The sequence below is a fragment of the Balaenoptera acutorostrata genome, chromosome 7 (genome assembly GCF_949987535.1).
Source record: "Balaenoptera acutorostrata chromosome 7, mBalAcu1.1, whole genome shotgun sequence".
In the NCBI taxonomy this organism is placed as follows: Eukaryota; Metazoa; Chordata; class Mammalia; order Artiodactyla; family Balaenopteridae; genus Balaenoptera; species Balaenoptera acutorostrata.
Genome location: NC_080070.1, coordinates 36,798,123 through 36,870,211, shown reverse-complemented (window position 1 = coordinate 36,870,211; position 72,089 = coordinate 36,798,123). Strand labels below are relative to the sequence as shown.

The 72,089-nt window shown below is 34.1% G+C and overlaps 1 protein-coding gene across 1 annotated transcript; it reads right to left on the bottom strand.

Annotated features, from left to right (window-relative positions):
• Positions 1-18,594: 18,594 nt before the first annotated feature.
• On the bottom strand, positions 18,595-57,352 carry PPP1R3A (protein phosphatase 1 regulatory subunit 3A). The gene is made up of 4 exons (XM_007195107.2): positions 56,541-57,352; positions 26,817-26,875; positions 26,596-26,720; positions 18,595-24,677 (listed from the first exon to the last, which is right to left on the bottom strand). The coding sequence occupies exons 1-4, from the start codon at positions 57,326-57,328 to the stop codon at positions 22,296-22,298; spliced, it is 3,354 nt and encodes a 1,117-aa protein (XP_007195169.2). The 5' UTR covers positions 57,329-57,352; the 3' UTR covers positions 18,595-22,295.
• Between the last annotated feature and the right edge of the window lie 14,737 nt (positions 57,353-72,089).

Genomic DNA, 72,089 nt, shown 5'->3' with positions numbered 1-72,089 from the left:
CACTGTAAGCTCAATTTCATGTACCTGGGTCTGAAAAAAATCAGATTGTGCTCTTTTACTTGCATACATCATCACCAATAAAAGAGATTTCTGGGGTTCGACTGCAATGGCACCTTTGTTAAAGATGCATGAAGTCAATGGAATAGACCTTATTTCTCTACAGCTGGGGAGGCTCTGGAGGTCTAGCAGTGATAAACATTTGTCGCTTAAATGAGACATAAATGACTCAGCAGGGAAGATCCAATTAATGTGTGTGTGAAGAGGTGTTTGTTTGCCTTGCTTTATTGCTGGGATTTGTTTTGATTTTGCTAAGGCATGCTGTTGGCCAGACCAAAATCAAGGTTAGGAATGAAATGGTATTGGTACCCACTCATTCCATGTGGTTTTTAGCTTATCTTGTTTGATGGAGCAAAAAACTGCACATTGAAGGTTACAGTCAGCTAGGTCTCTGTGTGGCTCTACTCTTGTGTTAGTTTCCTAGGGCAGCGGTGACAAAGTACCACAAACTGGGTGGCTTAAAATAAATGAAATTTATTGTCCTACAGTTCTGGAAACTAGAAGTCTGAAATCAAGGTGCCAGCAGGGCCATCCTTCCCCTGAAATCTATAGGGGAGAATCCATCCTTGCCTATTCCAGCTGCTGATATTTGCCAGCGGGCCTTGGCATTCCTTGGCTTGTAGACATATTACTCCAGTCTCTATCTCTGTTGTCACATAGCCATCTTCTCCCTAAGTGTCTCTGTCTCTGTGTTCTCCACTTCTTATAAGGACACCAGTAATATTGTACTAAAGGCCCATTCTATTCCAGAATGAACTCATCTTAGCTACATCTGCAAAGACCCTATTTCCAAGTAAGTTCACATTCTGAATTACTAGGGGGTTAGAACTTCAACATATCTTTTTGAAGGACACAGTTTAACCCATACAATTCTCAATTATTTTCCTCCTAAACCTGATACATTTTGAATAATATATTTAGATGAGAAGTACATTTCAGTAAGGAGCAAAATTGTAAGAGTACTTGAAGTTATGTTTGAATTTCACCACCTCTCTTACCTTCTCAATCTAATTACAGCATTCTTCTCACATTGTTATATTTTAAAAATTGTAGAATATTTGAAGCACAGAGTTTCTTAGTTTATGATTTGTTTGATGGAATTTTTAAAATAACCTGAAATTTTTTTAACATTGTATGACAATTATACTTCAATGAAAAAACAAAACGAAAGAAGCCCACAAACTTAATTCTGTACTGTTTAAAAGAGATAAAGACACAAAGATTGAATATAAAAAGGTATAAATAGATATAACAGAAAAGATTAGCCAAAAGTAAGCTGGTAGTTATAGTAATATCATACAAAGTAGGTTTTTTAAATTTTATTTATATATATTTTTAAATTTTTATTTTATGTTGGAATATTAATGAATCAGCTGAGCTTCCATAACCTCTAATTCTGTCTGTCATTCAGATTCTCTTTAGATGGGCCTGTAACTCTGGTTATAAACCAAATGCCTACTATGTGCCAGGCTCTGGGCAAGAAGCTTTTCATACAGTTCTCCCTAAAATCCCATTATACTGGCAGCATTCTATCCATCTTACATATAATTGAACAAAGTAATTATAGTTACATGAGGCCAACTGCTTCTTATAAAGTGTTAAATGCAGAAAACCCACCCTTTTGAATTCTCCCTGAAGCTAAATAAGTGCCTTCCCTAATTTTTCCTCACTGACTTGAGTGGTTGTTTGGCATTATGTACAGACTGACTCATTACTGTTTTATGCTTGGGCTATGTTTATTATAGAGGGAAAAATTCATCCTTAATTTACCTTTTGGAAGATTTATTTCTCCACTAGTCTTTCAGAAGACTGGTAAAATATTTTTCTGCTTTTTTTAAAGTTAAAAGGGATATAATTTTATTTTACTTAATTGTAGAGCACACACTCAGCATTTAAAACCATTATAATATGACAATGCATTTGTTTACCTGGTATAACCAATATCGAATTCAATTCAAGCTATACAAACCTTTGCTTTTAGAATTAATATGGCAATCTGATATTTTTAAGACAATATCCCTAGATCTGGTCCATTTACAGGAACCTGAGTAAATAATTTGTTCTAATGATAAGATTTAGCTTTTGTCTACTGTATTATCCTCTTTCTTCTCTCCCTATTCCAATCATCCCCATCCATGAATTATTACTACACAGCAGCAAGGCAAGGTTCTGTTAGTCTCTACCTGAAGCCCATTACACATAAAATGAGATTCAAACTCCCCATCATGGTTCATGAGATACTGCCTGGTCTTCACTCAGTTCTTTTGTCCTGCGATCCAGCACACACCATACTGCCACACCAGCCACCCTGTAGTTAGTTCCTCAACAAGAGCAAGTTCTTTTCCTTACTGGATCCTCCACTCACGCTGTTCCCTCTGTTCTTCCAGGGCTGTTCCTTCTATTTACAGGCCTCAGCTCAAATTGCAACACTTCTTCACGGATGCCCTCCTGGCTTACTCTTTGTATATAGATTCCAGCCATGTCATTCTCTAACATTTTGCACTGTTTACTTCCTTAAGAACACTTAACACCTTTTACTATTTATTTGTTTACCTGTTATTATCAGTTCCCCCTTTAGACTGTAAGCTCTGTGAATATAGAGAATACGTCTGTTTTTTTGACCACAATACACCCAGTTTCTAAATCATTGGCTGGCATATATTAGGTGTTTATTAAATATTTGTGGAAAAAATAAATAGATATATAATACTTGGTTTCCTTGTGAAACCCTGGTGCATTTTTAATACTGTTTATGTTTTTGTCAATCTGCTTACTACTGTGTGACAGAAGTCAAAGAAATACCAAGATACTGAATGTTCTGCTTTTATTTCTTGTTATGTGGTTAAGTAACAACATTAAGATTTTAGGAGTTTTATAGTTGATTGATAGCTCTTTTAAAAACAATATTTGACCACACCCCTCCATCATTATATTCTAAAAGTAACAAAAATCATCATTCTTCTGTGTGTGCATTGCATTTTACATGAAGTAATTGGGAACATAAAAGAGAAAAATATACTTAATAGTAAACTCCAAAGCACATATTTTTTAAAAAAGATAACTCTTTATATTTTCTGAAAATAATACAAGAAATCAGGTGAAAAAAATGTGTAGCTATAAAAATTGTTCATACCTTTCATAGGTTGCTGGGGAATTTTAATGTTGATATACGTACTACAAATAATGACTCAATTATATATACGAAATGGTTGAATTGGTGTCTACTCTCTATATTACCATCAGTTAGCGTATCAAACTGCATTTATTTAAACTATGAGTGTGATAGATTATTGTTTTAAAAAAATCCCCCATGCTTAATTTTGGCTATTTTTCATACCTCTTCAGGACACAGCCCATAATGACATATTAAGTAAGCGTTCCCTACATGTTAAATAAATGAGTGGCCATTGAATGTATGCTATTAAGTTGAGAATTGAAGTATACGTAGTAGCTGTGTGACCTTTCCTAAACCTGACCTTCACCCTGTCCCTATAGTATAATGCTCAGGAGCAGATACTTCGGGGATGTTTTCCAGCTTTGCAACTTATTGCCACTTAACCATCTTTTTCTATAACGTGTGAATAATATTATTTATCTCACTGGGAATTCTTCAGACTGCATATGCAATACTTTGTATCATAAGCACCCAGTTAGCTGGTTACTGAAACTAATTATCAGGCATGCCGATAAACCAGATGGCCATTTGTGATCTCTTCCAAAACCTTAATCAAGTAACTCTAAACAGCTTTTAAAAGGCCCTATCCGGACAAGGTTCTCTAGAAACTATAGTGATATGCAAAATGTAAATGAGTTCAATAATAGCTAATAAAATCCAAAAAGGTATGCTTGGTTTATTCCACAGTTTACAAAATCTCCAATGGCAGTTAGAAAATAATAATAAGTCTTATGGGGAGTTACTGATAAATGTTATGCTTTGGCATTATCTAGCTACATTCAGATATGCAGTGGTATCTTTTGTCCAATTACAGTGTACTTTTTTTCCTTAATTTTACCTGTAGGGGTCACTGGTGTCACAGGGCAATCTTCCTCTCTGTTTAGGTTTTGATGGGTAATTACCTGCTGACAGGTAATGTGTTAGAGGAATAAGGTAATATATTCTTACAATTTACTATTCAGTAAGGAATTCATTAACATAAAGATTATGACCTAGAAAATACCCTTGGGAAACTTTCATGTTGATATGCTTTTATTTGGAAGGTGAGTCACTATGTTTGCTAGTGGAAAATAGTTGACAGAAACTTCATTTTTAGCTTAGTTCTTATTGGATATAATTGTGGGGTTCAGTCAAATGACAATGAACCAAGAAAAAAATGAGTCATTCATTTAAAATTTATTAAACACATATATCTTTGAATGTCATAAGAGGTATGATTGTCATAAGAAAAATGCATTATGTAAACCTAGGTAATAGAACTAACTTTACACATTTTACTGGATATGTTAGTAAATTCTAAATAGTAGCCTTCATTTCATTCAGGTAGTTAATATATTAGAGACCACAAGAGATGCTTTCCATGAATTATTTAGTTGAGATGGTGACAATAAACCTTTGCATTTCACAGTCTAACACAAACTCAATTTTTGTATTCATATAATTCTTATATATATGGTATTTACCCAAGTATCAAATGTTGATTTTTATTTTATTTTTAAATTTTTATTTATTTATTTATTTATTTATTTATTTATTTATGGCTGTGTTGGGTCTTCGTTTCTGTGCGAGGGCTCTCTCTAGTTGTGGCAAGCGGGGGCCACTCTTCATCGCGGTGCGCGGGCCTCTCACTATCGCGGCCTCTCTTGTCGCAGAGCACAGGCTCCAGACGCGCAGGCTCAGCAATTGTGGCTCACGGGCCTAGTCGCTCCGTGGCATGTGGGATCTTCCCAGACCAGGGCTCAAACCCGTGTCCCCTGCATTGGCAGGCAGATTCTCAACCACTGCGCCATCAGGGAAGCCCTCAAATGTTGATTTTTGAATAACAAGTTTCTAGTTGGTGAAAATGGCCCAATTAGACTTATTATTGATTCTGCTTCTTCTCTTTGACCAAATGTTAAGATACTGACGTTAGAGACAAATTGAACTAAGTCCAATTTTCTTCCTTTTCTAGAACAAAAAAATGATGTCAGCCAGAGACACCTTAAATGTAGAAAGTCTCCACCCAACCCCTGACTGGGGAGATGTGTCATTCACAGGCAATTCTATCTCAGCTGTGTTGGTCAGAGAACAGTACAGGGAATCCATTGCTGCTATGTTTGTCTTCTGTGGGGAAAAATAATAAATGTAACCAAAAGAATAAAGGATGTTTAGTAATTTTCCACTAAAGTTTAGATTGGCAATACAGTCAGTTCAGAGAATTTTTTATGAACCTGATTTTGTTTTCTTCAAAGCCCAAACTGGCAATGAGACCATTCTAAATCTATCAGATATTTGTGTAACTATTATGGTTAGGACTGGGCCTATTAGGTTTTTGAAAAATTAAAATAGGACTTTAAGAGTTAATTTTTTAATTCCTTGGAAATTTCTTCATAACCTTTCTCTGTTTCACAATGAAAGGCAAACACTATCTTGAAGTTGAAATGCAAGTGAATTAATTCTGAAAAAAAAAATAAATGTATTTGTACTAGAACTGCAAATGTTTGACAGAAATTGGAAAGTGGCTCTTGAAGAAACTCTCAGCAGGAGAACCATAATTAGTTTTAAGATTTACTTCTAGCGGCTTCTCAGACCAACAGGACTTTGTTTGCTATAACATCTTAAAGTATCTAGGGGACATTCAGGCTTCAAATATCAAGGGATATTATGTCTTACTCTAGTCCAAAAAGCTATGTGAAAATATGGTCATACTGTAAAAATCATAGAAAAAGTTCCCAAATAGAAGCCATTTAACTTGAGGTTACTTCTCCTTACTTGGAATAGATAATATATTTAGACTTTTCATAATCTTAAAAGTAATCTTTGTATAATTGTTTCTTACTCTATGGATTTGTATATTTATTTTGAGAAAAAGAAAACATATCCTCTTCCACTCTTTTTTATAGTATGTCTTCTGGTTTTGGATATGAGATATAAAAATACACACAATGCAAATTAATATCAATTTTTTAGTTTACATAAGCAGTGATGGTAAAATAAATTATCCTTTTAATTTCACATATAAAATTTGTTCTAAAAGCTGGATTTGGTAAATTTTTCACCTCACTGGTAAAGGAACATAAAGCATATATAAAAGTATAAAATATGGTCTTTTTCTCAATGAACTAACAGTTGAGAAGAAATGAACATAAGGCAAAAATAATAATAATATAGTATTATGTGCTAAATGAATAGAAATATTAAATAAAAATAGGTATTTACTAAGAGAGGGAAGATATTCATATTTGTGACCGCCATCATGAACAAAAATTACATGTGAAAATATTCAGGCACAAAGTCAACCCACAGAGAGTCCATGACTTCTCAAAGCTGATGATCACATACTTATCAATTCAGCTCCCTTATTCTGTAAGTGAGGAAACAGAGGGCCAAAATAGTAGGTGACTTGTCCAGCACACACAAAAAGTTAATAATAGAGTGTGCTGTTAGAATTATGAAGGTGGAAGAAAACGGTGGCAGCAAACCTGAATTGGTTTTCATGTCTATAGTAATAGCCCTGTCCTCCTTTCCTCCACTCTGTGCCTTGTTACTCAAATGTGTTCCAAAAATGCCTTTGAACTGTCACTGATTTGTTTAAAGACCTCTTCAAGGCTCCATGAGATATGAACTTAAGGCTGCCTTCCTGCCTTTCCTCTCACTGCTCTTCCCTCTCTTATACAAAGTAAATATAAGCTAACCTATTCTCCAAACACATTCTGAACATTGTGCCTTTGTGCACATGGTCCTTTCACCCTGTAAGCCTTCCCTCTTATCTCTTCAACTGCAAGCATATCCATCCTATGTTCAGCTCAAAAACCACCTCTGGGGTCTTCCTTAATCTCTTCCTGTTGAAATTAGTCTCCCCCATATTTAGCCTATTATACCTCTGGGGTATATATCTATTGCTCCCGAAAAACTGAAAGTTCATTGAAGACTGAGACCTTCAATCTAGCATATTTGCATCATCTGCAATACATTGGGTAACTTACACAGAGCCACAGAGAAGTAGCAATGACAGAGCAGTTCATTAGTAATAACAATAAACATATTGAAAATAGTTAACATTTATTAGGCACTTACCCAGTGGTGGTAGGCACTAACCTAAGTGTTATAGATGAAGTCAGAATTTGAAGACAGGCAGTTGATCCTTGTTTTTAGCAATGTGGGCTCTGGGGTCAGCTGCTCGGGATTGAATCCTGATTCTACCACTTAACGGCTGAGTGATCTCTCTGTGCCTCAGGGATTTATCTATAAAATGAAAATATTGATAACATCTAACTCATGGGTTTTTTAATAGATTAAATTAGATAATTCATGTTAAATATTTAGAGTAGTACCAAGCACATAGCAGTGCTGATTAGGAGTTAACTATATTTATTATAGTTTGTTCTAAGTATTTGTTGAGTTAAATTAATTCAACCCTCTTGGGTAAAACACTTCTTACTTTCTCACCTCCTATCAAAATCCTATCCTAGCTTTAAGAACCTGCCCGTGAGCTAACTCCTCTGTGAAGTCATTCCCAATGCCACCAGGATTATTATTTTCACAGAGTTGTACACTTGTAACCTTATATAGCAGCTGACTGTAAAGTTACTTCAGGAAATAGCTATGGTCAACTATAGTTGCAATAATGTAAGAAATTGCTATAGAGTTATCAACTTTTTCTCATGATAAAAAACATGATTGTCTAAACTCTTGTGTTTTGAATTCAATCTTTCTACTGACTTGCCTAAGTTATTCTAAAAACTGTTCTTGTGGTAGGTAGGATACTCTGAAAAACCTGAGTGGGAGTATACAAAACTCTATACTTGGTCACAACTACAGCAGAATTTTAATTTATAAATTGGAAGGAAAAAAATCTCTCAAGGTACCCGGGTAAGTATTAACATATCAAAGATGAAGTGTTTACTCAATACACTAGTAAAATCCCAGTTTAATTCAATCTTTTCCCATGCAGGAATTGTTTTGGTATCTGAGGAACCATACTCAATTTTCTAGGTAATATTAAGGCATGTTTTTGATGAGGTAATCCATAAAAATGTATCTTCCTATAATGAAAAGTAAATATATACCAGGCATTTTCCCTGAATAAGATGAAAGGGATTTTACAATTGTCAGGACTTGATAGCTTGTTAGCCCAGCCATACTCCATGATGTGGTTCAGGAGAGTGGCACAAATAATCAGCAGTGAGGTTGCAATGAAGTATTTTGATGTTGCCGAATTTGGTGATGCCTTTTGAAACTGAAACATAAGAGTAATCTAAGTCAATCATTGGATAATGTGGCTTTTAGCACTGAAATAATTTTTCATCTCTTTTCTCTAGTTATTTAATGAGAATAATCTGTATAATATTAGGTATTATTTCATATTTTAGTGAGATCATACTTTAGTTGCACCATAGCAAACACAAATCTGCCTTGACCCAGTCCTAAATCTTGTGACATTGTGTGTGTGTATATATATGTATGTGTGTATACATATACACATATATATATTTAATGTCTGAGATCATCTTGACTTGTAAAATACTCATAGTGGCAAAGATAGAAAGAAAAAAGAAGAGAGTTGGATGTAAAATGAAAGTGGAAAAGATAAAGCCTAAAAATCCAAAAGCTGAGTTTTCTCTCAGGTTTCTCAATGAAATTGTTTTCTCTTGCACAGGCCACTTTCAGTTTCCCTGCTACAAGTGTGAGGAATACGAGGAAAATAATCTCAATTACTTCAAATTCATGTACCTGGATTTCATGACAAAAGGCTGTTTGATTCCACCAGTAATTCAGACATATACCTTTCAAGCCCTAGAGAATCCTTGAATCACAATGAAACAAGCATTTTATCAAGTGTCTAAGAGCCTCTAATAATAGGTCATTTCCTTCTCCTTCAAACATAATGATTTTCAAATATAAGCTCTACATATTTTGAAATCCATAAAAGGACATGTAGTGGTATGATTTATGGATACATCATAAATATTTGAGAAATTAATTTCACATATCATCTTTGATCTAATTCTAAAGTCTTATTAATTTTAGTATACTCTTAGCACCCGTCAAAGAGAATAAGAGACAACACACTCAACCACTATCTCTTACTACTGTTAAAATTGGCATTGATCAATTAAGCCTTCTAAACAGATTCTTTCTTTGAAGTAAACTGGGCTATAAGGTAATCCTAAATATACAGTATTGAAACAGAGACAGGCAGTGCACCTAATGTCTTCATATCCCTTTAACATTCTTTTTAGCTTATACACAGGGCTGAATTTTTCTCACTCCTAATTCTCACTCCTGCCATTTCCTAGGATATGACACATACAAAATTACAGTAACTAAAAACAACGTTTGACAATGTGACTCAAGGCATGTTATTTTTTTTAAATTAATTTTTATTGGAGTATATTTGCTTTACAGTGTTGTGTTAGTTTCTACTGTACAGAAATCATGTTCAATTTGAAACCATGGATTGAAGTGGTCTCTCCTTTTCATGAATAAACACAAACTAAAACCTAAAGTGTAACTTTAACAAGCTCCAGGCCAAAGGAGAATACAGACATATCATATCCTCCCTACTAAGAATAGCACAAAACAACCGGCTGACTTTGCAATTGACAGAATTTGCAGTATTCCTATTTTCCCCATAGTACAGAAGCCTCCACTTCTGGTAATATTATTAGGCTCCACATTTGATGATCAAGAAGCCAGGTGAAGACAATGACAAACAGAGTTGAGACAGGGAGAAATAAACTCAGAGAAGGAGAGAGACAATGAATTTATAATCAAAAATTCTAAAACACGTGAAAGAATCAAATACCAAATACAGCTAAAACCAAATCAAGAATTGGCATATTCACTTCAAACTAATGGGATATTCCACTAAAGATTTTAAATATCTACATTTAAGATACTCAAAGTGATAAATGGAGGAATAACTTTTATTTTTTAAATGGGAAGGAATTATTTTTTTATTGAAGTATACTTGATTTACAATATTGTGTTAGTTTCAGGTGTACAGAATTATTTTTTTAAAGAAGAAAAAATAAAAATGGCTAGGTATGAAAAAGAACAAATTCTATATATTTAAATAAAAGTCATGGTTATTGAAATGAAAAATAATTCTATATTAGACAAAGTAGAAGAGAGAACTAGTAAATTGGAAAGATAATTCAAGAAATTAAGAATGAAGGACAGAGAACAAGGAGAGAAAAATATAAAATAGAAACTCAAAATAACATGGTAAAAATAAGTCCAAATGTATTAGCTTATCGAAATATCATGAATGGCTCAAACTCCTCTATTAAAGGACAGATTATAGGTTGAATTTTTTTAAATATAGCTATAAGTTTCTGGCAAGAGATATGATAAAGTTATGAGGAAAGCTATGTTATGTCAATATTAATCATAAGAAAACTAGTGCAGCAATATTAATATCTGATGGCATATAATTTAAGGTGAATATTAATAAGAATATCATGTACAATAATAAAGGATAAATTCACTAACAAATGGTAACAATAATGAGCTTATTTGCAACTAAGAATTAAGAGTCTTAAATATTTAAAGCAAAACTGACACAATTACAAGAAGAAATGGATACTTTCATAATATTAGGAGATTTCAAGTAATGGTAGTCAAAGCACACTAAATATTAGTTAGAATACAGGTTTTTTTATTAATTAATTTTTATTGGAGTATAGTTGATTTACAGTGTTGTGTTAGTTTCTGCTGAACAGCAAAGTGAATCTGTTATACATATACATATATCCACTCTTTTTTAGATTCTATTCCCATTTAGATCGTTACAGAGTATTGAGTAGAATTCCCTGTGCTATAAAGTAGGTTCTTATTAGTTATCTATTTTATATATAGTAGTGTGTATATGTCAATCCCAATCTCCCAATTTATTCCTCCCCCCCTTTTCCCCCTTGGTAACCATAAGTTTGTTTTCTACATCTGTGACTCCATTTCTGTTTTGTAAATAAGTTAAATGAACGTATTTTTTAAGATTCCACATGTAAGCAATATCATATGATATTTGTCTCTCTCTGTCTAACTTACTTCACTCAGTATGACAATTTCTAGGTTCATCCATGTCGCTGCAAATGGCATTATTTCGTTCTTTTTATGGCTGAGTAATATTCCATCATATATATGTACCACATCTTCTTTATCCATTCCTCTGTCGATGGACATTTAGTTTGCTTCCATGTCCTGGCTATTGTAAATAATGCTACAATGAACATTGGGGTACATGTATCTTTTCGAATTATGGTTTTCTCTGGATATATGCCCAAGAGTGGGATTGTTGGATCATATGGTAGCTCTATTTTTAGGTTTTTGAGGAAACTCCATACTGTTCTCCATAGTGGCTGTACCAATTTACATTCCCACCAACAGTGCAGGAGGGTTCCCTTTCTCCACACCCTCTCCAGCATTTATTGTTTGTAGATATTTTGATGATGGCCATTCTGACTGATGTGAGGTGATACCTCATTGTAGTTTTGATTTGCATTTCTCTAATAATTAGGGATGTTGAGCAGCTTTTCATGTGCCTGTTGTCCATCTATATGTCTTTTTTGGAGAAATGTCTATTTAGGTCTTCCGCCCATTTTTGGATTGGGTTGTTTGTTTTTTTCTTATTGAGCTGCATGAGCTGTTTGTATATTTTGGAGATTAATCCCTTGTCGGTCGCTTCTTTTGCAAATATTTTCTCCCATTCTGTGGGTTGTCTTTTCATTCTGTTTATGGTTTCCTTTGCTGTGCAAAAGCTTTTACTTTTAGTTAGGTCCCATTTGTTTATTTTTGTTTTTATTTCCATTTCTCTAGGAGGTGGGTCAAAAAGGATCTTGCTGTGATTTATGTCATAGAGTGTTCTGCCTATGTTTTCCTCTAAGAGTTTTATAGTATCTGGTCTTGCATTTAGGTCTATAATCCATTTTGAGTTTATTTTTGTGTATGGTGTTAGAGAATATTCTAATTTCATTCTTCTAAATGTAGCTGTCTAGTTTTCCCAGCACCACTTATTGAAGAGACTGTCTTTCCTCTATTGTATATTCTTGCCTCCTTTGTCGTAGAGTAGGTGACCACAGGTGCGTGGGATTATCTCTGGACTTAGAATATGGTTTTGAACAGCAAACTTATGAAGCATGACCTAATAAATATATAAAGAACTCTGTACCCCCAAAAAGAATGTGTACATAGAATAATAATTACATTGACAATGCAGTAGATCACAGAGGAAGTATTATCACATTTCAAATAATTGGCAGTCAACCACATTCTATGACAATAGTCTAATGTAATTTGTACCAATTATTAAAGATCACAAAAAATTAAATGTCCTGTTAAATAACTCATGTGTTAAATTACAGTGGGAATTATAGAGGGAAACAGGAAATAAAAGGGAATAAAAATGTTTAAAATGTTATATATATGTATTCACACATATATTTTTGCGATTTAGGTAATTATCTCAAAATCAATTCAATGCAGTTAAAAATATTTGGTTTATTTTATAGTATTATATGAACTTTTTTAAGGGAAAGGATTAAAAATAAATAAGACATACATTTACCTCAAGAAGACAAGAAAAAGAAAATAGAAACAAGTGAATTAAAAATAATACCAACTAGTTGTAGTAATGATAGAATTTGGCAAGATGCATAAAAGAACATACAAAAATCAATATTGTTCTTATACATTATTGGCATAATGACCAAAATATCAAACTAATAACTAGTAGGACTAATGAGAAACTTTGGCAAAATAGTTGAATAAGTGACAAATAAAAATCAAGTGTTACAAAATATCAATAATTTCCCTAAAGAAAAAATAATAGGAAAAAGTGATTCATTCAAAATAGTAACAAAATCCATGAGGTACTTAGGAGTATATCTGATAGTAAATATGCAGTGTATTCATGGAGAATGTTATAAACCATAATTGAAGGAACAAAAAATGAATAAGAAATATACTATTCTCATGGGTGGAAAGACTCAATATTTTTAAATGTCAATTCTCCTCAAATTAATGTACACATTCAGTAAAATTCCATTAAAAATCAAGTTTTTCATGAAACTTGGTAAGCTGATCCTACAATTCATATGGAACAGCAAGGGGCCAAGAGTTACAGAGTTTTAAAGAAAAATTTATAGGAACTTGACTCACCTAATGTCAAGATCTACTATAAATCTATAGAAATTTGGGCCATGTAGATCTACAGGAGGAAAAAGAGAAGCAGAAATATATCCATAAATATATGACAATTGGCACGTTAGAGATACACATTACAAATTCCATATTCCCACCTACCCTTCGAGAACCTACAAACATTTCCTTTACAGTGAGTCCCTCTATCACCCTGTGCCTCCAGTTACTGGGAAACAGTGGATTGCATGTAGAACAAACAACTGAATAAATTTCTCTCTTCTAGGAGTTTAGAACTGAGATCCAGGTAACTCTAAGCAGTTAACCTTTGGACATACATAATCAGGATGCAAGATTACCATTGGAAAATTCTACTTTAGGGACCATGCATCTTGAAGAGCAAGTTGAAAGAGAAAATCCACTGGCAAAAAACAGAAAAATAAAGTAAATAAAATAAAGACTCAGAAAAGGGAAAAAAAGATGGGAAAACAGGAAAGTCAGGAGAGATTCCATTTCTGATGGCTTTTCATGCCCCGGCTTCTGTCCCTACTGATGCTTGTTTTCACATCTAGCCCTGGGGTAGTGGTCTTGTTTCCTTAAGGTATGTTTTTTTCCTGTGTGTTTTGTTTTGTTTTGCTTAAACTACTTTGAAAGGTTTTGGTTATTTCCAACCAAAGGGCTTTGAGTAATGCACATTGACTATTATCAAAATTCCCTTGTCCCTAACAATTAAAAATGATAATATCCAACTTTATAAAATATCATGAGATCTACACCTTCAGTGATAGAACAGCTTTATAGATACATAAAAGTGACCCCAGTGACGTTTTAAAAATGAACAAAGAGTACATAAAGACCACTATTTAAAAATTGTTCCTCTACGCCCTGTAAAAGTGTAAGGCTGGGTTGAAGTCACCAGAGGCACAACGCTTTTAGGGCAACTATGCTAGCCTTTTGCCATTCATTCAGTATGAACATATTTTGTGGTCTTAAATTATGGTAGTAGTTCTTTGGATAAGGTTCCAACGCACATATCCCTTAAGCAGAAATGAAGGGAATGCTGATCCATCGTCACTCACAGTGTCAGCACAGCACACCTGTGTGAAGTGAGGCCGAAAGCGATGGTTATTGCAAAGGCCAAAACTAGATGGAGTGACACTGGTTCTGCCTTAAAATGTCCTTGTCTCTTATTGAATATCTTGGGTCATTTGTTTATATTTTAATTTATTTTTGCTCCTGAAATACTACTAGCTTGTCTCATGATTGTTAAATGCCAGTAATATGTAGCTTAATTTCCAAAAAATTTTGTTTCTCTTACAAATGATGAGCAGCATGTACACTCATAACACAGCTTCCAGCAACATAATGCCATTATAATTTTGAGTAACACACAGTGGCTTCCACAACTTTCGCTAAAATTTCTTCCATCTTGTTCCACTTTGACTATCCTGGATGGTGGAAGTATCATGTCTTGTGCCCGCTGAATAGGCTCTAGGCTATAGTATCAGGTTCCACAAAGTTATGGTTATCCAGTGTCAGTAATGTAAATGACTTCTTCCTAATGGATTTTGACCAGCACATTCTTTACAAAATGTCCCTACTTTTTAGAAAATGATTGCCCTCTGCAATACTGAATCTGCAAAAATGTTGCTCTTCTTTACTTAGGCTGACCAGGGACTGGTACGTCTGAGTTATATTCTACAACCCTAAGGACAAGAATTCTGCAGGTAGGTTATAGATGGCATTCACACTGGAAGTTTCCCCTTTTATTCTTGTGACACAGAGTGATATACACCTGCTGGCTAAGATATTTTCTTGGACTTTTAGGCTGACCTTAGCATTTTTCATCCAAATCATTTTACTTTTGAAAGTGAAAGGAGTGCTATTAATAATTACACTGGGACATCAGGCATAAATAAACACTATACCAGTCACATCAAGATGTATTCTCATTGTAGTTATTATTTTGTAAAACGCCAGTTGTAATGAGGCATTTGGAGGGTTTTATTCTGATTTCCTTGATACCTAAAATTATTGTGCTAAAAAGATGGCACATTTATGAAATATAAGAAGCAAAGTGCTTACAGGACCAAACATTCCTTTCTTTGTGCCATTTCTGTGCTTAGATCTTACCTCTGTTGTTGAACTGGTCACAAGATATTGCAATTACTGGTCTCTAACTCCTTCGCTATACTCAAGCTAGGCAAGATTTGGGACTAGTGCAATGTTTGTGTCCTGGAAGGAAGTCAAAGTATATTTTTTGAGATCATTTGAATAAATTGAAAAGAACAGAATACTTTTAGGAACTTTCTTTTTTTAGGAGCATTAATAAAGATAGGATTATCTGTGCAAGATATATGGTATACTCATATCTCATAGTATGTAATGTACTTATATATTAGTATAGCACCATGCAGCATGCTAACATATAACTGCAATTTGTAAGATAACTTAGTATATCTGAACTGAAGGAACAACATGGTACAATGTTTAAGAGGATCAGCTCTGGGGAAAGACTGGTGGAGTCTGAATCTAGACTAGCATGTGACCTTGGGAAAACCAGCCTTTGTGCATCTTATCTGTAAAATGGGAAAGTAATAACACTTCTCTCATGAAGTCATAAAACATAAATGAGTTTTTCACATAAAGAGTTTAAAACAGTGCCCAATTATTGTAAACACTCAAAAGTTGGCTATTGTGTTATTATAATAATAATTATTATTACAACTACTATTATTATTATTAAAGGTTGAACCTCACATGCATAGATCAATAAAGATACAGATGTAGATGTTATACTCAAAGATTCAGGCTGCAACTGGTTTCCTTACTTATTCACATAATGAAAAATCAACATGTTGCACTTAAATATTAATTTAAGCATGGGAGTAAGATCATGTAGGCCAAAGAATTCATATGGGAGAAGACAACTGACTTAAATTGAAGTCTATATGCCTGATCCCAAATATTAAAGACTATGAAATAAATATGAAGGACATTTATAATCTCTTATCTCATTTTCCTTTCCAACTTTCAAAGTGTAGAAATGTATTTAAAATATACCCACTCATATCTGTGAAGGTAGGAAATAAATTATCTTTTCTTTAACCTTTATTCTCTTTCTTAGGCAGGACTGAGAATTGAGAAACATGGGGAAAGTTTATGTGCATAATGAAAATTGAATTTTCCCAAAGATTTATGGATTAACTGGGAAGAGTCACTTAATGTATAGTAACAAAATATCAATATCATTTGTAGAATGTATGTGTAAAAATGATTTACATGTGTGATATATTCATAAATACCCCACACTAAAAAATTTTATAAACTGTACATTAAAACCTACATAGAATTATTAAAAGTAGGTTATGGGTTATTTAAGTGTTTACAAAGAGAATTTCTAACCTCATATAGTGATTTTTAAACTCTCTCTCTGCTATTATGTTTTATATAGTGTGTCTTTAGGAAATTTTAAATGTTTCCACTCAGAACCAGCTCAACCGATGCATGATACTGATGAATTGTACGATAGACTAGACATGTATCTGGCTTTTCTTTAAGTCTTAAGAGACTAATTGCTAATGGTCTTAAGCTGTTATATGGCATGCTACTACATTTCTAGGCCATATACTGCTTTCCTTTAGACTCTGCCCCCCAAACAGGCGTATCTTTGTGTTATCATTTTAATTTCATATCTAAATATGATAAAATGAATCTCTTCAAAGAAAGGATAAACCCTTTATATATTATATTATATATATTCACTATGCATAGTATGAGTAGACTGTTTACTGCCATATTGTCATTTATCAGATCTTGGAATACATGTATGTATGTGTGTGCCTTTGTGTGTACGTGTGCATGTATATGTGTGTGTGTTTCAGTATATATAGGTACTCTCATATGTTAATCAGGCAATTGTTTCCTTTTTAAAAATCCACTTACTATTTTTGCTAGTTGTTCTGTTTGCTTATCCTAAAAGTTGACATGCAGAACAGGTGTGAAATTCAGAGATCAGCCATTTTCAAAGGGCATGGCAGCAGTTGGGAAGATTGAGTTTCTTACACTTGATATCTTGTGATGTTTGTTGGTTGTTAATCTACTAAGCTTCTTTATCTGAAGACATGCCTAGTTCTCTTAATTTTCACATTAGCCAGCAAATTAAGTTATGCGTTATTATTCTTTTAATATATAATCTGTATAGTATTTCCCATGAAATAGAATGAAGGGAATGTTTCCTGTGCTAGGAAGGATTAATAAATATAGAAAACTAATTTAATTGTTAAGAAGAATGGAGAGAAAGGATTTTTTTCTTTCTTTCCCACATCCCAGATCCACTGCATCACTCTGTCTTGTAGCTACATTCTCTTTGCCTTTTTCTACATTCTCTTTAGTAGTTTATGAAAACATTCCAGCTTTGCTTTGATTAAGTTTATTCATTTTAAAATCAGACCTCAAGGTATCCTGTCCACGTTTCAGGGACAAGATAGGAAGGAGACATCACTGCAATTCAATTCTATCCACAAGTATTGACTGAGGATTCCTATAAACTAGACCTTGTGAGGTGACTGGAGGGAAGAAGCCACGTTCCTGTCTTGAACAAGCAGATGGTCCAGTTAGTATAATGTCAAATACCTAGCGCATGCAAGACGGTTAGTGTCATAAGAGACCTGAAAACGGAGAGATCTCACCAACAGAAATATTAGGAGACTTCAAAAGGATGGGGACTAAAACAGTACATAGAAAAATGTACAGAGTTGTGTAGGAAGAGAGGAGGAAAGATAACTGAAAGCCATTTCTAGACAGAGGGGCGTACACGAGCAGTCACAGAGGAACAGATGAGCATGGCATGTTCTAGGGACAGCGTGACTTGCTTGACTGACAGAGGACTTGAAGCAAAGAGCAGTGGGAATTAGGGCTGCGTGGTTCAGACGGGGTGATAAGAAGGACGATGCACTGATTCCAACCAAGACCAGTAACTTAATTAGGCATTGAAATATGCTGCAAAATCAGATCTTTGCATCGTCTCAGAAAAATAAAAGTGATTTCTTGGTAATCCACTATCGATTTACCCATGATACTCTTTACTTTATTATTATGAATATAAAGAGCTGAATATATTAGGAAAAGACTTAGGGATTTTTTCCCTAAATTTTCACATACTACATTGCTTCATATTTGACGAATGAAGGTAGTATGTATGCATCTAACAAATATAGAAATGACACAAAATAAAAATGCTGAACTTTTTAAAGAGTTGTTTGTTTATTAAGTTTTTAACACACTGTAATAATATTTCTTGTAAAACATGTTCAAGCTAGGCTGAAAGTCTAGTGAGAATTTGATTAGCTATTTAAAGAGGTTTGGGTAAAATTATGGAAATGTATTGTATTAATGACTGAATCTATTTTTAAAAGATGAAAAGTAACTTATGTTGCCATGAGTTTTATTATGAATTATTTCTGAAAGTAGAAAAAAATTAAGTAAAAAAAAATTAAGTAGAAAAAAATTAAGTAGAAAAAAATTAAGCAAATTAATTTAATCCAATAAATAAAAGTAACTTTTTTAGTTGTTCTCTTTATGTAGGAGTACAACTGTGGAGATGCTGGAGGAGCATGGCCTGTCATAGTCCTTTCATACCTTGTTGCAGGATCAGAGTCAGTCCTATTCCTCAGTTCCACGGAATTGGCTAAGACAGGACTTAAATTAACAAACCACGATCTTTATTGCATCGTTCAATTTCTGTATTCACTCAGTGAAATTTTAAAAGGTCAGAGATCATGACATCAGAAATCAGTAGATGAACTGGCCCTGGGGATGACAGCTTTCCTGCCTGCATCTTTACTAGTTTTCCTGCTAGTTTTTTGTTTTGCTTTGTTTGCTTTTTTGCAAAAATTTATATGCAGAAATTGAGACTAATAAAGAAGACAACAGGTCTGGTGAGATAAAATAATATTCATGACTGAAAAAAATTATTAAGAAAGTATCATGAATGCTATTTGGGAAAAATACTTATTTCCCCAAATTTGATCTGGATATTTTTAAATTTTCCATTTAACCAGAAGACTGGTTTAAGATGACAAATAAAAGATGATCCTGTTTCTCTCACAAAATGGTGCAGAATATATATATATATTCTTTGAAAAAATTCACTATCAAAATATTGGAACTCAACAGGGAAACACAATTGCATTAGGCCAATGTTCTTGAATATTGAGAGGTGAATGTCATCTGATTGACCTATTTACTCTTACATTGAAAAATCTATTGAGATATTGGTGGCTTACACAGATGTGATTTTCTGAGATAGTTGATTTTACTACCTACACTTGCTTGACTCGCCAATTAATTTTTAGAACTTTGTTTCTAATAGTCAGAAGCCCAGCAAGATAAAAAGGTGATGGTTATTACATCACATTTCTTACCCACTATAGAAGCAGATGTACAATATACTCTTTTTGTTTATTCTCATGCCACACCCTTTTGGCCCTTAACCAATACTTGGGGGGACACGATGAAGGCAGCTATGCTTATAAAGTTGACCCTTGTCATGACGATTCACAGTCAAATCTTTATTAACCAGGGGCTGCCAGTTCTTCCTGAGATCCGCTTTTCTTGTTCAACATAGTGATGTGACCAAAACAGGTTGCAAAAATCTACCTCTCCACCTGGCAATAGTTTCATAGTTCTTATGACTTTATTTCTAATTCTTCATAAGTAATGTTTGGAAAGTCAGTTAAATCACCAAATATTTCTTCTTTGCCTGCAGAGAAGTACACAATGGAGTATTTTAAATCCTTTGAAACTTCTATTGTCATATTACAAATATGCATGAGAAGGTATAGTAAGTTAATGTTACCAAAAGTCAAATAAAAGAGATAAAAAAAGTTACATTCTTTTATGTATAAGGGAACAATTACAGTTTGGGCACCTGTGTTCATAAAGTAATATAGTGTTCTTTGCATTAATAAGATATGGCATATTGACTGAAACTCTTAGAGGTAGAATGCAAAAACCAAGCCATTAGGAACTGAAGAAATGCTAACCCTAACTTCGTTGTAATCTAGACCTGTCAACAAAATTATCAAGATAGCAATTTTAGAGATAATATTCTAGGTACAGCCTACAGTATCCCACTTGTATTTAATGAAAATATGCTCTCTCAAACAATCAAATATTTGCCCTAAGTTCTACTTCAGGATGTTTGTATTTGTTCAACTAAAAAGTTAAAGTCAAGCATTCAATTTCAATGGGACTTAAGACAAGCATGCAATTAGGGGATTTGGAAATAGTTGTGTACCTAATGAAAATTAAGGAAATCATTTACTACCACATGAAAGTCAGTTTAAATGCTTCATTCTCATGTTGTCTTCCCATGCATGCATGTTCCTTAGGAGTGTAGGATGATATATACAAGTGTTAGTCATTGAATTTACCTTTACAGGTTAATAAACAGATTACTTTTTCTCTCTGAAGATCAATGTTATATTCTCCATAAAAGAAGTTCCTGTTAAAAAGAAATCACCCAAGTGGGCTCCCTCAATGTGACTTTCTCCCATATTTCTGGCCAAGTCAAAAGCATCAAAATACATATCGATGCCTCCTCCCTGAGAACTAGCCATTTGGGGTATCAAAGGAAGTGCTCTGCCATAGAACAGAGCACAAGGTTTTGCATATATTAGTCATTCAATAAATAGTTGTTGAAATCAATTGTATAAGCCTATTTGCATTACCACTATGTGGCTAAAATGATTAGTTCCATTATTTCACATACTTAGCCATAGATAATAACAGTAACTGAAGTCACTGCTCTACTGGATATTCATTTCTCTCTCAGTAGATCTCCATATCTACTTATTTGTCTCCTTAACATTTGAGTTATCATTTAACAAACTGATAACTATATAATAAATATCACCAATGATTAGTTGTTTGTTCTCTAAATGCACCTTGGGGAATAATTTATTGTTTTATAATGAGAAAAGTTAAAAATTTGAAGACAAAAAATACTACCAAGTAAAACAGTTCATTAGGAAATCTTTTTTAAATTATTGTTATCATTTAATGCTTTATGCTTTATAGGTACAAATTCATTCTGAAGCAATGCTTCTGGAACTTTTAATTTAAATTTCCAACTCTGAATAATAGTTGACGTCAAAATTGTTCAGCTGTGTTATACAGTCTCCCTTTAAAAGAGAAAAATATTGCTTAAAGACAGGCCATCCCCCAAATTTTGTAGAACTGAAAGATCATCTCTTGATTGTCTCAGTCTTTGTCAAATTTGGCTTATGAATGCCCTGACTTTGTAGGTATGCAGGATATAAAACGTGTGTATGTGTATTAAGTGTTATTCAAGTACACAATGTGTTTCTTCAGGTTAAATCTATACATTTCAATATGCATGGGTGTTGTTCTTAAAAATATGCAATCAAAGTTGAAAGATTCGATTTATCAAAATGTGCTGATAAATGATACAGTGGTAAATGCAAATTTCATGGTCAGTATTAAAAGACCAAAAAAAAGTCCTCTGCCATTGTCCATGTTTTATCTATTTTTAAAAACAGTAGAGGGAAAAATACACTCAGGAAAAAAAAAAATGAAGCTTTACTGCAAAAATGAATTCAAGAAATGGCACTTTAAGTAGTGAAGAGTCATGAAGCATTGAAACTTCATAGCCTGCTAAGGAGCAACAGCTGTACCTAATTTCAACTTGACGTGCTTCAGATCTCATATTCATATAGGTATTTAATGATCCAAACATAATGGTCCTATATAGAATAATTACTTATATGAAGGAGCAAACTTCATACGCATTCCTTTCTAAATGATCCTTCAAGAGAAAAACTGCGCTGGCTCTTTGAACAACGAATAGTCTCTTTCACCAATCCAAATATTTGGGGCTAAATAGCTTATCTTTTAAGAGAGAATAATAATAGTGCTGAGGTTACTTCTTTTTGACAGACTCTTTTTGTCTTCCCCCTTCCCAGCACAGCCAGTACAATGAAAAAACGTAGAATGCCAAGCCGGTCATTAAGTCATACTGATAGATGGTTACAAGAAATATCAGAAACAATAGGAAATAAGGCATTTTAGAGTTGGTGTATTTCGAAAGCAGAGATTCCCTTTGAGCTTGACTTTCCTGGGCAGGGAGACTGTCAGAAGCAGGGCTCTCAGATTCCTTGTCTCCTGAAGAGCACAGTGCTTGTCCAGAGTTTATTAATCCTTCTTTTTCATTCCTTGCCTCTTCCATGTTCTCAAAAGCTTCACTGATTAAAATTGTTGACCCTAGAGATTTCTCCACACTGCATTCTCCTTGTTGGACAATCTGGCCTATACATCTTTCCCTCCTACTACCTGATGTCACTATTCTTGAACTTTTGGAAACTTCTTCAGGTGTAGACGCAGGATGATGGTGATTCTCGGCACCCTGGATTTCACTTGTTGGATTACGATTATATTTTGATTTAGAAGAAATAGATTGGAGAGTCTTGGTAGTAACTGCATTCTCTATAGCAGTGGCCTGTTCATGAGATGGCACTGAAGTTTTAACATGATGATTAGAAATGTGAGAGCCATTCTGAGAAGCTCTATTAGTGTCTGAGTTTAAAGCAGAATGAATAATGGCATCTATATTCGTTTTCTGTGATAATTCTTGGATCTGCCCATGATCTCTATTTTCTGGAAATATTTTTTTGTCTGTTGGTAACATTCCCAAATGTAAATCTAGTTTTGAGGCTGCTTTTTGATAGTCTGTAATGACCTGTGAGGATTCTTCTACAGATGTTGTATTTCCAGTGACACATTTCTTCCTGTCATGTGTCTTCCCAGGATTGTAAATAGATATGGTTTCTTCCTTCTCCATTTCATCTACATGTACATTACAAATACCTAAACGTGATTCCTTTTCAAAATCATTGTCATAGATTACACCTACTGTATCTCGTTGACAAAGGGTATCATGTGAATCATCATTTCTCCCTTCATGTGGATCAAACGCTGTTTCCTTTACCTCGATGGGCCTGTCACTTCGTGCTGTCTCTTGAGGTAGCTTAGCAATTATTGCTTTTTCTCTAGCAGACATGCTTTCTAGAGTACTTTCTGATGTTGTCTTAATTATATAAGCTGTACCTGTTTCTGCTTTCTCAGTAATACCATGATCAGCTAGAGAAGACAGTTCACAGCTCGCTGTTTCTTGGCAGGTAAACAATTCTTCTGTAGGATTAGCTTTCAAACTCCTTGTATTATCTCTTTTTTCCCACACGTCTCCACAATCTGCTTGTTCTTTGGTCTGCTCTGTTATATTTGTCTTACTCTCTCTTGCTCTTCCCTGACTTTCCAGAACATTCCAACTTTGTTTATGCTGGGTGTTCTTATTTTGATCTTCAGAATTAATCCAAGCTGATTTTTCTTCTTCAACTTGGAAAAGATACTCATTCCTCAAAACATTTCTATTTCTTGGTAAACAAGCTTGACCAGGCATCCCTCCTAAAATAGTGCCTTCAGTAGTCGAGAGGTCAAGGTCTGAAGTTGTTAACACAGCTTCCTCGCAGCTTAGATTTGTCCTTGGTGAATGAAATGTATCTGCTCTGATTGACTGGTCATGAATTGGGGTATCCTTACTCGGCAGAGCAGTTAGGTCTCTGTTACTGGCTCCCATCCCTTCCACACTTATTTCAGAGTGGCTCATCTTCCTTTCTTGGTCATGTAAGATTGACTGAAAATTTTTGCTGTGTTTTTCATTAACACCTAAACATATTCTTTGCTCCTCCTCCTCATTCTTACCATTGCCATAAGCTTTCTTGGAAGATCCTTTTTCTATAGATTCTTCTGAATGGAAATCCGAATGGAAATCACTTCTTAAACATTCCCAATCTTTTACTTCAGTCTTTTTAGCTTCTCCTTCACGTTTTTGATTAAGGTTGTCTGCCATTAGTTGATCTGCAGAGGGACAAGATATTTGCACTCTGCCCCTCCCTTGGGCTGGATTAGCATTGTTATCCAGTACTTCTTTGCTACCAATATGTACTTGCACTAATTCATCACTACTAGTATTTCCCAATGATGGCTTGATTTCTCCCATATCTGAAGTAATTTCCTCTGAAGGTTGATAACTACACTTATTTCCTGAGGAAGATTTTTCATTGTGGTAAAACTCTCCCTTCAAGGATCTTTCTGCTGATGAACTTGAAGACAAAGGCCTTTTAAACAAGTCAGTGTATACTTCATCATGGATTTGCTTCTTCTGTAACCCCTCAGCTTTATTTGGAAAATTGACTGTATTCTTTTCATCTCTGGAAGCAGTACTTCTTATTAAATGTTGATTTATCTTAAGGGATAAAAACACAAAAAATAATGATCAAATGATTTTAAATATACAAAGCAAATTAGATAGGTTTCATTAACTTGGCTAGTAATTATCTGGTATATTTCCTTGATTCATTTCATTTGTGGATTTTGCACAAATTGTGGAAGCTGGATGTTTTGGGGGGATCCTTGTAGGCTATGACTTGGGAATGAGATTAATAAGAAAAGGGGCCAAAATTAATCACTCTCTTTCCTAGCTTCCAAATATCACATTGTATTATTCAACTATTCTTGCTTGTCATTGCACTTTCTCCTCACTTAGGATATACACATTGATAGCTCCATGCTAATCAATTAGAGAGCAGCTTCCTAGATGCCCCTTTCTGCATTTACACTTGCTGTAGGTGCCCCTATTACAGTTTCTCTTATTAATATGTTTTCTGCAAAGCCTCTGCAAACTATTAATAGCAAAACGTCACTCAAAGAAAAGTGAGGGAGTTAATGTCTCTGCAAATTCTGTTTTAATGACCCTCTGCCAACTGGTACTCAAATGTATTTGAGCTCTTCAGTGATGCCAACTGTCAGGATTTAACAGTGAGATGCCTGTGTTTTTTTTTTTTTTCCTCATAACTGACATTTGCATGATCTCAATAATTATATGCAAATCTTACATTTTCCCCTTCTTCTCACATAAGGCTCATGTTACTTGTCAACTGCACAGCTGTCTTGTAAGCCAATGCCTGTGGGTTCCACAGATTTGGTTGTATTTCCATCTATTATAGAGCTTCATTGTTTTATGCATTAACATCAGCATGGAGCAAATTAGCATCTAAATTACAGCTCCCTATTCATTTATTGGATGTACAATCTCAGTAACTTCTAAACAAACTTTTATATTTGAGTCTGCTGATTGTAATGAGGTATATTGGTGAAGTATGTGATTTTTCAGGGCCCTTTCATTATATTCTGTGGTTTGAAAAAGATGGCGATGTTAACTTTCAGCTGGTGAGAATTCTCACAATGGGTGACAACTTTGTAGTTTCTTAAAGTTGGAGCAAAGTAAATTGCATACTTTAGTGATGCAGCTTCCATATCACTATAGAAAGGGTGGAATGTGTGGGGAAAGAGGTGAGCTCCATTTCTTTTCTGTTTCAGCACTGACACTTGAAGAGGCAAATGTCATTTTAATCTTAGATGATTATGAATCCATGTATCCTAATGATATGAGCTCCAACCAAATACAGTAAAGGATAAATTGCATTATGTGACTCATTTACTCCTATTTCTTCCTTTGTGATAAAAATGCTATCTAAACCATCCCCCTAAAAATCCCAAATAGATTGAATGTTCACCAAGTGTGAAATTTATGATAACAAATTTAATACTAAATTGTACAGTTCTGAATTTGTTTCCTGTTTGAAAAATATGGCACAGGCTATTTTATCCTCATTTGGTAATTTAATACTTTCCAATGATATAGAACTTAGAGATTCTCACAGATGGAAGTAAGTAAAAAAAAAAAAAAATGCTGCTAAATGCAAGAATCAGACTTGTAGAGCTGGACAGAACCCTAACAATCATCTAGTCCAGCCCTCTCATTTTACAGACGAGTTTATGATAAATGTACACTTGTCACAAAGATTAGAAATGCACATCAGGATAGTACTACCTCTTCTGTAATTCCCACAAACTATTACTCAGAGCCACTGGTAAACAGGTAAGAAATGAATGTCATTAATTTACCAATGCAGAGACCAGAAGCAACATACTGAAATCAAAGTGCCTTGTTGATCAAGCTAGAGATGCAAGGACAGAATAGGCTGTGCTTTCACATTTGCAAATTATTTATTAGTTGAAGCTATTGAAAGGCAGGCATTGCAGCATCTTTGAAGCATAAATGGATTCATCTTCTCTAATACCGAGGCAACCAGAACACTTACCATCAAATCTAATTCTTTTTCATTATGCTCATCATGTTCCGTGTTTACATCTTTTACATTCTGATTACTGGTTTCCAAGTCTTCCTTGTCCTCATGAGAAAACACAATTGTTGGGATATAGGTATCTGAAAAGTTAAGATAATTGCACCTATGTAAGATTGTTATAATTGTAGGCTTTAACAAAATAAATATATTCGGTTTAAAAATTAAAGAAATATTACCTGTAATCTTTGAATTCTCAGAGTTATTCTCATCTGATGTTACCAGTGATTCTTCTTTACTGTTAAGTTTAAAACAAAATGTTATACTTTTTTTCTGGGACTATATTTCTAAGTATTTTTATAGAGGAGGAAATTCAAACCAATTACAAGCCAAACAAATATTATATAACCTTTCACATTTTCTTGCATTACTTTGTATATTTTTAAATTAAATTGATCTCTTAGAATGATGCAATAATATATATTAGTTGTAGAAAAATGTAAAAATTATTTACACAATTCCATAATTCTAAATAAAATTATTTTACTCATATTAAAACACATAACCAAAGGAAAAATATATGTAAGTGTAGATTATTCCATCATTCATGAATTTAATCTTTGCAAGTGAAAACATTTTTCTCTTGTTTTAAATGATGAAGTTTTATGAACTGACAGTCCATTTGTGGTCATTGAAATTACTTTCTAACGTTCCAATTATTTTTTTGTGTTCCATTTTACTCAAAATTCTTCCAGTTGAACTGACATATTATTAACTCTCTCTCTCTAGAAAAGGAGAAAAAAAACAAACTTACTAGAAACTGAAAGGCAGCTAAATTTATACCCACTTTAAAGACTTCATGTATGTATTGCCAAAGGCCAATTTTACAACCAAAACTTTAGATCATTCATATGGAAGCATACATTTTCTTTCTTTAAAATAATTCAGGTTATACTAGCTTTTCTCTCATATTCTGCATGCTTATTGAGAAAGATAAATACTTTTTTCTTTCAAATGTAATCTGTTTGTAGGTGTATTTGTGGAATTATAAGAATTTAGATTTGTCCATGACACTCAGCAAGAAAAGAGTTAGTGAAAAGCTCACTTTGTGTATAATTATGTCACAAGTCAGTCTATCAGAAATGATTGGCCCAGTCTCCACATTTTCTTGTACTGTCTCAGCTGAATTTTCTCCTAGTGACTTTTCTCAATGACTTTTTTCTGCAATAAAAGAAATACAGAGAGTTCACAATGGCTGATAAATTTGTGTAATAGAGCCTAGTTTTCATTGCATGGACAATGTTGATTCAAATACCCAGAAGGCTAATCTTGTTTCAACAAATCACAAGAAAATTGCAAATTCTTCCATCTTGACCATGTAAGAAGTAATTCAGCTTTGTATACATTTTATGATGCTTAATTTTATATTTACCAAAACTATTTGGTACCTTGAAGTGGGCCCAGAAATGAAAATAATGTTTTTACCTAAGTATAATTTTATTAGAAAAATATTGTATTTCCAATAAGTGATACTGCTTTAATCTATAAATCTATACTGTTTAATGAGGCCTATAATTATGCAAAGATTCGATTTTTGTGGAATCCAACTGCAAGCTGGCACATTTTTCTTTCATAGAGTGCATAGAAAATCTATGTACTCTTAAAAATATATAAACCATTGAACAGCATTTAATTATCCCTTCTTTATCTTTAGTCCCATAACAATGCTGAAAATCTCATTTGTAGAGGGAAAGATCATAACCATTTAAAGCTTTTTGTTTTTGCCTAAGCAAAATGCTATTAATCATTTTTCTTATTAAATTCTCTAAAATGCTTTAATTTTTAAAATGATTGCATCAAAAGGAAAGAAACCTGCTTTTAGCTCACTTTGGGGACAAATAATTAGGTGTCAAACCGTGTATTATTATATTGACTTCTTACAAAAACATATAAATACAGAAATATAGGAAGGAAATCTTAGATTCAGGGGTAAATACAAGAAAGAGAACCTGAAATAGATGAAATTTAAATGTTATATCAAATATCTATTAAAAAATGAATAGAAAATGTGTAAGACTTCTACAGGGAAAAGAATAAAATTGTGTCAATAAATATTAAAGACCTAGAAATTATTGAGAGATATACCATGTTCATAGATAGGAAGAAGATTGTGAAGATATTATCTCCCAATTTGATCTACAGATTCAATTCAATTCTAATCAAAATTTCAAAACAGGTTTTCACAAAATTTGAAAATATAATTCTAAAGAGAAGAATAAAGGACTGAAAATAGCTAGACTACTGAGAAATAGCAGGGTAGAGGAACCTGCTCTACCTAGTTTCAATAGTTCTTATGAGGATATAGTTATTAAGACAGTTATATTGGTACAGAGACAGGCAAGTATTGAGAGCTTAGTAACAGATCCCTACTTATCTAGAACTTTGGTATATGACAAATATAGCATGTCACCAAGCAGGGAAATAAGGGACTTTTCAGTAAATGGAGATGGGGAAAGTGGCTACCCTCATGGAAAAAAGATGAAATAGGCAAAACATATATTCGATAATCAATTCCACATGGATTAAGGTCTTAAATGTCAAAAACCTTGAAATTCTTAGTAGAATATGTAAATATCTTTCAGACGTCAGAGTAGAAAATGTTTTCTTAAATAAGAAAAAAAAAGTGACTATAAAAAAAGATTGTCAGTTTAGCTTTATTAAAATTAAAAATTTTTGTTCATTGAAAGACATCTTTATAATAGAAAAATATAAATAAACTGGGAGAAGATGCTTATGTTATACAAAATCAACACAAAATAAATATCAAGAATATATAAAGAACTTCTACAAATCAATAAGAAAGCACAAACATTTCAATAGAATCAGGGGAGAGGAGCAGACATTTCACAGAAGAGAAAATACATATGGCCCATAAGCACATAAAGGATGGTCAGCATTATTAGGAAACAGAGAAATGCAAATCAAGACCACAAGGAGATGCTATTTTATACTTATTTAATTGGTAAAAATTGCTGTCAATTGCATAAATTGAACCAATCCAAATGCCTATCAACAGAAGAGTAGATACAAAACTTGGAATACCACAAAAGAAATATTATAAAGCACTCAAAATTAATAAACTACAGAAACATACAACAATATGGATAAATCTTAGCAACATAATATTGAATGAACAGTGCTAAAACATTACATCAGAGGAGGTTCTTTTTTATTGAGCTAAAACCTACTAAAATAATTTAAATATATTTATCAAGGAATACATATAATACATAGAATATAACAATAAAGGTTGATTTTCAAGATTATGGTTACATCAAGTGGGGTGAGTCAGAGGAAAGGAATGAGCAAAGGAAATGGTGAGAAGTCGATTGTTTTGAGTGGTAGTTTTGCAGGTGTTTATTATATTATTTAAAATATCTAAATGGCTAAATTCTAGTTTTAGATAATTTATTAAGACAAATGGGTTGCTGTCTGGCCAAAATTACAGGATGTTTATAGATAAAATCCCACTCCAAAATCCAAAGTGTCTGTTATATGACCAATTACATTTAATTAAAACCACTTCAAAAAATTTGAGGAAAAAGGCAAAGAACTTGATGGTTGATGAAGATAGGACCCACAACTATATACAGTTGTGGTATAAGTGAAATATGTTAGTGAATATTTCTAGTCTCCCCTTTATATTCCCTGAGTCCTTTTGGAGCAGGGGAGTTTCTTATTGATCTGTATTCCCAGTGGCTAATACATTACCTGACACATAATAGTGGCATAATAAATGCTGCTGAATAAATGCACAGTGTCCTTTCTACTCTTCCCTTCTGTCCACCTCTTGTCAAAATTATCATAACATTATTCTTCTTTTCTTTCCTCATTAAAATTTATTTTCATAAAAGAGTCTAATAAATTAAAATGTGCATATTTTTGTGTGTCTTGTAATGTTTACCTCCCACTCCAAAGTTAAAAACAATGCTTTTAATTATGGGTTTAAATAGCTAAACAAAAATTTTAAAATCTTCTAATATAAATTTAGAAATTGAAAGGTCAAAAAGGTATGTAGTTTGTGGAGGGATAGTTCATTTCTAGTGCACCTTAAATCATATAATATAGTCACTAGTATTATTTAATCATAGGAGGGGTCATTCATTCTTCTGATATTTTGAATATCCACTATATGCCATAAGTTCTAATAAACACTGGGAAATCAAAGATGAATAATATATATGTAGCCTCTTACCTCAAGGAAGCTATAATGTAATGATGGAAATAGACACATCAACAGGCAATTATTATAATGTGATAAATATTATAATAAATAATGGGATATGATATTCTCTAGAGAAAAAAAAAAACAGAAATGAGGAGAGCATTCAGTTGGAAGAATCAGGGAATTTTTCACAAAGGAAGTGACATTCTAATTAGGTTTTAGGGGAAGTAGGTGTTCCTCAAATAGAGAAAAATGGTAAGGTCATTTCAGGCAGAGAGAATAAGAAGTGGTCAAAGAAGTACAGGTAAGAAAGCACAAAAAGAAGAGAACCATCCAGGAACAATGAGATGTTCAGAGGGTTTGGACTGTTTTGAGGAAAGAATGCCAAGGAATAGAACTGGGGTTGGTTTGAGCCAGGTTTAAACGGCTTAACATGCCAGGAAATGTGGGACTGAATTTTTTCTGTACTTTTAAACCAGTGCTCCGGTTTCTGGGGAGGGGAGTGGAGGAGTTAAATGGGAGAGAGACACCATCAGATTTACATTTAGGGACCAATCTCTGGAAGTACATTTAAGGATCTATCTTAGGAGATCCTGGATGGGATGAGCCATAGTGAAGCAGGAAGGCAAGTCAGGAGGCTCCTTCAATATTTCAGGCACAAATTATGACTGTTAAAGGTGATGGCAATGAGGAAAGAGAAAAGGAATCAAATTTGAGTTAAACTTTTGATGTAGCATCAATGCGATTTGTTGATCAATTCCCTGAATGTAGATTTTAAAAATGCCTTCTTTCTGCCTGACCTTGGCTGTGTTCATGAGATTTAGAAGTCAAGTATTGCTCTTTCCAAGACCTAAGCAAGGGAGAGTTAAGTCTGGTGGTTAACCGGGGCTCCTGCACTGTTAAGTCGGTAAGGTCTTGAATTAGTCTGCTGACTGATTTCTGATGTCTTGCACACTGGGTAATCTGCTTCTCAGGTGCCCATGTAGACACCTTTCAGCCTTTTTCTCTAATCTCTGGTACGTGTGCCTGGACAGTGCATCAACAAGTTATGCCTAGTTTCCTGGCTTTTATTCTAGTCAATTCATAGCGAAAAAGAGCAGAAAGACCTGGATTCAAATCACAGTTTTTCCTGTTATTTACCTTACTAAGTCACTTACTGGCCATGCGACCTCCAACAAGATACTTAACCTCTCTGTATCTCGTTTTTCTCCAAAGTATTGCCTAGTCCTTACACAGGGCAATTATTTATCATAATTCTCAATATGCGGAAGTGTTTAATAAATGTATTATCACTACTGTTATTACCATTATTATTAGTGACATGTAGTAAATACCACACTGATCATTAGTTCTATACTGCCCCAGTACCCGATTCCCGTGCTTCTCCTTTTACTTGGAATTATGTATATTTTTTAAAGTTTACTCCACTCTCTCATATCTTTAATTCACAAGTTACTTTTTTTTCCAGAAGTTACTTTCAAGAGTAAAATTTGCAGCCCATGATGACATACTCACTTAGTCTTTCTAAAGTATACTCTTACTATCAGAGGACCGCCCTCCAAAGAAAGATCACTAGATCATCAGTGAAAGTAACTTTTTATTTAAAATACAAATACAGTGTGCATGGGAATGCTAATCACACTTTCTGCTATTAGCCAATTAATTTATTCACTGTCAGAATTTAGTCACCCTGTTAATATTCCTGCAGTTTCTGGGTATGTGGCACTTATTCTTTTGCAGTTATGGTTAATTTTAACACTGTCAAAATGTAGTAGTTTTAGTATAAGTAATAATATCATTTTTCCTGAGTTTCTGTAATGCTATTGTGCTAAAAGCCCATATGTCTCTTAAAATATGAGTAAAACCTGTTCCACCCAGTCTAAGTCTGAAGTGATGGAATTACCCAACCGGTCAGGGTAAATGTCAGGATTAGGTTGTAGGCAGCAGAAATGTAACTCTGTTCCAAGAGGAATCAAAAAGTTGGCATAAAAAAAGGATCATTTCCAAAATGAGTCATGAATGTTGCATTTGTGTCTCTTTAACACTCTGCTTGAAAGTACTCAGCACTGCCTAAAGAAAACCAACTTGGAATTCTTAGGCATCAACTCTCACTCTGATAAACAGCTAAAAAGTCAATATTGAACTCTTCAAGAAGACGTAAGTGTGCCTTCTTTGTTCGAAGCTTGTGCTCTCATTTGATTTTCTCTACCCACTCTCCCTAAATGAATGGAGAGATTTTAAGTTAGAAATATTATGTACCTCACTTGAAATTTTTTTAAAGACACTTAAGAAGAATATATCAGGATTGGCATTGATAAGTGGATACTTACAGAAATACTGAAAAGGTTTTCCTGGAATAAATAATTACATATTGTGTACTGTTTATTTTCATAATTTTATGGTGATATTTCTCTAAAAATTGACTTTCTAGTATTCTCACATTTTATAGCCATGAATTGGAGGAGTGAGGAAAGCAGAAACTTGTACTTAATGAGAGGTAAAGTTCATAATACATTAACCAACTACTAGGGCTTAGTATCTATTCCTTTGGTGTTACAGTACCGATAGTCTTCTTTTGATCAGGAATAAAACCAGAACAGAAGAGAAATATTTGATCAAAAGAGAGACAATTAGAGCAATAAATGTCTAATTGTGAACAGAAGTGTCTAAGGAAAAAGTTTAAAGGCATAATGCAAGAAGGAATTTAGGATGAAAAGATGAATTAAAATTCAGTTCCTTGATGATAATTCCACAGAGGAAAACAAAATGAAGACAGTTCTGCATTAATAATGGGGATTGAAAGAAGCAAGAAATAATCTCAATGAAAAAACATCAAAAATTTTAAATGGCTTCTATTTCCTTTAGATGCTGAATCTGGAGACTAATAACTAATATGGTAAAGAACATGGTTTTTGTGGGATTCCTCATCTTCAAAGTGAAAGCTCTGGATTAGATTAGGGATATCAAATACAATACTCTCATGCTGGCCTCCTTCTCTCGCACCCATGGCAAGCACTGATAACAGGTCAAGCGACTTCCTAGCTGAGACCAGATTGAGCCCCGTGATCCTTCTCTATACAACCAGGCAGCCACTACCCCTTTATTTCTCAACCCCTTTATTGCTCAAAATGGAAACAATTAGCCTTTCTCAATTTTGACATTAAATAACATGCTTTCCAGTTTTAGGAGTTCCATATTTATGTAGCTAATAGTATTCCATAAATATAATTTTGAAATGTAATTTGGAAATTTCTTAAATTTGTTTTCAAAAGATATAAATGCTAGTAGGATCAATAGAAATAACCATTAACTTTGCAATACAAAGATAAATTCTCAATTAAATCTTATGGTCAGCATTTCAAATTTAATACCTACAGAAATCCTACCCACACAGTTTGTGAGCTAGACTTACATTATTTATAATGCAGATTATACAATGATTTATTCCCAAATTATTTTACTATGTCCAGGTAAAACTTTTCAAATAGTGGAACATTATCAATATCTACAAATGATTGGGATAAACGAACATATTGGGTAATACATATGATATAAGCTAATTTATTACTTTTAAAATGTAAGCATAAACCACGGCAAACCACAAGCCCCTTGAGTAAAGTCTAGTGAACTGCTCAAGTATTCAAGTAACTAAGAACATATCACCACATTAGTGACCAGATGGTTTTATCAAGTCACTTTCCTGTTTTCCAGAAACCTGAATTGCTATGTTCCTAAAAATCTTCTCTATTTCTTTTACTAAATTAGAACATTGCCTATTGCCTCAGTGCTTGATCTTGAAAATATATTGAAAACGATGGTACGATGCCTTCTTGATGCAGGAAATTTCAATAGCAGAGAAAGAAGCAACTAAAAAGCATAACCTTGTTGAAGAATTCTTTGGTAAGTTTCTTTTCCAAAGTTGCTTCATTTCCTAACTCTTTGTCTTCTGCCAAGGATTGCTGTTTTCAAATCTGCTTTGTCATGTTAAAGCAGTGGGTGCTATTTTTTCTTGCTCACCCACCCCACAGAAATCAGGGAGAAAAAATTATTTGGATTTAATTCTGTGATTGAATCTGGGCATCATGTGCAATTTTGTAGAGATGGGATCTCCTTAGAGTGTCTTCTAAAGGAGTACTAAATTGCGAGAATCTAGTGCTTAATTAAGTCAAACCTTGGAGGTTCACGTGTGAACAACAACAACAAAAATTGTAGGTTGCTTTGGGAGAGATGTAATTACAAGCAGAATCCATGAATTTTCAGTGGAAGAAGAGTTATAGGTAAACCTGGCCCAAGGGACTTCTCTGCCACAATCTGCCAATTATATTCTACCAAGAGAGAAATGTAAATGTTTTTAAGTGATGGATACTGGAAAAACTAAAGAATATACATCAGACAGATATCAGAAAAAAATTCTTAACTTTATTGGTCTAAAGTCCTTATTTTACCTGAGTTCTTAATGGAAGTAATTGTTACCAGTGGAACATGTGGGTGACAAAAAAATTAGTCATTGTCCGGCTGAGACTCTTACTACTTCAGAATTCTGACATTCTGATTCTCCACAATTGCCCTACAAAGTGATTTCTAAGAACTTTATACAGCATCCATCTTTTGAAAATTATCAGAGTATTGTTAATATCTATTTTTTCCTAAGGATACTAATTTTCAGGCATTACTTCCTTCATAAAGATATTGATTTGTTTGTGTTTGTGTAAAAAGTCATTATCACAAAATCATGACTATGAGCTAACTAATGCAATTAAGGAAATCCTGATTAAACATGTTTGCTCTGTGAAATCTACATATAAGTATCACCTAAGATATTTGGTCTGTTAAATACTGAGATTTGACATCCAAGCTCTACAGAATTTCTATTAAATATTGTTTTGAAAACTGTTTTAAGAAAAGGTAATTTAAAATGTAAATTGATATTCCCAGTGTATGTGTGGAAAGGTTGTATTTGGAAGGGCTAGGGGCGAGAAGGAAAACAAAGGAGCATGAGACTTCCAGACTGAAATCAAATCATTTGGAAGTGACACTTCTCAAAAGGATCTGTTGCCCAGCTGAGGGTGGCAGCCACTCCCCTGAGCATCTGTGCCCGCTATTGTTCGCCAAGGTAGTAAAGTTTACATGGGGTTGTTCGTTTTGTTTTTTCTTTAGTGGGGAACAAAGTGCCAAACTTCTCCAACTCTTTCCCCAGCTTTTCTCCTATTCCTGGCTCTTGACAGAGAATTGCAAGCGTGTATCAATACTCTTCCCTTTATCTGGAGAGTAAATCAGGTGAAATGATGTATAATTCAGTAAAATATTGGTAAAACAGTTCTTCAGTATTTCGTATAGGAGATGGTAGGTTTTATGTTCATAAGAAAAATCACCAAATATCTTAAATATAATAATAGGGCCAACAAAAGTCAGGGCATGCCAAATCAAGTTAGAAATGTTAAAGTACTGCCTTCCTGTTATTGCTTTTAATTAAATGTTAAACTTAAAAGTTATGAAATCATTTTTCAAAATCCTAGGACCTTTTATTTATGGCTATGCAATTAATAAACGTCTTGTATTTTCTCTAAATTTAAAATTCTTTTATATTTAAATTTTTTTATATTATCAGCTACTGCTTTTTAGTTTTAATAAGTGTTTAGTAACCTCTATCATATGAAATCCATTGGAATTCATTTCCATTTTCAAGAAATTCAGTTTCACAAACATTTTTAAACTAGCTACTCTACTTATGCTAATCACAGCATAAATTGATATATCAGGGAAAAGAGAAATATGGTAAATTGGGTTGGATGGCTTGTGTTAAATTCCAAATAAGAACCCTATTATCAAACTGGATTTGTATTTAACTGCATTTGAAAAGTTTTCTAGGCAGACTCAGGAAGTCTTAAAGCATTATTTCTAAATTTAATGCTTTTGTGAACTTACCTCACACATTAAAATCATCTTAATGCACCTTTTTGTCAAATCTTCACAATAAGATTACAAAAGGAAGGGAGGAGAGGATACATTTAAAAAGCAAATGAAAAAGAACTCAATGGAAGCCTATTAGGCTACCTGTTGATGAGCCTGTAAGAGAGTCATTAATATGCGGATCATTGACATGATAGGCCATAATGACTCCTCCAGGGACACTCATTCTATTGTGTCAGAGACTAGTTAGGGATTCATTAACGTGAACACTCGTGACTTCTTAATATGCAAATTATTAATGCAATGCACTGAGGCATACTCACAAATGTCCACATCTTGTGTTACAGGTTTTCTTTGCCAGCCCTTCACCCACACCTTTTGTGAATTAGTATTTTCTTTCTGTCCTCTTGCAGATTTCTTCACAAAAGATTCTGCACTCCTGTGGAATCTACCACTTCATATTCAAAGACCTCCTCCCCTTCAGCCCACATTTCTTTGATTTAAGGCAGGTTTATATATACAAACCACTTGAACATTTTGACTAAATCAGTCAAAATTCAGCACAAAATCTGATTTGATATTTTTCTGCAATGTCAAATTGGTTTTTGGCTAAAGGCAGAACAATGTGAACGAAGCACTTGTTTTTAAAAAATGAGACTCTGAAACATGAATAGTGTAACCAGCAGTTGAATAATTTGCTCTGAAGGTAGGTAGGGAAAGAGTAGTGGAATAGAAAAAAGAAAAAGAGAGCAGAGAAAGACCATGAAAGAGGACGCAAGAAAGGAAAGTGCAATTAAACTAAGAAGAGTAAGTGTTCGTACCAATGTAGCACATTAAATGAGGAAATGGATTTAAACTGCTCAGTGTCTGGCATACAGCAAGCAATCAATAAACATTAGCTATTATTATTACATCAACACTTTGCACTTTGCAAAAAGATAAAATTAATATCCACATTCCCTGTTGAAACAATAAGAAAAATGTTATGGAGTGAAAGTTGTTCAGTCCTTGAATTAACATACTCTGAAGAAGGGGATCAAACTTATAGTCCTTATTCCTGCAGCATAATTATCTACAGAATTCATAGAAAGGTACTCAAGTATCTTTCAAAGCTTATACACATACCAGGTATGGGAAATATAATTTTTCATCTGGGACTATGTATGCAACCTATATTCATTTTCTTGCCATTTTATTCTAGCCTCATCTAAAATACAATACAATCTTTTACTACTATTTCTCTACTAAATTTCAGGAGAAACAGACCCTTATTTCTAAACTGATAAACCCTAAATTCTGTAGTCTGTCTATAGAAATCTATATCTGTTTATCATAAAATATTAGTATCCCCATACAAAATTAGTAATATAATTTTTTAAGTTAACAGCTTTACTGAGGTATCATTTACATACCACAAAATCCACCCATTTTAAGTGTTCAATTCAGTGACATTTAGTATATTTAATATATTTACAGAGTTGTGCAATTATCACCAAATCTAATTTTAGAACATTTCCAGCACCCCCAAAAGAATAAGCCTGTTAGAGTCACTCTTTACTCCCATCCCCAGTCCTAGGCAACCACTAATCTTCTTTCTGTTTTGAGATATTTGCCTATTCTAGATATTTCATATAAGGAGAATCATACAATATGTGTTCTTTGTGTCTGGCCTCTTTCATGGAGGAAAATGTTTCTGAGGTTCATCAGTGTTGTAGGATGTATCAATGTTTCATTTTTATTGATGAATAGTATTCCATTGTATAGATACACTCACTTTACTCATGTTCCAGCTGATGGGTATTTGAGTTGTTTCCACCTTTTGGCTCTTGTGGACAGTGCTTCTATGAACATTTACATACCAGTGTTTGCATGGACATATGTTTTCATTTCCCCTGGGTAGATACCTAGAAGTGAAATTGCTGGTTTATGATAATTCTATAATTTGTTTCTCCACATCCTCACCGACACTTGTTATTATCTGTTTTATTGATTGTTGTCATTATAGTGGGCGTGAAGTGACATCTCATTGTGGTTTTGATTAGCATTTTCATAGTAACTGATGATATTGAATACTTTTTCATGTGCTTATTTGTCATTAATATATCTTCTCTGGAGAAATATCTATTTAAATCCTTTGCTCATTTTAAAATTAGGCTGTCTTTTTATTATTGAGTTGTAAGAGTTCTTCTGGATAAGTCACTTATTAGATATATTTGTAAATGTTTTCTCCCATTTTCACTGTCTTGACTGTGTCTTTGGGTGCAGGAGTTCTTAATTTGGATGATGTCCAAGTAATAGAATTTTTAAATTAGCTTTAAGATCTTTGCTAACTTGCAGAGATCCTTCATAGAATCTATTTGATTAAAACTCTTTAAATAAGAGGCAATATTATTTTTAACATAAATAATCTTTATTAGTGCAGTTATCACATGCAACCAACTACATTTCATATTCTTGCTCATGTTAATTTCAATGCTAGAAAATGTCCACCAGTTATTGGTCCTAGCCAAGTTCTAGACTGGAGTAGATGTAAGCAGATTCAGGGATGATGCAAATGAACCTATAGAGTCAAGAAAAGAAGTCCAACTGATTTAAGAAGCTTACAGTACAAACACCACCTTACTCCTCTGGTTGGTGCCTTTCACTGGAAGAGATGGAATAGGCAGGAGGAGCTCATCAGTGCCAAGATGGCTCTCCCAGTTGAAGGCTTTTGGATCCCTGATTAAGTAAAGCAAAATTCATTGCCAGCAAACCTAAGAAGATGAAGTGTGAAGGTCTCACTAAGACGGACTATGGTTAGAGATTAATAGAAGAGCAATATGGTGCTTGGGAAGGACAAGTTGAGAACCAGTATGAACTAAAAGGCAAGGAACAGGTGACTGAAGAAGTTGGGCCACAGGCTGGGATTGCTGAAGGAGTCAAATGCAAGGGCTGAATCCTGAAGGGATGCAGTTATGTTGCCAAAGATGGGGATCTCTGCCACACTTTTAACAAGGCAGCACAAGACTTTACAGTCAACATTCTGAAGAATACAGCTATCAAGTGGCTTTAAAAGGATTCAGTCCTTCTACTGGACATCATGCTAAGTCAGAATAATGTTGGACAAAATTTAATGTGTATTCATTCAGCAAGTAGTTAATCTGTGCTAGGCATCATGCTAAACGTTAAACTACTAGCACAAGCTGAGATTGAACCAACTCTAACTTCATAGAGCTTACAGTCTAAAGAATGATAAATGAAAACTAGCAGTATAAAATCACAGCTATACATTTCATGATTGGGGAAGCATGGAGTGCTATAGAAGAAAATACAGTCGACTCTTGAAAAACACAGGTTTGAACTGCGTGGGTCCACTTATATGCAGTTTTTTTTCAATAGTAAATACTACAGTACTACGTGGCCTGCAGTTGGTTAAATCTGACGATGCAGAACCATGGATACAGAGGAACTGAGTATATGGAGGACCAACTATAAGTTATACTCAGATTTTCAACTACAAAGAGGGTCAGCACCCCTGATATCCCCATTGTAATAAGATCCATAACAGGGTCCATACAGGATCCATTCAGGGTCAACTGTAATATCCATAAGTCAAACTCAGGGAAGGCAGTAGCAACTGTGTATATACATGGGCTTGTAAAAAGAGCAGGCTGAAAGAAGATCATATCCTTTAATATGCTTACAAATCATATTTAAAAGTTTGATTTTTCTGAACTGTAAAATATATACTTTTCAAAAAGAAAAGTAAATACTTTCTGAAAGTTTACTTCATTCTAAATGGAAATTAACTTTACCATGCTATTTAAAGTGCCTTTTTCACCTTCCCCAAGTCATCACAAATGATGGGGCAAAATTTCTGTAATAGATGCCTTATTTAAAAAGCTTATCTTTTGTATCTTAATTTCCGCAGTACTAAATGTTTCTATTAATGCTTAAAAATCCCTCAGGCCATATTTGCAAAAGCATTATTTTATTTGCTAATTTTTCTTTGTTTAATAGCATTATTCTTTTGGTGGATACTGAGACTGATTTTCAAATTACAAAAAAAGTTACAACTCAAAACACATGTGTTTAGTCTTTTGTTTATATCATTCTCAACCCTGGTGCATATCGGAATCAGCTGGGGAGCTTTTTAAAAATACCAGTGCCTGCAACCTGCCCCCACCCAATGAAACTGGGGTCTTATAGGAGGATCTAGGCGTGGGTGCCTATTTTTCCCCTTCCTATGCGCACCCAAGTTTAAGAAACACTGGTTTACACTACTATTCTACACTGGCTTTTACTATATCAAAGTATGGTTAGTGGGAAAATAAATCCTTCAGTGAAAATACTCTGCTTTTAAGTTTTTCTATGGGGTGGGAGGAGAGGGTATACATAATCAAGCAGGTTAGCAATAATGTAAATTTTATAGGGATTTTACTTCTGCTACTGTTAGGTCTATTAAACAATTAATTTTTATTCATCATGGGGATTACCAATCCATACATCAGTGAATTTAAATTTACTGATTCTTTTCACTGAAAGGAAATCTAGATGCTGTTTAGGGTAAGAGACATTAATCTTTTCTACCCTAACACTGATCGTGTTTGTTAAGATTTAGACCTGGGATGGTAAAATGTTTTCCAGTTGTACTATGGCAAATTGCCCAAACAATTATTGTAAATGCAAGCACCGTAAAGTGTATTGCCAAGGACACTAGTTGGTTAGATCCCATAAAAGAGACAATTAGTCTTGAGATGAAAATGGTAGAGATGAAGTGACAGTTATTTAAAAAGCAGAACACGCAATGTAATGGCTTAAATGTAAGTTGTGGATAATGCTGATAGTTTAATGTGTTTGGAGTTTATAATATGTAAAATAATGTTTCATATAAAAAGATCAAAACTGCTTATATTCTGGTCTTCTTTTTTCCTCATTTGCTACATAAGGCACTTGCAAGATTACACTTGCTATCTTTGCAAATCATTTTACGATGGTTTGCTTGATTTATTATATGTATACAGTGTTAATTTATGAAAAATATTTTCTTCTTACAGGTATCAATTTACATAAACTTATCCAGTATCTACAATACTCATAGTCTGTTGTCAGGATAATCGAAAAATTTTGAAATAAAATAATAATAGATAGAATTATTCAGTGCTTTTTAAGATAACTCAAATGTGGAATTTCTTCTCTGATTAGATTAACTGTAACACAACTGCACCTTCACCAAGACAAAATTGCAACTCAGTCCTTCAGTTGCAAAGATGAATCTAAAAGATTGGATATAAGGATTTGGGCAGCGAGAGAAAGCAGAAAGGGACCCTAAAAGACTTTAGAGTCAAAGGCAAACTGCTGATGACATATTTTCATCTGTACCTTTGCTACACTGCCCCTTTCTCTCAGAGACCCTGTGGGTAGTGATGGGTCCTGTGGGAAATAAGCCCGAGAATGTAGAGGCGACCTAAGGAGCACGAGAACCTAATGTAAACAGAAGGGGAGATCCATCACTTGAACTTTCTTAGAATATTTGCACTGGTTGCTTTGTTCTGAATGGAACTCTCTTCTCCCAGATTTCTTCATGACTGACTTTCTTCAAGTCTCTGATCAATTGTCATCTTCTCAATGAAGTAGTCTTTATTCCTTATTCTTCTTATGCTGCTCTGTTTTTTATATTCTCAATTGCATATGTCATCTTCTAAAATAACTTACTTATTCTTTATGTTTATTATCCTGTATTCATTTCTTCTAGTCATCGATCTTTTTTTTACTCTCTTTTAATACACAAGCTGAAAAGCATAGTAAGAACTTTGCTACTAATATTTTGATTTTTTTTTTCATGTGAACCAAGATTCATACCCTCTTAATCTTGAGGTCATTGGTACTATAGAAAAAAATATACTAGTGTAATTTCCATGTATCCATCCAAGAGGATAAAGACTGAGATGCCTGGACTAATATTTTTCACTAAATTAAAATGTAAACCTTAGATTTTGAGGAAGGATTTGGACGAAAAACAATTATAGAAATAAATTTCCCCTAAGTGTCGCCAGAGTAGTAAAATAAATCACCCATAAAATAGTATAGAAATACCTAAAAATTAGTGCCATAATATATATATGTGTTTATTTACGTTAAAGATGACCTATAGCAGAATTCAGTTAATATTGATAATGAGAAAAGGATAAAACCTATGTTTTAAACATTCTAACATACAGAACCAGTAAGTAAAAAACAGTTATGAACATAGAAAATCAATATCCCTTTTTATGGACAGTGACCTAGTTCATACTTTTCACTCTATTCTGCATACGCTTTCTGGATTGATATAAGTAAAATAATACTTTATCCTTGAGCATAGGAACTAAAGTTCAAAATCCTTGGTCTAGCAAGACTGTGCAATTCTTTTTCAACCTTTTTCTTCAAGTTTGATTCTCACAATTCTTTCCATTCCAGGCAGTCAAATTGACTAACAAAACCTCCGACTTATCTTTTTTGCTGCCGTGTCCACAAGTATTTTTTATTCTGTGTAAACAGTCTCATAACTCTTCTCCACCTACCCAAGTTTTACCATTTCCAGATCAAGTTCAATTCCTCTGTGATGCTGTTTCTGATCAGGTCCGCCTGCAGTAAATCATTTCTCTAAAGCCTGTTGCTCTGCACCTCCTATGCTCTCCTCTAAGTCTGTGTCATTCCATTTTTGTTGATAACTAACTTCTCATGTGCATAAATATTATCCATTTATCAAATTAATGCTTGAAAATAGAAGCTAACTAGAAGAATCCTACATAAATTAAGGACTCTGTAATTTCTTTTTGGTTAATTGGCTGATTGGGGCACTATGGTTCAAAGCCGCAGGGAATTAGAGACCTTAAATCACAAAAAGAGCTTTTCCTCTTATATATTTCCTGGTCTTGATCAAATAAATCCCTTTTGCCTAAATTTCTTCTCATGTAAATGGGACTGGCCTGTTGACTACAATGTATAAAAGTGATCTAGTGGGAGATAATTTTATATCACTTAAGAAATAATAATAGAGACATTTAAAGTATGTATTCCTTAAGTTTATATAATTAGAAATTTCTAAACAAAAGAACAGCTAACTTGTTAAAGTAGTAAAATATCATAAATTTAAAGTTGTCGATGGACTACTTGTCCATGCACAAGATGAGAGTCCCACCTGGTTTCGTAGACAAGTTCTAATAAATGTTACAGATGCTCAGATAAAAATTAAAAGAATGAAAGCAAACTGGTCCAAAATTACCATAAGTGGTCAAGGAATTCCCCAGGAATTGAAGAATAACACAGAAAAGAAAGACTCTTATAATCACACCAACATAATTTTGAGGGTTTTCAAAAAAATTAATTGCCTCAGAATTTACAATTAGTCACAGACAAGAGTATTCTGTTGTACTAATAAGAATACCCCTCCAGGATGCTCAGTCAATAGCTAAGCTTTCCCCAGATACTGTTTAACTCAGTCTCACAAATGCCATTTTCAGTAGGAACCCATCCATATTTGTATACTAAAAGTTAATTGGACAACAAAAAAATGTAAATGATAAAACTTTAATTTTCAGCAAGTTTCATTAAAACACTTCTTCCGAGAAAGTGAAACGTAACTATTTACAAATGCCATGCATTACCTACCTCAATAATACATTTATACTTTGGGTGGAAACTTCAGGTTTTATACAATAAAGCTCTTTAGGATATTAGGAAAATTATAGTAAAACTCTTAATGAAAACTATGAGATGATAGTTGAGGGTGATGATGTAGGAGTTAATTGATGTGTCATTATCCATGAGGTATATTATTATTTTGCCATATAAAATATGTAATTATTTATGCTAATTTCCTAAAAACATATATTTGTTTCCCAATTCTTATATCATAAAAAGAAAAATAATATAATTTTAAAATTTAAATATTATAATATAATAACAGTACTATTTCCATCTGAGTTTGTTAATATTTTCACAAAACATTTTAATTGTAGTTTATAGTCTGCAAAAATCAGCAATTAGCTACAAACTAGAAAGTCACATTGCTTATGTTTTTCAAAGGTAAAAGCTTTTGCCTATAAGAATCAATGTAACTGGACTCCTCATATAGTTTTAAAACATTTATATACAAGAATATGGGAAGTCTTCATATTATTCCTATAAATTTTTTTAAAATCTAAAATTATATCAAAGTAATTTTTTAAAAAAGTACTCAATAGGGACTTCCCTGCAGTGGCTAGGACTCTGCACTCCCAATGCAGGGGGCCCAGGTTCAATCCCTGGTCAGGGAACTAGATCCCACATGCCACAACTAAGACCAAGCACAGCTAAATAAATAAATATTTTTTTTTAAAAAGTACTCAACAGAATGTAGCAGATTCATCATACTACCTTTTTGTAGGTTTTAAGGTTAAACATTTACATGTACTGCATTATTTCTCTTTAATTGTTTTTGTTTTATGGTTTCATATAAGCAAAGACCAAGAATCTGCAATCTCAAGACAGAGAGGACGTGGTTTAGGTGTTTAGGTTTAGGAACAGGGGAGGAATCTGGTAGAGGCAAAAGGCCAAGTCAAAGGAAGTCATTAAGGTAAAGAAAAGCAGACAGAACAACAGCCAGACCCAGAATCCACAGGTGTCAGAATCAGTGAGTGCCACAAGCAGCAGCAGCAGAACTAACATGAGTATTGGCCCGGGTCCTGGCCCTGGCAAAGAGAAAGAATGAATGACTCAGTTCTGATCAGTGGACATACAATATCTGCCTTTGGTCTTTTATAATTCAGCCTGTTGGATTTTTCTCTTGTCCCACTGGTCTGGATTGTGATATGAAGGAAGCCGAAAGCTGACCAATGAGTATTTCTTTTATTTGGGATGTTAAGATTACTTGACATTACAGAATAGTAACATTGTACTGACTCAATGAATCAGCTCTTTAGAAGACAGGAAAGAAGGAAAGACTAAATAAAGTGTCCTATAGTAGACTATATTAACTTATTTCTCAATTTGATCTTTCTTAGATACCCTGGTAACTGAAAGTAAATTTAGACTGACTACAAGATGTTAATATGGTTAATATGTTCAATTCTATATTTAATTTTGAGTCAATTTAGACAACAAATGTGGTTATTGAGGAAATAAATTTCCCTCTTAGCTGTTGTTTTTATAATGTGTAAATATGGTTTTTGTATACTCTGTTCTTTATTTTTTAAATAATGTGTTTTTTTAAATAAATTTATTTATTTTTGGCTGCATTGGGTCTTCGTTGCTACGTGCGGGCTTTCTCTAGTTGCGGCGAGCGGGGGCTACTCTTCGTTGCGGTGCATGGTCTTCTCATTGTGGTGGCTTCTCTTATTACGGGACATGGGCTGTAGGCACGCGAGCTTCAGTAGTTGTGGCATGCGGGCTCAGTAGTTGTGGCGCACGGGCTCAGTTGCTCTGTGGCATGTGGGATCTTCCTGGACCAGGGCTCGAACCCATGTCCCCTGCATTGGCAGGTGGATTCTTAACCACTGCGCCAGCAGGGAAGCCCCAAAAACAATATTTATTTTTAATCAAATGAACAATCATTACTTCTGTGGCAATGGAATCGAATATGAGTGTAGAATTAATAGGAGTTGGCAAAAGAGAAATCAGTTCTTATGTTGATGTTTCTTATTTGCATGACTGGAATGATGACTATGACTTTAAACAAAGTATAGGATAGAGGAAGAAGGATTAGGATTGAAGGGGAAATGTAACTTTGGTTTGGGACGTAAGGGAATTAATTTGCCACATGGATATCCAGATGGAGATGACCAGTAGGACCCTGATTTTTAAAGATTGTGAAAACAATAAAAGCACTCATCATTAAAATTATAAAAAGCATAATTCATTCTTTAAGTACTCAGAATGGATACTTTAGGATTTTACCAGGCTCTACGGTTATCAGGTTTAATCAATATTTTTTCAGAGCTTTTCCACACAAAACCCTTTGTTAGTCACAGTGGGGAATAATGCTTAAACTAATATGCCACTGCTGACCTCAAGGATCTTGCAGTCCAGTTGAGAAGATGGCACACACATTAAAGTTTTTAAAAGTGCAGGAAAAGGCCACCATTTGAAAGGCCACCATTGGAAGAATTCTGGCTAAACAGATATAGAGGGACATATGACAAAAGTCCTCTTCTTCCAAATAAAAATATCTGATAAACAGTAAGTTTCACTGAATGTTAATTTCTTTGCCTATAAATTGCATCAGATGCACACATGGCAAACAGCAACCCTTTCATTTAAGGAAAGTTGTTTTATTTTGCATCATAGGAGTAGCTACTCCATGGGAAAATATTGCCGGAAGCGCTGGTAATTTTAAGGCAGTATAGTAAATCTGTGTAAGGGCAAAAGCAAGTTCCATAACATGGATAAATCGACAGTAGGAGTAGCTCTGGTGAACTACATGAGTTTTATGAGATTTGTAAACAAATGCCTTGAATGTTCATATAACTGCCATTGTCTAAAGCTTAACTTGGTTTGCCAAAGGTAACTTTGAATGAGGTATTACTAATACAAACAGTATAAAATACTAGAAAATTATGAACTATCTTTGTGAAAAGTGAAAAGCTCATATACACATATGCGCGTGTGCTTTCCACACAAAAAAGCAATGCATCAAGGATAACTTGAATGTAGGTGGGCAAAATTACTTATACTGCTCCCTATGTTCAATTTACTAAATAAATTATCAACTGGATTGACTGTACCAGTCCTCTGTACATATTCATTGCTTCGAACAATACCTTTTAGTCAGAATTGTACACACACATATACACATATACACAGAATCAATAATTTTAACGTATATTCAAATGACTTCTGCTTGTGAACACAGTATTAACCTTTCTACAAAAAGGTACACTTACAACAGTTTAAATTTCAGCTGGTCAATGTTACATTTGGTTTTTACAAATCTATTCAAAATTTCTTTTTTCAATGTACTTACAAAATTATATTATTGAATGAAATTGTATTAAAAATCAGATTTCTAGAAAAGGGTGTGGTCATTATTCAAAATTATTCATTATTTGTCTGAGAGAGTTTCAACAGTTCTAATACAGCTATCTTTTTAGGTAGGATTGAGAAATAAATGACATGATCTTCTGAAGTACTTTTAATTTTGTGATTTAGTAAAATAAAGCCTCTTTCTCTTCTCTGACTCCCACAGGAGTCCAATACTCAGGACTCAGAGCTAAAGAGGGCAGGATTGGGAAAGCTTCTTAGCTAGCCTATTAACCTATCCAGCTGCCCCGATACCTTGGTTCCCGCAGTGCACGGTCCTTGTAACAGTGCTATCATTCACTGGTTGGTGGTGATTTTTTTCTTCTCTGACTTTTGCTTGAAATACTACAAACTAGTTTATTAGTTTAATCATTAGGAACTCAGGGGGGAAATCTAAAGTTGTTGAGCTTATTTGACATGGAAAATAGAAATTAAATACTTTAATTTTAAAGTATAAGGATAGGAACTCCAACATTTAATTCGGCTGAGAATCAGAGTAAACAAATGACAAGATTAAAGATACAGAACACGAATGGCTACATGAAAAACATAGAATTTCCTGATAGAATACTTTACTAAAGAACACAATCTTCCCAGGAGATGTTTAAAAAGAGAATATTATAAGCATTTGGCTTGGGTAGTTTTCAGAATAATTCTGCCTGAAAGCAAAGGATAGAATTAGAATGGTCTCTCCTACAATACAATTCAAGGAAGACTGCTCAGGAATCAAGTGCTGTATTAGCATTGGAAAAAAATGATTATCACTTTATTTACACTAAGCACAGTAGTCTTAGACACTTACTCAAGATTATATATGAAGATCATATTTTTTTCTGCTTGTACCTGAAAGTGATTTTAAAATTCGGCGAGATTTTTCCATTGGCAAATACTCAAGAGATTTAAGTTGTAACAATATATTATTATAAAATTATTTATAAACATTAATCCTCAGGAGGAGATATTAGTAAAATGTGAAAATACTCAGCTTTATATCATATGTGGCTTATGAAGCTGAAAGTTACCTGAGCAGTTCTATGTAATTTGTAATTGTGTGAATACATCCACAGTAATTTTTAAGAATGAAAATCAGCTTAGGGTTTTTATCACAGCTTTAGAGTCAATAGGTTAGCTTTGTATCATGGTTTAATTCTGTAAAACAAGCAGAGTACCATCAGTGTTAAATGGGCTATAAAATCTGTTTCACATAATTAGGAAAAGCATCTACAATTTGGCATGCTTTACAGATTTAAATTTGCGGGATATTTTGATCTTTTTTTCTACTGCAAACTTCAAAAGGGGTGAATGAAATACAAATCCACAACCGCACCCAGGACAATCATTGTCTTACGATGTTAGAATCCCATTTATAGTTGTGACTTGAATAACACTGATGTACAACACAGACAGACCATTTTCAGAATAACTAGAGGGGGAGGGAACAGTAAAATTTCCTAAAACAGGTTTGTTTAATGTACAATTGGTCTCTGTCACTAAACAATGCTGTATAACAGTCCAATTTGGCAATCTATTTCTATTTGTCATAAAATCTTTAAACAGCAGGATAGTATGACTGAGGTTTCAAAACCAGTTATTATTTATATAATAGATAATAACACTACCATGCCAGTTACCCAAGTAAAGCTATTAGAGAAGCAGAATAAAAACCTGAAAAGATTTGAGAGTTATGCCCTGAGGAGCTTTTTCTTTTTATGTAGTGGTGGGGTACAGAAAATGCTTTCAAAGCAGAGAAATGACCAAAATTCAATGGTGTATAATATATCTTCTTAGAGGAAAAAATTATATCAAATTCAGTTTCATTAACTGAGTTATTTGTAATGAGGTAGATGGACCTAGAGTCTGTCATACAGAGTGAAGTAAGTCAGAAAGAGAAAAACAAATACCGTATGCTAACACACATATATGGACTCTAAAAAAAACAGTACTGATGAACCTAGTGGCAGAGCAGGAATAAAGACACAGACGTAGAGAACGGACTTGAGGACACAGAAGGGGAAGAGGAAGCTGAGACGAAGTAAGAGCGTAGCATTGACATACATGCACTACCAAATGTAAAATGGATGGCTAGTGGGAAGTTGCTGCATAGCACAGGGAGATCAGCTCAATGCTTGGTGACGACCTAGAGGGGTGGGATATGGAGGGTGGGAGGGAGGCTCAAGAGGGAGGGGATATGGGGATATATGTATACTTATAGTTGATTCACTTTGTTGTACAGCAGAAACTAGCACAACATTGTAAAGCAGTTATACTCCAATAAAGATATAATAAAAAAATTCAATTTCATTTTCTATTCATATGTATACAGGGATGATAAGGTGAAACTCTGTATAGCCAACTCAGTTTTTTAGTCCAAAAGAACCATCTTAAGAAGAACTACCTTAAGAAAAAACATGTTGTACTTCTATAAAAAAATACCTAAAAAATCCAGTCAATGTTCCAAAATTCTTTTGTAACCCAGAAGTTGCTGGAATTTGGGAATCATTTTTCCCCATAGTAGCAATGCCATAAAATACTAGCTTCCCTGGTTAGTGCCCAAAAGCTTATTGAACCCATAATTTTGAAACTATGTATTTATACTAACCTGGATCCAGGCAACAGGAATGATACTGAGGGGAAAAATCATCTCTCCATTAATCTTGGGCATAGGACTAGCCATGTACAAGATTTTAAAATATGGAATTTATCACCAATGCCATTTTGAGTATCTACAAAGTGTCAGCAACTGGGATAGATGTTTATATATGTTAGCTAACGTATTTGTCATAGCAACTCTTCCAAGTGGAGATTATTATCCCTATTTTATACCTGAATAAAATGGATACAAAGCGTAATTTATCCAAGTTCATACAGCTACTAATTAGTTAGAATGAAAGCCCAAATCTGCCCTACTTTAAAGCCCATGCTGTTTCCAATATACCTTGTTGTTTTTGGAATCCTCCTTCCCTCCCAAATACACACACACACTCCAGACCCCCAGGGTCCTCCTGCTTCTGTGGAGCCCCTACCAAAACTCTGTATTCAAATCTGCCTTGTACCCCATAGTGCTCCCTGCTCTAAAATTACCCATTTCCACTGTCTCAATCCAAACTCAAAGCCCATTTGTGCAGCTGACCTTAATTGGGTGTAAGACAGAGATAGTCCCTGCCAGCCTAGAGGTCTGCATTTAAGGAAAGGAATTTTCATGCGTGTGTGTATTATATAAATGTGTGCATACACATATAAACACACACACACTTATATATTTATGATCTTTTAAGTCTGACAACGCAGTGGACAATCAGGCCCACTTCAGGTGACTGCCCCTGAGGTTACTTCTCTTATACTATTCCTGTTGGGGTGCTGGGGTAAAACCTTGGAACAAGGACAAGAGTCACAGTGAGCAGAATTGGAAGAAGGTGAAAAACTTGTGTCCCACTTCACAATCATCTTTTGCCTGGAGCTTTATTGGCTCAGAGTTCTTGGGCCCTGTTCCATTTTTACAGGCTGCAGATGAGCTTCAGGTGGGAAGTTAGGCTCGTAGAGATCCCAGAGGATCCATGTGAGACCTGGCATCCATAGTGATTCCCTTCAGCTAGGGCTTGAGAGAAACCCTGAGTGGTGAGACCCTCTTCTTCCTCTTCTCTCAGAAAAGATTCAAAACTACTCTAGGGAAAGTCTAGGCTTATAGGGGTATGGATTTCCCACAAGACCAGGAAGCCACAAAGCCCTGGTAGATCTCCAAGGAAACTCTAAACTAGTTGGTTCCTTGCTGTCAACCAGCTGGCAGCTTCCAAACGGTCCTCCTGACGGGTCCTGTGCAGCTGTGTTCTGGGTTTCCATATGGCCCTGCCAGAGGTCCCTCCCTTAAACAGACCTGGCTTCCACAATTAGCGTGCACTCAAAACAGGTTAGTTATGGAATACATTAAGTCCTAAAGGCCTCATGGGGCTATTGACACTTCTTTGCACTACTTCCAGGAACCCAGGTTATACTGTAAGTGTAAATTAAGGAAGTCTCACAATCCTAAAGCTCTGACTGGAACATGCAACATGACCATATCTTAGGCACCATTTTCCAGTGATTTTCTTGGCTTCATTTTAATGATTTTCCCACCCTGAAAGATAAGCTCTCTCTAATCTTAAAGTCATGCTTTAGAAAGTATCTCTCTCTTTCCCATTTTTGAATGTACCTGGTTCTGTTCCTCAAGGACAAAAATTGAAGACTGATCAGTTTTTTTCCTTTGGCATTGAAATCTTTCGGGAATTTATTTGCATTCACTTGGCCAAGTTATAAATACCATCCAACACCTATATCATGCCATTTCATTACTTAAAATAATAAATTGGTTTCACTTAACAAAATACAAAACCATATGAAGTCAGTCTGTGTACCCAATGGTTAGAAACATTTAGCAGCTGTTGGGAGGAAAAAAGAGATTCTGAAAAGGTCAGTCCGCTGTCCAGAACACAAGATCAGTTATAGATCACAGATCCGAGAAAACCTGAAATGTAAGTAGTTCTTTTTCATCCATGGCTTGCCTGGTATACCTAAAGAATCTGAGCTTTGTTTTGGTGTTCTTTCCCCCCCCACCCCCTCTGCTCTCCTTTCCTGTGAGGCCTGTTCCCTCGGGGCCTCTGGTCTTCACGGGGTCATGTTTCCAGCCTTATGCCTAACAACACAGTACCTAACACACAGGCCCTTAATAAACACCTGTGGAATGAATTTTGAAACCTGAACAAGGAAGACTATGATGTCAGGAGAAAAAACACAAGTCCAAGAACCAAGAAATTAGTTAGCTGAACACAATTTGATAATAATGACGGCAATTATATTTGGGTTTTAATGACTACTTTATATGTGCCCAACACTTTACTAGAAGTTTTTAAAATATAATCTCATTTTATTTTAGCCTAATCATCACAACATTGGGCAGGCACTATTACCCCTATTTACAGATGAATAAACTGAGGCTTTGAGACGTAAAGTAGTATGTCCATGGCCACATAGTTAAGTGTATATTAACTCGGATTAATATGTGTGTCTGTTGAATGCCATAATCAATGGCTTTTTTAACCCTTTTGATCTGGTCCTCCATTTTTTCATCTATTAAACATGGAAATTTTAATAGTCATTAAGATCTCTTCCAACTTTAAGATGTTCTAGATATCAGGTGACTACATCTCAAGAAAATTTAGAATTCAATGAGTTTCCCTTGTTGATTAAAAGCCTGCAAAAGACAAAGAAATGGCTCTCTAAAGTTAAAAATTTAGAACCCGTGAAAGGAAAGAGGAAAGGAACTTTTGGGCAGTTTGGGCTTTTCTAGGGTTTTTCAGATCCACCTAAAGCTAGAGTTAGCCTTGTCTTTTTACAGGAGTTATTATTTACTGATAACTTACTATGTTCCAGACACTATGCCAAAACTTGAACGTATTATTTTAAGGAAATCTCTAACAATGTCTATGAGATAGTACTATTGTTATTCACAATTAACAGAAGGGGTACCAAGTTTAACTTGCATAAGGTCACACAGCTAGCATGTGGTGCAGCTTGGACTCAAACCCAGATATGTTTAACTCTGAAGCCCCAAATTTTAACTTTGAAGTTATACTACTTATGCATGCTATTTTTAGTTTATCTATGTACATTTAATATTATTTATATCAATGTCATTTAATTCTTTTGGTCATTTATTTTGAAATAATGCCCCTGAGATGTAGATCAGAAATCTGCTTAGTTTGTTTGCTAACACATACACCAGTGCCACGTATGTGGTGACACTTACCAAGTATTTCATGATGCATGCCTTTCAGTGCAATTAAATACCTTTGGGTCACTCTCAGTCATATGCCTATGAGTTACAAACTCTGTTTCCCTCTCCCTCTAGATATTTCTTTCTGTCCAAAGTGGATAGATTAATAAGAATCAAAGAAAACAGACAACCACATCGATGTGGAGGTTTGCAAACTCTGACCTGAAAAAAATCTCCATAGAGAAAACATAACAGAAATCCTACCTCACTCAATGTGTTCCCACAATTCATTCTGTACTTATTAGAAGGGATTATTGACACTTTTAGAAGATACAATTTCTGAGACCCTGATAGCAAATTAACTTTGGTATCAAGAGGAATCCAAGTTAGTTACCCTCTACATTAAGACAGACTTATTTTCAGTTTAACTCTGACTTTTGTTACATAGTATTATTAATCTACTTGCATGTATGAAGTAAAAATTCACATACATTTCTCTTCTGCATTTATCTTCTCAAAGAAATGACCTCCAAATTAAGTTACATAGGAAGTGTGGAAATGCTCAAAACAGACCCATTTAAATTCTGTAACTTTTGAAGGGAGGAAGATATTTTAGAAGCTATAACTTTTTTGATCAAATAAGTATTAGTCCATTTTTGCTTTAGCCAAGTACACATTTTGTAAAAGAACACTAATAAGGTGTGCTGTTTTTCCCTAACCAAATTCTTCACAATGAAATCCAACTGCAATATTCATTTAGAAATTTGATAATGCTCTCTTGTGTGAGTTTTAGGAATATTTGAAGCCCCACTGCATATAAATTATATCATGGAAAAGCTGTATAAATATTCTGTTATGGCACATGCTGTTCTAAGGATCTGTCAGGATTTCCTTTATACACTCCATTTTGAGTGGTATATAAATCAGATGTAAAAATTCATGTTGGACTGAAATTCAGCACAAAAGGCCTCCTCCAGAGGCAAATGCTTTTTTTCAAAATGTGGTTCGAATTATGTTGGTCATTTTTAAGTTATAGAAGTACAGAAAATGTATTTGTGGTTTTGAAGGAGAGAGATTTTTTCCATTTTTATAACTCATTAGGAAACTTTACAGGCCTTTAGACCATTTTGTGGTTTAGCTCTTCTCAAGTTTTTCCCCAAAGCAATATTAAAACTTGAATGGTGTCGGCTATGAATCCAATGGTTACTGTTCTGAGTACAAATGTGGGTATTGATATAGATCCAGTTATACATATCTTAGACTAGGAGAAGTTTCAATAATATCATGACTGGGATAGATTAGGCCTAGCAGTTATCCTTTTTTGTTCTTGCTATCAAGTCAAGTTTGCTCTCTCAAAGGAATCCTCTATCTTTACCATAGTTCAGCATGTAATGCTTGTAATTTTAAAGCTGCTTTTCTTAACTTGCAGAAAAATCCAGAGTTAAACGCTGCTTCTTTTATGAGGTCTTTGACAATAAGGCTATGCCTTTTTTAGGTTTCACTTTTCTCTAATATATAGGGCAACTTGCAGCATGTATATTAGATATTCACAGATGATGATCTTATTTGTAAAGTATTTAATATGTGTATATTTATGTATATAAATTAGTTTATTAAAAGAACTTATTTTATCTATATAGCTAACATGTTGCTGAGTAATTTCATAAACTAATAAACTATTACTTTAGCACATAGAGATTATGATTATATTATCTCTCAATAGCATCAGTTAAAACCTGAGAAACTTTTGTTTGGCCTAAGAAATGTAGCATATCTCACAAAGTCAGATAAACCAATCTTTCAGATGACTTTAAAGGATAATGAAAACAGAAATATTTTATATGATTGAATTGCTTCACCTACATTATATTTAGTTCATTAATGCATTAGAATAACACATTTAGTAGTTATTATTTATTGCTGTATAAGAGATCAAGGCATTAAAGCATAAGAGGTTAAAAACTTCCCAATGTAATTCTTTATGTTTTTATTTAATTCCACTTAGAATCTGGGTGTCTTGATTCTTAATACAGTTCCCTTTTCATCATCTTACACTATTTCTGGTGCAGTTACTAGAATCCTTGGGTCTAGTGACAATTATGGTGGACCATCCAGAGGATAATCAAACATTCGCCTGTGGCTGGTAGAGCAATGTGGATTTTTCCCTTGGGACACTCTGAGGAGCAGGAGACATCCGTCTCCTCTTGGATGTTTTATCTACTCACCTACTGTCATGGAAATTAGCCAACTCTACAAGAGAGAGAATTGAATCCTCAGTTTTCTTTATTTTTTACATTAACAGGAGAGTAAGGTTACTAATGAGGGGTCATATCCCAAATCTCTAATCTATAAAGCTAACATTCTTATTTCTATTTGGGTCATTTTCTTATTCTGCTCCATTTACTTTTACTAAATTATACTACTTTGTGTTCTATAATGTTACATTTGGTTATAATTATAAATTTTTATGAGTAATTCATGCATCACTCATACACTTCTGTCTTTCTCTTAGCTTATAATTAAAGTCATAGCTCTTCCGATTTAACTTAATATGTATCACTCCAAACATCCCTGTATGACTCAATCAGTCGTTAAAAAGTTCGTTACAGCTTTGAGGAGAAGTCTATGAATTTCTGAGCACTAGATACATATGGAAATACAGTTTTATGTTAATCAGATATGTTTTGAAGTACGGCAAAAGTATTTGAAAACCACTGAAAATAAATATACATTAAATGACAAAATAAATAGTTTTATATGTTAAGAATCTAGATTCCGTGGTTTGAATTTAAGCAATTTATAACTCGCTAGGTAGGCAATATACACATTGCAGTCCCCCTGCCATCTGTTACACTATACCCATATTTTTCTTACATTTGGAGGAGAGATGACACAGTGCTTTTATTTGAATAGCACTGACCTTATTAAAGCCTAGCACCATTGTTTTATACATAACAAAAATATATTTTTAAACAGAATGGCTATTTCTTACAACCAGTGAAATAATGACCTTAAATAACCTTAAGATTATAAAAAAGTAAGGAATGTAAGATATATCCTCACCTTGATTTTACCTTTAAGCAGCCTTTTATTTGTCTGTTAGGAACTTCTTCCTGTAGTTTTCCAGGCTCCAGCTCTTGTTCTTTCTTTTGACAAACCAGTATATAATTTGTGCCATTATTATTTGACCAAAATGTACCAACAGAAGTTTCATAACGTATACAAAACTCAACTTTACTGCCATCTTTTTGATAAGGGGGAACCAATGAAATCTTAAAGGAGAATTGGTCAGTTTCACCATCACATGAATTTGGGACATATTCTGCTAATATGTCATAATATGTCTGCCAGTCATCTAAGGACATTCTCACATATACTAACTTCTCAAAAGAAATATTCAAAACTCGAATAATGCCCTTCATACTTGTAGATCCAGGAAGATACTCAGTTGATTCCAGTATCGCTTTCTGTACTTGAAGTTGTTGCATAAGGTCTTCTTTTGAAGAAGGCAAGTCAAATAGTGGAGATAAAACATATTCTTCTGTGTGGAAAATGTCCTTCATTAAGTCAAAATCAGTTGAACCACTCGGAAATTCCCAGGAATCAAATTCTTTAACAGACACAAGATTGAACCCAAAGTTGTCAGCAAATGAAACTCTTCTTGCGCCTGAAGGTGGAGTGTCCAGGTAAATGTCTTCAGATGAATCAGAACCTCGTCTGCTAGGTTGAGGGGAAAAACCAGGTCTGAAGGTAGCTTTAACTTCTTCATCTTCAGAAAGAGAATCAGATAAATTAGGAACTTCTAAATGGTTATCTTTGCTAATCTGACTAGGTTCTTCAGAAGGCTCCATTGGGCTCTCTGATATCAAATAAGAGAGAACTGTACAACTAGTAGAGGCTGATACTTGAGACACTGAGGCTTAAAATAAGTATAAGGTTACAGTTGACATTGCAGAAAGGAGTCAGCTCTATAAATAGGTCCGATGGCGTGTAAACTATGCTCGCTTGCCTCCAAAGGCCTTTAATATGATAGCATCCTTGTTACTCTCACCAGCATGTTTCAGGTTCAACTCTCAGTTTTTAAAGTTGAATATGTTTATGAGTTCCAAAGAGACATCTTAAATCATTTTCTGCTGGGTTCAACAATCTGAAACTTTAGAATAAAAATATTATTTTAACCAGTTGATATTAAAAATGAAAACTTGAACCATTTATTTTAAAAGACAATAAAATTAGTATCACAATACTAAATACGTAGTTTGAGCTAAATCCATCCATTGGAGCAGGCAAAGGAAGACAGGAGAGAATGAGAACATTTATAGAACTGGAAAGATCCAGTGTCTAGTAATAATGATAGCTACCATTTATCATGGACTTATATATAATGTGAATTCTAAAGGGTTAAATAGAGGTGCTGGGAGTTCTGAGGAAAGAAACATGATTTAGATGGAGAAGGTATCATTTGAAATAAACCATGAAGGGTAGGTAGAATATATACATGCAGGGTTGGAATGAGGTGGATTTTCCAGGTGGAAGAAATAGCCTAAGCCAAGGACTAGAACAAATAATTAGTCAAATCTGTTATTTTAAACATTATTGTTTCTTTCAATTAAGCCATGGAAAAATACAGACAAGTAATGTTTTACTAACTTGAAAATATAAGTGGGCAATGATAAACCTGGCCCAGGAGTAAAATATTTATGTAGAATAAAATGTTCATCTTTGGCAAATTGCCATTTTATGCCCACAGAGCAGAAGTTAACACCATGACATGTTGGGGTTCTATGTGAGTTTTAAAGTGTGAGCAGCCTGTTTAGACTCTCATATTTTTTTGTATTAATGTAAAACCCACTTTGGAATTGGCAATTGGGAAAAACCTTAAAAAATTTAAACATACATATGCTTTGACCCAGAAAATGCTCCAGCTATGAATTTGCCCTATCAGTAGGGATAAGTATGCAAAGATAAATATAGATATATGTTCATAATAGGATTGGATTATTTTTAAAATTCTAGAAGCTATCTAAATATCCATCAACAGGGAAATGGACAAATAATGTTACACCATTCAATAGAATGTTTTATAGTCATTACAAAGGATAAAGTACCACTTTATGTGTTGATATGGAAAGGCAACCAAAATAAATGGCTAAGTGAAGAAAGGAAAGTGTGCACAAATATGTGCATAGAAAATTTCTGGAAAGACACAAAAGAAACTATTAGCAGTGGTTATCTCTAACCACAGAGGTTGAAGGTTCTAAGGGAAAAGGACTCATTCATTTCAGTTTATGGTCTCTGTACTGTTTGAAATATTAGCCATGAGAAAGGTTTTCTTTCAATATATCTTCAACTCAATAAGTATGAGAGGTGATTATTTTTTTTAAAAAGAGAACTCAATAGCATAATTTCTTTAAAATTACAGCTTTATAAATACATTATAACTTACTGAATAATTTGAATTGCATACAATAGTGGATCAAGAAATTATTTTTGAAATTAAAAATAAATAGTGTCTAGGATAAGGGAATAAAATTATTTAGGCTTTACCACATAGCTAGAATGGGTGATGACCACGTGGATTGTTCAAGAATGGAAAATGGCTGTGGAAATGACTATCCCTTGCAAATGTAATGACCATGAGCCATGAGTAGCCATATTCCAGTGTACCTAAAATATGTCATTAGCTAGTCAAGGAAATTCATAACAAAATACTCCATAGAATTTGTAAATAATACATACAGTCATATAAACAATAGAATAATGAAAATTTGCAAATATAATAATGTACTAAAGTAGTACATCCAGGGATTATAAGCAGAGACATGGAGATAAAGACCCCTTGTTTTGTACACTGGCTGTGACACTTACTAGCTGGGTGACCTTCAGAACGTTGCTCAAATTTTCTTACCCTAAGTTTCCCTGATTGCTAAAATACCATGTTAACAATTAAATGAGATGCTTGCTAAAATGTTTAGCACAAAACTTATAGTAATAGAAGCAATCATTATTTTTATTTCTATGTATGTTTGTGAAAGGTTGATTTTAAGATACACCGATAGATCAGATAGATAGATAGATAGATAGATAGATAGATAGATAGATAGACGGACAGACATAGAGAATCTACCTATACAATATTAAGTAATGGTTTATAATTTGCTTCATTTTTGTCTTTTTTTAAAGGCTATAGTATATAGCATTTAGCTTTACAAGACATAAAATAGCTCTACATTAGAAAATGGTCCTGTATTTGAGCTTAACTTTCCTGTTCTTAATTTCTCTTCCCACAGAGCAATACTCCCTTGATATGTAATAATCACTACCTATCTTTTGCAGTGTATAACCTTTGTATAATTGTAGACGGTTGACATGTTCCGCCTTAGTCACCACTTAGCTAAAGTAGAGTGATTTCATCTTTTCAGTCTCTTCTCACATGTCAGTCCTTTGGCACTTCTTATCATTTTGTTACTCCTCTGTGAACTCCTTCCAGCTTGCCTATATTATTCCGTTAATGAGCTGCCCCCAGATGAATGCAGTAGCACAGATCGAGTGTCTCTGGGGCATGTAAAGAAACTACCAATTTCAGCCTTGTGACTTGGTGTTTGTATCAGTTAAAATTCACATCTCCTTGCTTTTTTTCCATATCATAGATCAGACCAATATCTCATTTTCTCATACTCACTACTACCTCAATTTTAACGTGACTTTTACCACACTCTTCCTCAATACCTTAGGTATACCGGTTTTATCAGAGTTATGACTATTTTAAAAATTTATTTATTTGTTCATTTACCAAACGGCAGCTCAAGTTTCCACACATTCCACTTCCTTTGTATTAATCAAACATTCTCAACGTTACCTTTAACATAAAAGGCTCTTTCAATCAGGATCCCTGTAAATAAGAAGTAGATGTCATGCTCAAAATAAGATAATCCCAGGAGGGCTTATTTACAAGGGTCTATTTATAACGTGTAAATGCAGAAAAGCCACAAGGGTTAGTGCAATAAACTGGTGCCAATCGCATCAGAGCTGTTACATTCCTCAAGGGAAGAGGAAAGGGGGCAATCATCAAAACTTGAAAGCACAGAGTGCCATAAACTATATACCGGCCTGAAGGGGATCAGTGATCTTTGGTCAAGGGACACAGCCAGCTGAAGATGACCTTGCCAGGAGTGATCCATGGGCAAAAATACACTGAATTCACTCTTCTCCTTTCCTACACTATCCTGCCTGGGCTACCCATTGGCCAGAGGCTATGGGTTCTATTACAGTTCATTCAGGTCAGTCTCCCAGAGCAGAGAGCTGGGTGGAAAAGGGTGAAAAAAGTGGTGAGTGGGTTTGGAAGAGCAAACAAAAGATATTGGAGATTAAGATTTTGTAGTTACTTATCTTTATGTGCTTATGTGCTATATTTAAGCATGCGTATGTGTTGCTCTTTCTTCATACATATTCCATCTCAATGCCAACTGAGTTTCTATTACCTGATCTTTTATTATCCTAGCAAAAAAGTTCAAATATCTAAGATCTTTAAGCTCTGATCCAGTGGAAGCCACATAAGAAATATTGAGCTTGTCCATGGATGACTAAGAAAGAAATGATATTTTTGAGATTAATTATAACGTTGCATTCGTTTCCCTTGTTAGCATGTCTTTGTCTGCAACCTAAACTCAAGAAAATTTTGTCAAAAGAGAACCTGGAACAGTGATTCTTAACAAGAGATACATAGTAAAAATCACTGAGTGAGATGTTCAGACTCCACAGGCTCAGGTGCACTATCAGGTCTACTGAATGTGAGCTTCCAGGTTGATGATGCCCCGCAAGTGATTCTGGTATACAGACTGGTTACAAGGCATGATCCCCATAGGGTCCAGGACTTAGGTTCTAGTTCGAAAGAGATGTAGCTATCATACCTCAAGTACCACATGCTTTTTTTTATACAGAGGCTATAAGACACTTTTACCAAAAAAATGACATAAAAATTTAGTTGAGTTTCAGAGTATCAGAACTTTAAGGCATTTAGCAATCATCTAGTCTAGTCCCTTCATTTTCACATAAGGAAACTGAAATCCAGAGCAATGAAGGACCCCATCATTTGATAACAGAGCTGGGACTTGAACTCAGCTCTCTCGTGCTTTCAGTCCTGTATTCTCCATATTATACCATCCATACACCAATTCGTAATTAACAAATTAATCATTCTTTGAAAAATAGTCATTAAAATTCGTTTGTTCTAGATCTAGTTTATTTTTTTAATCAATTAACTTCTGTGAACTTTCTTTTTTCCATTTGTTGAAATATCTCCAGAGGTGTCCAGATAATTTTTATTTGTGGCAGAGTCTCTCAACCTTTTTTAACCTATGCTCCTTTGGTAAATATAATATCTTACACTGTTTTCTCTTGCTCCCTCAGAGACTTTGCTATACTCCTATTTGGGAATTACTGGTCTCAGTTATAAAAATGAATTATATGATCTCTTTAGAACTAATATTGATATTTATTATTTTAAAGGACTGTTAAAGGGTCCTACTTCAAACATAGCTTGAGATGCAGATTTGTTCATCAGATCCCAGTCATTGGAAAAAAAATCCTTTGAAAATGTTCACATCTACCAATAAAGCATATCCAGATAAGTCAGCAGAAAATGAAAACTTTGCCAGATGAAGGTAAATTTTTAAAGGGATCTGTCATTTATTCCATGGAGAGGTGAATAATTCAGTATAGTTAATTGATCATGTTATGGCAGAAGGGTTTGCCACCGAAGGCAGCATCTAGATTCTTTAGCTTAATTTATAAAAGAAAAACTAGTAACATACTCAATCACCAAGTGCTTATTTTATATGGATTGTATAATGTGCTTTAATCTCCTTTGATCAAAATAAAGGCATATAAGTATAGAGTAGTTTTAGAAATCTAGAGTTTTAAGGACAGTTAGCAAGCAAGCATCAGGGCTACCCCCTTCATTTTACTTATGAGAAAATTGAAATCTAAGTGGTCAACTGGATTCTTACCTTGGGTTGTGGGTGATTTCATCATTAACCTTAGAAGGAAAGCATATTGTAAACTTCTGAAAGACAGATACCATCTGATAATATCTTAGTAAATTGTTGATTGACCCATAAAAAGCATGCTCATAGTGTATGTGTTTTGATATTAAAAAGTACAGCTAAGCACATTGCACTAGGAGTAAGTAGGCCTGAATTCTGGCGTCACGTTTATCACTAGGAAATTGTATGACCTTGGAAATTATTTACCTGCTTTGTATAAATGCCCAGATATTTATTTAAGATCTCCTCAAAACTTGGGAATCTGCAAACCCTTGAGCCTTTTATTTTGAAAGTTGCCATTTGTATGTGAAGCAAACATACACTGACTTCCTTCTCTGTGCCACATACTGTGCTAGAACCTAAGGCTACAAAGTTAAATATAAAATATGCAATCTTTTCTCAATAGCCTAGCATCTAGTGGAGAGATAGGCAACAATAGATACCCTTCATCATAATATAGCTCACTTTCTTGCCCTAACATCCTTAGTCATTGATTGGAAAATTTGGGGAATTGGTTTACAATATTCTTCTCTTTGTTGTGTTAGACGTATATTGTGTTAGAATTGGACTCTTGTCTCGTAGTCAGGTTTTTAAATTCTTTTATCTGCAGCCAGGACCGATCTATCCCTTTTTTTAAAGAAGTTCAGACTCCACATGCTACAAAATACTGATTCTTGTGGCTGCTATTTACTTTGTTAATTTTATTGACTATTTTTTCAGGTACTCTAGTGTTAGAATGTTAACCGAAACTGCTCTGCTCAATTTTCACCCCACATTTTTCCTGTAGGTGAGGGAATCAGCTAAGAAATACTTAGGAGTCCACCTGAGAGCTCAATATCCCTTGGTATGATATAGATAGCCCTAGCTTAGAATTGCTGCTTTACACAATTAAGAAAAGCAAATTCAAGGGTTTTTCCCCTAATTATGTTAATGTGAATTATCAAAAAATTATTTTAAATATTAACCTAATACTTAAAGTTATAAATTCTAGTAGTTAAATTTTAGATAATGTTTATCTAGATTCACTCTGACACATTTGTCATATTTTTCAGACACAAATGTTTATTTCATTAAACATATTTAATGGTGGAAGTTTAATAAAGTGGTTAAGAGTAAGTTTTGGAGTCAAACAGACCTGGTTCAAATGCCTGCTGTTTTTCTTATAAGCTTTTTGCTTTGGGGCAGGATGTTTAACTACTCTGTGCCTCATTTTTCATTCTATGAATGGAGCACAATAATGCTTAAGTCATTGGGTTGTTGTAAAGATTAAACTAGAACTTGTGTATAAGCAGTTGTCAACAGTGACAAGTCTATATAAACAATAAAAATTGTGTATATCATTATTGTTATTCTTGCTGATGCTAACATTGCAATATTTTTGATCATATTAACATACCTCCATTCTTGAGAGATAATACAGCTGTGGGATTTGAGAACACAGTGTATGGAGATGCACTGCATATGTTCAAATCCTGCTTCTGTTTATTAGCTGAGTGACTTTAGGTAATTATTTACCTTTCTGTGCTTTTATTTCTGCATCTGTGCTATAAGTAATACTAATAGTTCCTACCTCCAAGGGTTGTTACAAGGATCAAATAGTTAATGAATGGAAAGCTTATGAAGCAATAAAAAATATACAATTATGGTGGTTAAAATTTACAAGGAAAAAGATCACTTGAAACCTCATCATCTAAATTATGTGACATGATATAAGTGTTAGCTAACGCTATGGTGGTAATCATATTGCAAAATATAAATTTATCAAATCAACATGTGCACCTTAAACTTGAACAATGTTATATGTCAATTATATCTCACTAAATTTTTAAAAATCCAATCATCTAGTATAGTCATTGTGTATTTTTCTTACATTTTTCTTCATGACAGTTTCATGAGGAAAATTATCCATTTTGTGTACCACTGTATTTCCATATATCCCATATTATGTAAAACGGATGAGTGGGTGTATGCGTGGATGGTTAGAAAGAGAGATGGATAGCTGGATGGATGGTGGATGAGTGGTAGGCAGAATGAATGACTTCAACATAAGCCATCATCTTCCTGGAATTCAAGTATACCTTTTATTACTATTTCTGTACTTCTGCAATATAGTAAAAATCAATGTTTATAATGTAAGATCCTGAAGTAACTTCTAAATTATTAAAAATAATTATTCATATGTGGAATATGTGGCAATTCTCCATCTGCCAAAATAATTTGTTAAGCAGAGTACTCTATTCTGTGTTCAGGCTGGATATTTCCCGTAGTAAACAGAATGTAAATACCAGTGCATGTGGTTGGTGACGTTTTATTATGTGCACATCCAGATAAAAGCAGAAGAAAGAATTGCATTAGTTATTTCGGATTCATTTTCTACTACACTATTTTAGAGGTATATATTTTCTTTCCACTGAGTCACCATAGGTTCAGACCACTAGAAGCCTTTTGCCTTCTTCTCCACTTCATACTAGTCCTTCCTTGTAGTCGTTGAATTCAATAAATTGTTTAAGATAGAATGAAACAACATAGGGCATGGAAGGAAATTAAGAGTTTCTGGGATTTTACTATGGGAGCCTACATAAGTAAGCATGTAGGTAACTACATTTTTTTCCAGTCTACTTACAGGGTAGTATTGTAATATATGTGACTTACTTTTTTATGTCTTATGTCATTTGAGTTGGTTAATATAGGCAAAAATTCAGCATTAACTGTGGATTTCTCTCAAAATTTCAAAGACAGGTAAATGCTTTATTCAATGCTTGGCACAATTTTGGGTGATGATAAATACTTAATGCTTCCACAACAACTTAAAGAATCTCAAACTGAATTTACCATGCAGGGTAGGATGCCTAATAGTGTTTAATATTATAACAAAGCCAGTAACATTGTCAGTGTTTGTGTCAACTATACATTATTTTAGTTAACCAGGCCAGGACCTGTGATATACATGTACAGGACACTGCCAGATATGTGGGTAGAAAACAAAGGGTCTGAAAAGTCTCTAAAATTATATTTTAAATTTATTCATGTCTACATTTTACTGTGTTGACCATACACAATTTTTATTCCAGGTCGTGAACCAAAAAATTTAAGAATTATTGATATCTGTAAATAATTATTTGACAACCAGGAGGAGTTGGTCCTGTGAATTAAAAGTAGAATATGTGCCAGTCTCTGCCTTTCATGCACCTAAAGTTCAGCCCAAACTGAATCAGTATCCATTATAAAAACCTCTTTGCTATGTAGTATGAAAAATACACGATGGTGTTGCACATACACATATTATGCATATCTAATCTGACTATTTAGGTGAGCAATAAATAGAACTTGCTTAATTTTTCATAAGGCAGTCCTGGTACAGTGAATAGATATAGTTAGCATCATTCTAAATTTTCCCATGGCAAAACATCTTTGACCAATAGAGCAGTCAACTGTCACTAGATTATTTTAGGTTTTTGTTAAGAATATAAAAAAATCTAGGCATAATCTAATATATTGCTTAACTCAGTAGTTTAATAATATATATATATATATTTTAATATATATATATTTTAAATTATGTAACTAAAAGTTGTCAAACATAAGGAAGTGAGAAATATATTTTCTTTTAAGTGGAATCAGCTTGATAGTTTAAATGATTTGCTCACTGATGAACAGTGTTTGGCAAATTGTTTGGTATGACCCACTTGGGAGGTTGTGTTTGTTCATTGTAAGGTTGACATTATTTTGTCTTAGAGTTGAAAAGCTCCTTGGAAATCATTTTATCCAAAGTCCACCCTTTAAAGACTCCATTTTAAGATTATTTAATAGGAATGCTTCTATCTTTACCTTGTATAAATCCAGTGATAACAAACTCACTGCTTCATGAGGCATCACATTCTACTTTAAAAAATTAATAAAAGTTCTATTATTTTGTGCTACAGTTTAATTTATATTAGTTTTTGTGTTTTATTTTTATTTTTGTCTCAGAAGCAGGATTTGATATCTTCATAAGAACTTACTGCCTTAACCAAAGTCTTCATAAAAATTTGTGTCAACTGAAGCAAAACTTTAAAAAGTACTACATTTATTCTAAAACTTCACAAATCATTAGTGTACAGCCCACTGAATTTTTCCTAGAGTGATCTTAGCCATTTAACCAACTAGTTTGAAAAATTGATTACCAACTCCAGCAAGAAATCCATCTCATACTTACTCCCAATAGCTGCCTCTAAAGGTAACCACTATCTTGACTTCCAATCACCACTGATGAGTTTTTCCTGTTTTTAACCTTAATTTTTCTAGAACCAAACTCTTTGGCCTAGTGTCTTTTGCTTAATATTATATGTTTGAGATTCAGCCATTCTCTCTGTTGTATACTCTTCTATTTTATGAATAGATCATAACTTATTATTCATTCTACTGTTGAAAGACATGGGTTTGTTAATAGATGAACCACTAAAGACAGTTATCCTGTAAAGATTCTTGTATATGTCATTTGGTGCACAGGTGTATGCATCCCTGTTAGGTATATACCCAGGAGTGCATTTGCTGGATCTTAAGGTATGTGTACATTTACCTTTAATAGCTACTACCAAGCAGTTTATCAAAGCAGTGGGACAAATATACACTCCCAACAGCAATGTATGAGGGTTTGAGTTACTTGAAGTCCTTGCAAGCCCTTGGTATTGTCAACAGTTTTCTTTGTCACTCTGGTAGTTATAAAATGGTATCTTACTGTTGTTCCCTGATGTCTAATGAAGTAAAGCGTCTTTTCATTTTTTGAACATTTGGATGTCTTCTTTTGTGAAGTGACTGTTCAAGTCAGATAAATCGATCGATCAATAGATAGATATTAATATGTTTTTTGTCATAAATACGTGTGTGCATGTCTATATGTGTATTATTTCTCCCGTTATGTGACGTGTCTTTTCACTCTTAAGTGTGTCTTTTGATACATGGAATTTATTTTAAGTAGAATTCATTTGCTAGTCCTTGAGGTGAATTCTTTATGATTTACCTTTCACATTTAAATCCACAGTCCATCTGGAATTGATTTATGGATACAATATGAGGTAGGAGAATCAAGATTTATTTTTGTTGCATAAAAATATCCAGTGTGTGCAGCATAACTTATGGAAAAGATTGTTCTTTCTCCTTACACCATGGTGTCACTTTTGTAATAAAATTAGTGACCATATGTGTGAGAGTCTGTTTCTATACTCTCTGATCTAGAAAATTGTTCTAGGGACTTCCCTGGTGGTCCAGTGGTAAGGAATCCACCTTCCAATGCAGGGGACGCGGGTTCCATCCCTGGTCAGAGAACTAAGATCCCATATGCCGTGGGGCAACTAAGCCCGTGCACCACAACTACTGAGCTCGCGTGCCTCAACTAGAGCCCGTGTGTCACAAACTACAGAGCCCACTGCCTCTGGACCCCACGCGCTACAACTACAGAGCCCATGTGCCCTGGAGCCTGTGCACCACAACTAGAAAGAGAAAACCCACATGCCACAACTAGAGAGAAGCCCACACGCCGCAGAGAACAGCCCGTATACCTCAACGAAGATCCTGAGTGCCGCAACGAAGACCTGATGCAGCCAAAAAGAAATTAAATAAATAAATAAATAAATAAATAAATAAATAACAAATAAATCTTTAAAAAAAAGAAAATTGTTCTATCTTACTATTTTTGTGCTGATATCACATTTTAATTATTGTAGCTTCATAATGTCTTCATATTCTCTAAAGTGAATCCAAACTTGTTCTTTTTCAAAATTTTCTTGACCCTTTGCAACTCCATTTAAACCTTAGAATCAGTTTGTTAATTTCTACAAAAAATTCTGCTAGGATTTTATTTGGAATGCATTGAACCTATAGATTACTTGAAGAGAATTTGAAGAGAAATGACAGTTTTACAATACTGAGTTTTCCAAACTGTAAACATTGTATGGCCTATGTTTTTAGCTCTTTTAAAATTTCTCTTAATAATACTTTATAGTTTTCAGTGAGGAGTCCTTTCACATGTATCATTAGATTCATTTCTTGGTATTTAATTTGCTGTGCTAGTGTATATACTGTCATTCTAAACATTTAATTTTCTATTTTTCCATTTCTATTTTCTATTTTCCCTTTTGTTGGTATATAGAAATGCAGTTGACTTTGGTAAGCTGACCTTGTAGCTAGTGACCTCACTAAATTCATTTATTAATTGTAGTAGTTTATTTAGTTTATTTTGTGTTTTATGTATACAATGTCACATCATCTGTGAATACTGGAAGTTTATTTCTTAGTTTCTTATATTTTTATCTGTTGCTTTACTTTCTTGATTTATTGCACTAGCAAAAAGAAAAATCTAGTACAGTGTTCAATAGTAGTGGCTGTAACTAGCATCCTTGTGTAAGTCTCATCTATATGGTAAAGATTACAATATTTCACCATCAAGTATGAAATTTAACCTTGGTTAAACTGGATATCCACATGCAGAAGAATTAAGTTGGACCCCACCTCCCAATAAACAAAAATTAATTCAAAAATACTTACATTTTAAGAGCTTAGACTAGAAAACTTTTACACAAAAGCATAGGCATAAATATTTATGAGCTTGGATTAGACAATAGTTTCTTAGACATGATACCAAAAGCATAAATGATAAAAGAAAAAAATAAATTGGACTTCATCAAAATTAAAGACTTTTGTGTCCAAAAGACACTATCAAGAAAATGCAAAGACTACCTACAGAATGAGAGAAAAATATTTGCAAATAATATATGATAAAGATCTCATATGCAAAATATATAAAGAGCCCTTACAACTCAACAATAAAAAGACAAATAACCCCATTCAAAAATGGGCAAAGGATTTGAATAGGCATTTATCCAAAGAAGATTTATGAATGGCCAATAAGCACATGAAAATATGCTCAACCTCCTTAGTAATTAAGGAAATATGGATCAAAACCACGATGTGATTCCACTTCATACCCACAAGCATGGCTATAATCAGAAAGCAGACAGTAACAAGTGTTGTTGAGGATTTGGAGAAATACGGAGTCTCATGCATTTCTAGTAAAATGCTAGAATGTAAAATGCTATAGCCATTTTGGAAAATAGCTTGGCAGTTTCTCACATGGTTAAATATGAGTTGCCATATGAACCAGCAATTTCACTCCTAGGTATATGCCCAAGAGAAATGAAAACATCTATGTACACAAAAACTCATACATGATAGCCCAAAAGTGAAAAAAAAAAAAAAAAAAAAACCAAATGTTCATCAGCAGATGAATGGATAAACAAACTGCGGTGTATCAATGAAATGTGGTATATACAATGAAACTGTGGTATATACAATGAAATGCCATTCAGCAATAGAAAATAATGAAGTTCATGTTACAACATGGATGAACCTTGAAAACATTATGCTAACTGAAAGAAGCCAGACAGAAAAGGCCACATATTGCATAATTCCATTTATACGAAATGTCCAGAATAGGCAAATCCGTTGAGAGAGAAAGTAGATTAGTGGTTGTCAGAGGCTGAGGGTAAGGGGAATGGGAAGTTACCGCTCATGGGTACTGGGTTTCTTTTTGCAGTGATGAAAATATTACATAATACTGATGTTGCACATATCTGTGAAAATACTAAAAACTCGCTAAACTGTATACTTTAAAGAGTGAATTTTAAGATATGTGAATTAAGTCTCAATTTTTAAATTTTATTTATTTATTTATTTTTGGCTGTGTTGGGTCTTCGTTTCTGGGCGAGGGCTTTCTCTAGTTGCGGCAAGTGGGGGCCACTCTTCATCACGGTGCGCGGGCCTCTCACTATCGTGGCCTCTCTTGTTGCGGAGCACAGGCTCCAGACGCGCAGGCTCAGTAATTGTGGCTCACGGGCCCAGTTGCTCCGCGGCATGTGGGATCCTCCCAGACCAGGGCTCGAACCCGTGTCCCCTGCATTGGCAGGCAGATTCTCAACCACTGCGCCACCAGGGAAGCCCTGTCTCAATTTTTAAAGATACAATTCTCTGGTGAAATTCTCCATCTTGCCCTATTTTCTCGCACTATTTTCACAACGATTTTAAAATCCATGTCTGATAACCATTTTTCTTTCTTTCTCATTGGTCTTGGCAGGATAATTAGTCTGCCACAAGCTATGGCATCGTAACAGAAAGGGAAGTTAATTTTTCTGTCTTTTAAATATACCAATTCTCCCTCAATGTGTATTAGTGTAATTGATTTTATGAACCTAAATGTAAATAATATTATTCTTGTCAGCTTCTTTCATCTGCTATAGCATCCAGCTTTCGTATTAGTTATAGCACTCAGCTTTGTTACAACAAGCATTCCTAGGTAGGATATAATTTTCTAACATCTATATTCTCTATAGATTTATAGGTGCAATATTTCCAAATTTCCTCACCCATACAAGTACAAACTTCCAATAAACTAGTAACGATGATCTATGAGATTGTTCTGATAAAAAGGAAAGACTTTAAAGCTATTTCCATGTTTTTTAGATGGTCTCCAGCAAGAAAGTTTTTGAAAAAAATTAAATAGAACATATTTCTAGAGCAATAAAGAACTTTAGCTAAAACCCTTCTTTTTTAGAGATGTAGATATTAAAGGGCAGGTGCACGGCATATCTTGACCGCATCACAGCTAGTTAGTAAAAGGATGGCATTAGTCCCAGAGCTAGTACTTTTTATCTGCTCACCGCTTTACAATAAATTCAATTCAGCTGAAATCCACTGGGGAGAGAGCAGCATATTATGAAAAGAGCATTAGAGTCTGGAAAGTTCTGTTCAAACTATGGTTCATGTATTACCAGTCATGTGACCTTGGGCAGGTATTTAACTTTTCTAAAGATTCTCATTTTCTTTACATATGTAAAACAAAGATGATAACTATACTGTTATGAATGTTGAATGAGGTGATTTTTTTTAAAGGTCAAGCACAGTGCCTAGCACATAGCAGGTGTTCAGTTAGCAATGACGTACAGGAAATTAAAAATAAGGTAGTTTATTGCCTTAAACTCGTGTAAAAATATTCCATTTTTAAAGCACAGTATGCATTAGATATTATCAATTTTGTAACATTTTATTCTGTTTCTGTCTGTGTAACTTTCGTTTAAAGACAGTAACTTGTAGTGCTTAGTTTGCACTTGAACAACCATAGAAGAAGAGTCCTAATTATTGTATCTTGTTTCATTGAAGATGTTAAGTCCCAATCTTCCTATCTCCACCCCCAAATCCCATCAGCCCATCTGAAAAACACCCACCTATACTCCCAAACCACACCAAAATAGCCTAACAGAACACAAGAACTTCCTACAGGCCTAAAGTGTAAAGAGGTGGGGATGGGAAGGCTCTGATACTACCCTTTTTACGCTTCTGGAATTTAAACTTATTTCAATTTGATAATTCCCTCAGAAAGGATAAATATAAATTCTTTCTCATCCCCAGCTCCCCCAGAAAGAGAATGTGATTCCTCGTCATGTTCTCTCATTAAAACAAAATTTCACTATCATAAAACAATTAGTTGATCTCCAAGGTCCTTTTTAATTTTCTGATTCTGACTCTATGCCCCATGAAA

Bases quoted from the DNA above. Each gene is read 5' to 3' on its own strand.
- PPP1R3A (XM_007195107.2), bottom strand. From the start codon at position 57,328: ATGGAGCCTTCTGAAGAACCTAGTCAGATTAGCAAAGATAACCATTTA. The intron at 26,721-26,816 runs GTAATATTTCTT...TTAACTTTTCAG, and splicing joins TGAGAATTCAAAGATTACAG to ATACCTATATCCCAACAATT. The intron at 24,678-26,595 runs GTAAGTGTTCTG...TTATCCCTTAAG, and splicing joins AAAAAGAATTAGATTTGATG to ATAAATCAACATTTAATAAG.